The following is a 72089-nucleotide window of genomic DNA, read 5'->3' as shown; positions in this document are numbered from 1 at the left end:
TTCCCAGTGACTCAACAAGACCGGTGTTGTTATGCACATTTTTCAGAACAGGAAACTGATCCTCAGAGAGGTTAGGGAATTTGCTGAAGTCACACAACCAGTGACTGACTGAAGTGTGATGAGGACCCAGGTTTGCCTGACTGAGGTTAGTGTGCTTTTTAGTATCTTAAGCTGCCTCATAAGGGGAAGATGATTTAAATAATGAGCAGGACAGCAATGCTCCCACCAGGCGTATCTCTGGCACTGTACTGTTTAGTTCCCCCAGTCCCATCGGAAGTCTGCCATTCTTCCCACTCTGACAATAATGTCGTTTAACAAGCACTTCCTATGCACCAGGCTCTGGGAAGAGTGATTTCCATATTTTAGCCAATGTAATCCTCCTATAGGCTTTACATGGTAGCTGTGATCATCTCCATTTGGCAGCTTGAAGTTATTTCTCCAAGGTCATAAATACCTGGACCCAGAGTTCCCAGGTTCCAAAGCCGTCCTCTGAAATTCCACGCCTTGCTCTCCCAGGAAAACATGGGCAGAGCCCCAGCTCACTGTGACACACCGTCTCTATACAGGGAAACATATTTGCAAGTCTAAGATAGCATTTTTATTTCTAACAACACTCGGGTAAGACCTGGAAATTTGGGATGATTCCTTAAAATGTTTGAATTCCATCTTGGAATTTCTGAGTCTAGTTTCTTAGAAACTCATCCTAGATCTGTATCATAGTTTATTAATTAAGAATTCTATTTGGCTTTGACTATTACAGCCCAGGCTTAGCAAGCCCTTGAGTTTTAAAAGGGAAAAGTTGAGTTGGCACTGGTCTTTGTCATCTTAGATATCACCTGAAGCCACAGATGGATGAGAAACAGAAGTGCAGACTTGGTCTTTAATCAGAATACATGTCTGACTCTAGACTACAGGAAATGGCTGCCATATGCAGGCAAAGAAAAACAGGACAGGATAAGGCTCCCTGCGCTGAGCACCTCAGGCACCAGAATAGCACAGCCCTGCACAGTAAGAGGCTTACATAGATGAGCAAAGCCAACATTCCCTTGCTTGGACCAATAGAAATGGGATGTGCTCCTGGCTGCTTTTGTAATGCAGGAGAAGTAGAAGAGGCACTGATCTGGGGGATGAGGAATCACACTTTTGCAGGAAGCAGACTGTGACCGAGGTAAGTAAAGGAAAGAAACTGTAAGCATCTTTGCAGCTGCTGATGGAGTGAAATAAAGGCTAAAAGAACAGATTCTACACACATCCTCCCTGTGTCTAAGAACTTCTGCTACTCTGGACCAAGACCTCAGGATATTCCCTACCCACACCCCTATAAATGGCTTGCTTAGGAAGGAATTGACTCAGACATTTCCACAAAAAAAGAAAAAAGGTACCCAACACAGATCAACACAATGTTAGACCAAAAAAAAGGGGGAAAGTAAAATAGCCCCAGAAAGAGATTGTGATGGAACAGGCAAACACCTGGGCTGAGTATACAGTCATGGGTTTTGTTAATATAATAGAGCAGTAGCCTGTATAAACTAAGAGCTTAAAGCAGAGATCTAAGGGACAACATGGTGGGAAAAGGAGGTGAGACCTGGGCTGATTGCGCTCAGCAAATTAGAGCAAAGGCTGCTGTGAAAGTAGGACATCGGATAACAGACCCTGCCAAAAACATAAGAGGCCCAGAGGGAGAGATCAAGAAAAGATAGCAAACCTCAATGGACATGGACAGTCATAATTTCAGCAAACTTTCCAGGTGCACTGGGATGGGATACCTGAGAAAGGGAGGGCACTAGCTGGTGCGTGGTGTTAGGTGTTTGAGAAGTGCGGGAAAATGGTATTTTCTAAGGACCATGGGTTTCAACGGCTGTTGCTAGATTCCATTGATGTTCTACAAAAGGTAGCTGTAGTCCCAGCTACTCGGGGGGTTAAGGCAGGAGAATCGCTTGAAGCTGGGAGGCAGAGGCTGCAGTGAGGCAAGATCACACCTCTGCATTCCAGCCTGGGCAACAGAGCAGGACTCTGTCTCGAAAAAAAAAAAAAAAAAGGGTGTCAGAGACAACTGGGTGTGTCACTCGGTATGTGTGTCCCAGCACACCCCTGACCAGTGGATTCCAACATTTTTACGGATGTGGCAGCCTCCAGCATATTATTAAGAGTCCGCTCCCACTCTCTGCAGCTCATGTGTCTTATGGAGACTTCCAACAGGTTAGCTACTTCGTGCTCATCTGGCCTGGTTGGCAAAATATCCCCGTAATGTTCAGCAGAAGAGCTGGACCATCCAGTTCTCTTCCCCATTATTACAGAGGGCAGGAGAATTAACATAGGCCTAGGAAAAAACTGTGAATGTATATTGTCACCCCTTGCAGCTATTTCTGATTCTCCTTTATGGTTAAAAAATAAATAGCTGGGCATGGTGGCTCATGCCTATAATCCCAGCACTTTGGGAGGCCAAGGCGGGTGGATCACCTGAGGTCAGGAGTTCAAGACCAGCCTGACCAACGTGGTGAAACCCCATCTCTACTAAAAATAAAAAATTAGCAGGGCATGGTGGTGCATGCCTTAATCCCAGCTACTCGAGAGGCTGAGGTAGGAGAATCGCTTGAACCTGGGAGACAGGTTGTAGTGAGCCGAGATCACACCATTGCACTCCAGCCCAGGCAACGAGAGCAAAACTCTGTCTCATAAATAAATAAATAAATAAATAAACTTGGCCGAATCGTAATGCTGCACACAAGCTACCGGAGGCTGTGTTAATCTGCTCTGGTGGCTATGACTATGGCTTCTACTTCATAGACTTTGTGGTAGTCTACTGTTGTTCTCAGGATCTCTCTGGTGTCTTCCAAGGTCAGACTGTGAATTTAATGGAAATATGATGAGGACCGCCACCCCTGCATCCTTCAGATTGGTAGTCCACCATCTATGACCCATGGACCAAATCTGGCCCACTTCCTGTTTTTGTACCACCTTTGCTCTACGAACGGCTTTCACATTTTCACATAGTTGGTAAAAAATCAAAAGAATAATAATATTTTGTGATATGTGAAAACTGTATGAAACTCAAATGTTGGTGTCCGTAAGTAAAGTTTTATTCAATCTGAAAAATGTTCATTCATTCGCAGATTGTCTCTGGTTGCTTGAGTGCTGCTATGGCAAAGGCAAATGGTTGCAATGGAGTATGCATGACCACAAGGTCTCAAATGTTAAGCAAGTCTTGCTTTAGATCCTTAAGCATGGCACTCATCTTTGCCGTCCTTGCCAGCCCCTGGGCTGTGATATTGTCTTTGTTTGTTTGTTTGTGTTGAGATGGAGTCTCACTGTGTTGCCCAGGCTGGAGTGCAGTGGCACGATCTCAGTTCACTGCAACCTCCATCTCGCAGGTGCAAGCAATTCTCCTGCCTCAGCCTCCAGAGTAGCTGGGATTACAGGCATCCGCTACCACACCCAGCTAATTTTGTGTTTTTAGTAGAGACAGGGTTTCACCATGTTGACCAGGCTGGTCTCAAACTCCTGATCTAAGGTGATCCACCTGCCTCAGTCTCCCAAAGTGCTAGGATTACAGGCGTGAGCCACCACACCCGGCCTGTGATATTGTCTTTAATTTTCTATCTTGATTTTAGAAGAGGAAGCTTCAGCATCTCCCTTTTGGCTTTTCTCACTATGATGCCCTCACTCCACAGACCAAGGAACCGCCTTGGGGAGTGTGCCAGTTCTCAAGAATGTCAACCCCAATTGCATATTCAGAGACTGGGAAAATGGACCATGAGGTGGGTTCATGTAAACTGGACCTTGGCAAGGAATTCATTATTTTCTGCTCTCTACACCCACAGTCTAACCTCAGATCTCAAGATAACAATGTCAACACTAATTCTTCAAATGGTTGGTTATTTTCCTTTCCGTAGGATGTTTGCCCAAGTAAAGAGTCACAGGCCCATTTGGTGAATGACTGGGGAGTTGTTGTTATTATTATTGTTATTATTATTATTGAGATGGAGTCTCATTCTATCAACCAGGCTGGAGTGCAGTGGTACGATCTCGGCTCACTGCAACCTCCACCTCCTGGGTTCAAGTGATTCTCCTGCCTCAGCCTCCCAAGTAGCTGGGATTACAGGTGCCCACTACCAAACCTGGCTAATTTTTGTATTTTTAGTAGAGATGGCTTTTCACCATGTTGGCCAGGCTGGTCTCGAACACCTGACCTCAAGTAATTCACTCACAGCCTCCCAAAGTGCTGGGATTACAGACAGACATGAGCCACCGTGCCTGGCCGATGGGGAATTATTACACTGGATCCTTGCAATGGTGTTGCAGATTCCTTCTTCCTGGTGGGGAGGGTGGTCAATGGATTCTGGGACTGATCATAGCCTTAGAACTGAATACTGGGCAAAGGATCATGATTTTCTATGGGGATGACTCCCCAGCTCACAGGGGAGGGAAAGACCTGAGCTTGCTTTACATGAGCAAGTTCATTACAAAAATGCAAGCCGAAAATAGACAGCAGATGCATCCCAGCTTCACTGAGGAGTGGCCTTGAAAAATGACAGTGAGAGAAAATCCCTCCAATGGGCAGAGCATTGAGGGGTGGACCCAGCCATCCACTCCGTGTGGGAAGGAGATGTGGTTTAAGATACAAATAGACACCTATTTGTGAGTGGTATAGAAGACTTGGCTCTCTGGTTGGAGATTTGGGAAAGACTGGGTGTGGTAGCTTACATCTGTAATCCCGGCACTTTGGGAGGTCGAGGTGGGTGGATCACCTGAGGTCAGGAGTTTGAGACCAGCCTGGGCAACATGGTGAAACCCCATCTCAACTAAAAATGCAAAAATTAGCTGGGTGTGGTGGTGGGCCCCTGTAATCCCTGCTACTTTGAGGCTGAGGCGAGAGAATTGCTTAAACCCAGGAGGCGGAGGCTGCAGGTGAGCAGAGATCATGCCATTGCACTACAGAAACAAAAAAAAAAACAAAAAAAAAACAAAAACAGAGTGAGTGTGAAGCATGAAGGTCTTTGTATCTCATGACTTTGCTCCCAGGAAGCGTCCATCACAGAAGGTGCACTAACCAATCAAGCAGACAAAACAACAAAGCCAGCCCTGGTGACACCAGCCAGCCCTGTCATTCATTGGTCACCCAAGTGCTGGCATGGTGGGGCCATGAAAGACGTGGCAGGATAAGAAACAAAGAGGCTGTCCTGGAGCCCTGCAGCATGGACTCCCACTTCCCTAGGCTGATCACACCACAGCCTGCACCACGCAGAAGCTGCTGGCCCAAGCGTTGAAATAGTTGGGTAAAGGTGGCACTAAAATGTCAACTCAGAGGTGACAGTCTGTGATGGTGGTGCACCGTTCTCCAGAATGCAGTATACACTTTGAATCAAAAGCCTTTACGCTGCCAGCCCTGGTGGCTCACACCTGTAATCCCACCACTTTGGGAGGCTGAGGCGGGCAGATCACATGAGGTCAGGAGTTTGAGACCAGCCTGGCCAATGTCATGAAACCCTGTCTCCACTAAAAACACAAAAAATTAGCCAGGCATGCAGTGAGCCAAGATTGCGCCATTGTACTCTAACCTGGGTGACAGACCGAGACGCCATCTCAAAAAACAAACAAACAAACAAACAAAAAAAGCTTTATACGGTCTGACCCCCCCCAGTAGGAAGAACACATGGGTCTGGAAACCAAAGGGCATAAGTGGCCTTATCATCGCTCCCGAAGACCCAGCAGTGGACTTTGTGTTTCCTAGTCCTGCAACTCTGGGCTCTGCAGGGCTGGAGGTCCTGATCCCCAAGGAATCACACTTTTGCCAAGGGACACAAAAGTCTCAGTGGATTATGAGTTGCAGCTGCAACTTAGGCACCTCCAGCTTTTTGTATGACCCTGATCAGCAGATCAGGTGCACCTCAGCTCCTCAAGTCACTCCTTGTGCCATTTGTGATGCCAATTGGACTAGTGTATCCTTTCTGGCCTAAGAAGGACATGATGACCAGGGACACAGACCCCCAGGGATGAGGGCTGACCACCCCACCAGGTAAGCCACCAAGACCAGCAAAGATGGTGGCTGGGCCTGTGGCTCTCCGGGACACAGGGTGCAGGTGAAGATGAGCATCTGCTGTGGCTCAGGGGCAGCAGCGGCAGCAGGAGTTGTAGGTCTTCCTTTCAACCTCCCTCTCCTCACTTTCCCCAGAAGACAGGTCAGCAGCAAGCTGGAGGGCCTGTTTCTTGGTGTCCATGGAGAAGTCTATCCAAGCAGTGCTGAGATGGATGAAAGGGAACACAGAGGTGCCCAACCAGGCCCCCAACGAAGGACATAGCCAGCTGCTGGGAGCTAACAGCAGATAGACTTTAGCCAGAGTTGTATTCTGGTTGGCCTCAGCTGCAGAGAACTACCTCACCCACTTGGATACCCTTCTTCAGGGGATCCAAAATGACAGATAGTGTTGGGAGCAGACAGGGTCGGCCATGCCGGCGCACCCCAGGATGACTGACCCGCCAGGCACTCTGCAGCTCCCATGGCTGGCAAAGGTTGTGTGGCAGTTTGGCTTCTCCCACTGCCCAGTCCTGTTTCTTCCTTCCCCATCTTTTCACAGAGGTTGATCCCAATCAATATCCTGCAATCCCAAATCCATCTCCTTGTCTGCCTCCTGAGTGTCTAGACAGCACTGATGACTATGTATGCAACATGCTTCTACACACTTAGAAAACTCTCTGGACAAATGCACACCGAAAAACTGGTTCGTCTCAGGGGAGGGTAAGTGGGTAGGTAGCTTGGGACAGGGAGTAGAAGGGAATGTACTTTTTATTATTTTCCCCTTTTGGATCATATAAATTTTTGTACAATAAACATGTATTTCACTCAAAAACAAAAATTTAAAAAATCCAAAGAAAAGAAGGTCTAAATTATTAGTATAAGTTATTGTTTGATCTTGGTATAATGAGTGGGATAGAAGTTAAAAAAGAAGAAATGTTCAAAATGGAAAACAACAGGAGAGAAAGAGAAAAAGGAGAGATAAAAAGAGGAGGAAAAGTAACAGCAAAGCAGAGAAAAAACATTTTATGTGGTGGTTTGGAATGTTTGGATAGTGTGAAAAGCTTGCCTTTGGTGTCTTCCAATTTCCCCTCTCAGACCTCCTCCCTATCCTAACAAGCGCCACCTCTATCCTCCACAACCTTCCACCATGTTATCTCTTGCTGTCCCTTGGAAGCTCCAAGCACAGATCTCTTTGTTGTTGTTGTTGTTATTGTTTGAGATAGAGTCTTGCTCTGTTGCCCAGGCTGGAGTGCAATGGCACGATCTTGGCTCACTGCAAACTCCACCTCCCGGGTTCAAGTGATTCTCCTGCCTCAGCCTCCCGAGTAGCTGGAATTACAGATGCATACCACCACACCCAGCTAATATTTTGGATTTTTCGTAGAGACAGGGCTTCACTATGTTGGCCAGGCTGGTCTCGAACTCCTGACCTCAGGTGATCTGCCTGCCTCAGCCTCCCAAAGTGCTGGGATTACAGGTGTGAGCCACTGCACCCAGCCAGATTTCTTTTTTTTTCTTCTTTATTCTTCTAGTGTCCAGACTTTGATTATAATTCATCAATTAATTCATCGAGCAACTATTTATTAAATACTCAGGGTATATTTACAAGGGAAGAATTGTGGTATATATTCCAAAACACGATCATGTTGAGGTGTGCATGAATAACATGACCCTGATTAAATGTTAGCCAAGACGTTTGATTTAAACATTTAAAAAGAAAACTCCAAAGATAGAAGTGTTGGAAATACTTAGAAACTAATAGTGAGCTCACCTCTGTGCTGTCCCGGTGCACAGGTGGTGTGTCTTTACATTGCTCCTGGTGCTACAAAAACAGCTAGACGGCTATTGTCATTTTAACACCGTGTGTACAGATTCCAGCTGTCCAGGATTTCATCATCCCAGGTAGTCACATATTCACACCTGAGTGTATGCAACTCAGCTGTGTGCTGAATACTTTGTGCAAAAACATCCAAAGGGGACTGTGGGGTGGAGGGGACTGCGGGGTGGAGGAGACTGTGGGGTGGAGGGGACTGCGGGGTGGAGGGGACTGGGGGGTGAAGGGGACTGGGGGTGGAGGGGACTGTGGGGTGGAGGGGACTGTGGGGTGGAGGGGACTGTGGGGTGGAGGGGACTGCGGGGTGGAGGACTCCCAAGTGCACCAGGCAGGTGACTGGTGAATATGCTACAGCACTCGGAAATATACCAACATACCCCCCACACATATTTATTTTCAGGAAGGGCTACCCATTGCAATTTCACCCCCTTTTCTCCCAGAAGAATAGATCGTACACAGCTCAGTTGAAATGAAGTAGGTTCATCAGTTCTAACAAATGCACCACTCTGGTCAGGGTGTTGATAGTTGGGGCGCTGTGCATGTGTGAGGGCAGGAGGCACAGGGGAATTCTCTCTCCCTTCCACTCGAGTTTGCTGTGCATCTAAAACTGCTCTAAAAACAAAGTCTATTTTAAAAGAAACCTCACACTTGCAGTCCCCACAACTGCCTCCTGCTGCTGCCCCATACCCTCTGCTCCACTTTGAAGCATAGCTTCTCAGATGAGCTGTTGGTCCAGCACCTCTACAGCATCTCCACACAGGTGCTGATTGCCACAGCCAGAGCAGAGCTCTCAGCTCCTCATAATCCTAACCAGCTCCCTATCTTAGTAACTTCTCTTAGTAACTGGCAACATCTTTCACTGAGTACCCAAGCCAGAAATCTGAGTCATGTTGATTCTTCTCTTTTCCTCTCCACCAACCCTGCTGCATCCAATCAATCAAGTAAGTTCTGTGGGTTCCACTTTTAAAGTAGATTCCCTAAGTGGTCACTGCTTACCATCTCCACTGCTATGGCCTCAGACCTCACCACCGCCACTTCGGCTGACAAATGCAATGACCCCATCACTTCTCCTCTGCTCCCAACCTTCCCATAGTTTCCCATCAACTCAGAATACAATCCCAAACTCCCCACCTGGCCTACAAGTCCTTCACTGACGCAGCCCCTGCCTAGTTTTTCCACCTGCATCTCTGACCTGGGCCCCTGGCTCAAGCAGTCACGCCAGCCTGCTTGCTGTTCCTGGGACATCGAGTCATTCCTCCTCAGCGACGCTCTTCCCCCAAACAGCGACATGGTTTGTTCCATCACTGTATCCCGGCTCCATCCAATGGCTTTCCTCGACTTCGTCACCTGAATGAGCATCCTCTCCACCCCATCCCTGGCATGATTGACTTACCTGCATTGTTCTTCTTTGTGAGACTTACCATCCAGAGCATTACACCATATTTTCATCTGATTATTTGCTTCTTGTCTGTTCACCTCCTCAGAACTTGAGCAGTATTATAATAGCATGGATTTGGTCTGTCTTATTCTCACTATGATACAAGTACTTATGTACCTGGCACATAGTAGGTACTCAATAAATAGTAGTGGCAACAGAGCACGAAAAATGAGCTCGGCAGAAAATGAAGAATTCCATTATTTGTCTTAAAAAGGCAGACAAGCTGGGCACAGTTGCTCATGCCTGTAATCCCAACACTTTGGGAGGCTGAGGTGGTCCAATCCCTTGATCCCAGGAGTTTGAGAGTGGCCTGGGCAGCATGACGAAGCCCTGTCTCTACAAAAAATACAAAAATTAGCCAGGCAAGGTGGCATGAGCCTGTAATCCCAGCTACTCGGGAGGCTGACTGGGAGGATCACCTGTGCCCAGGAGTTAGAGGCTGCATTGAGATCATGCACTCCAGCCTGGGCGACACAGCAAGATACTGCTGTCTCAAAAAAAAAAAAAAAAAAAGGCAGATAAGTTACTAACATGGGAAAATATGGGTCGTAAAGGACAGAGTTGGCTTTTTCAGAAAAAGCCAGTTATTAGGTATCCAACAACAGATAAATGGATAAAGAAAATTTGGTATATATACACAACGGAATACTGTTCAGCCATAAAAAAGAATGAAACCCTGTAATTCTCAGCAATATGGATGGAACTGGAGGAATTATGAAAAATGAAATAAGCCAGGAACAGAAAGTTAAACACAGCATGTTCTCAGTCACATGTGGAAGCTAAAAAGTGTCAGTCTCACAAAAGTAGAAAGTAGACAGAGGATACTTGAGGCTGGGAAGGGAGAGGGGAAGGGAGTGATAGGGACAGATTTATTAAAGGATACAAAATTACAGCTAGACAGGAAGAATAAGTTCTAGTGTTCTGCACTACTATAGGATGACTACAGTTAACAATAATGCATTACATAGTTTCAAATAGCTAGAAGGAGGTGGGGCGGTGGCTCACACTTGTAATCCCAGCACTTTGGGAGGCCGAGGAGGGTAGATCACCTGAGGTCAGGGGTTTCAGACCAGCCTGGCCAACATGGTAAAACCCTGAGTCTACTAAAAATGCAAAAAATTAGCCGGGTGTGGTGGTGGGCACCTGTAATCCCAGCTACTTGGGAGACTGAGACAGGAGAATTGCTTAAACCCGGGAGGCAGAAGTTGCAGTGAGCTGAGACTGCACCGTTGCACTCCAGCCTGGGTGACAGAATGAGACTCCGTCTCAAAACAAAAACAAAAACAAAACCCCAAATAGCTAGAAGGAGGATACTGAATATTCCCAACACAAAGAAATGATGGATGTTTGAGATGATGGATGTGCTAATTATGCTGATCTGATCACTACACATCATATGTATCGAAACATCACTATGTACGCATGAATATGTACAGTTATTATTAGTCAGTTTTAAAGTAAAATTTTTAAAAAGAAAGAGAAAGAGAAAGAAAAAGACAAGTGAGAGAGCTAGAAATTCATCCCACACCCACCAGGGATGAAATTAGCCTAATCTCAACAGAGTTCAGTCTCTTCATCTAACAGACAAGGAACAGAATCTTTCATCGCATGTTGGGGAGGGGAAGAATGAGGTTACTCAAATAAAAAGTTTCGAACTTCTCAGAAAAATGAATTTCGTCAATTCGAGATACTGTTAATACCCCATCTGGCCATGATTGACGAAACAGACCTTTGGATTCCGTGAAACGAACCCCTTGCTAATGTCGCTTCTGGGTTCTTCAGACCTTCTTGGCAGGTGGCTGGCTTCTCTGTTCTAACTTAACTCTCCAGATGTCACATGAAAAAAGTATGCTTGTTATGAAATAATCCTCTGGCTTCATTACCCAGGAAGTCCCTGCTTTGTTTTTGGTCTTTGTTTTTATTTTCTCAAGCTCTGACAGTAGAAGTTGCTGGGGGAAACTGTGGGTCTTTATGGACGGGGATGAAGTTGTTTAGAAACTAAAATGAACAAGATACTGTATTTTCTTCCTCACACTCTCTTGCTCACGCACTCAGAAGACAAAGGTACCCCCTTCAATTCCCAGAAGCTGGTCTGCTCTTTTTTGTTTGTTTTAATTGTAGAGACACGGTCTCGCTCTGTGCCTAGGCTGGAGTGCAGTGGCACAATCGGTAGCTCACTGCAGCCTCAACCTTCCAGGCTCAAGGATCCTGCCACCTCAGCCTGCTGAGTAGCCGGGACTACTGGCACGCGCCAACACACCCAGCTAATTTTTAATTTTTTTCTAGAGAATCTGGTCTCACTATGTTGCCTAGGCTGGTCTCAAATTCCTGGTCCCAAGTGATCCTCCTGCCTCAGCTTCCCAAAGTGCTGGGATTACAGGTGTGAGCCACCACACCCAGCCCACTTCTGCTCTTAGGGAGAGGCGAGTGCATTTCAGAGAGCACTCGAAGCTCCCAAAAGAAGGAGTTGACAGACCCCACGTCCCCTCAGCCCTTCACACAGCCTCCCCTTGTCTTCCTCTCCTACTTGGCACTGTGGCTGCACTGGGACCCCTCATGAAGACCAAGATCCTCATAAAGAGGACAAGAAGTTCATCCAATACCAGTCAGGCCAATATGTCAAAATTAGCATAACTGTCAGAAATGCAGAGGCATCAACAACTCCTCTTGACAACAGGGTTGGTAGAAGAATCAAGGGCCTAATTTTGATGCCTGGCACAGGTTATGGGAGCAACAGAGTACATGCTGCCCAGCAGCTTCTGGAAGCTCCTGGTCCACCCCATCAAGAAGCCGGAGGTCCTGCTGAGGTGCAACACATCTCAGTGTGCTGAGACTCCCCTCAATGTTGCCCCCAAGAACTGCAAAGCCATCCTGGAAACAGCGGCCCAGCTGCCCATTGGAGTCACCAAGCCCAGTGCCAAGCTGTGCAGCAAAGAAAAGGATTAGACGGCTCATGTGCACGTTTTATTTGTTTTTAAATTAAAAAACAAAAAAAGAAAGAAGGAGGAAGTGGAGGAAGAGGAAGGAAGAGGGAGGAGGAGGAAGAATTTACATCAGCAGGCTGATTACATACTAGTCCTTGAATTCATGGTTGAGTGTACTGACCATTCTCCCTATGGACACTTGAAGATTTCCATCAAACCCTTCATAACATATTGCGTAATTGTGGAGTCTAGACTTGGGCCACAACTGAGTGATTTTTTTTTCTCAAACCCAATTCCACAAAGTAAAAGCCTGATGAAGTACAGTGAAGGCTGATGCCCTATTAACTGTGTTTCCAAAGTCCAGAGCTCTAAAAAGGTTCTGCATACAGTCATTCATTCAATGCTTAATGACTGAGCATTAATTCCATGCTAAGTACTGAACTGAGCACTAGGAATAAGAAGGTGACCTAGAGGCATATCCTCTCTAAAGATGCATAGAGCCTCGTTGGAATGATCAGCCATGTCTCCAGAGAGCTACAAGGCAGTTCTCAATTGGTAAATGCCCTGAGAGTGATGGGCTTGTGGCATGTGTAAGGGTTAGACAGACCTGGGACCTAGACATGACACCACTCCTAACGAATTATGTGAGTGTGGGTGTTTCACAACCACAATGAGATGCAATGCCTGCACTTGTAACATGGAAATAGTGATGGCATGCAGGCCCCGCCAGATTGCTGTGAGAAGTCAGCGGGAGAGACGTGCAACATTCTCAGCACAGTGCTTGCCATGTAGTAAGGGCCTAATCAATGCTAGTGATTCCTTTCAATATTCCTAAGATGCAGATAAGGGAACAGCCCAGAGGAGGGGGAGCACTTCCATAGGGAGGGATGCGGTGAGACTTCCTTCAGCAGGTAGCACTGGAGCTGGGTGTTAAGGAGTGAGTGAGCTTTGGGCTTCTGGACTTAACAGAGGAAACCAAGAAAAGAGGAGGCGATGTTGCGGGAATAGTGAGCAGTTGATGATTTTTGTTTTGTTCTCTGGTCTGCTTGGGGATATTTTTGTGGCAAAGACAGCATGAAGGATAGCGAAGAATTAATATTGAAGAGATAGGCCAGGGCAGGTTATGAAGGATTTTGAATATCGGGCTAAGAAATGTGGGCTTAATTTCGAAGATATTATGGACACTCCTAAAATGTTACATTTTAGATAAGGGAAAGAAAAGTATTCTTCGAGAAGATTAAATTGGGGCTGGGCACGGTGGCTCACGCCTGTAATCCCAGCACTTTGGGAGGCGAAGTGGGCAGATCACCTGAGGTCAGGAGCTTGAGATCAGCCTGGCCAACATGGTGAAGCCCCATCTCTACTGGAAAAAAAAAATTAGTCGGGCATGGTGGTGGGTGCCTGTAATCTCCGCTACTTGGGAGGCTGAAGCAGGAGAATCACATGAATCTGGGAGGCAGAGGTTGCAGTGAGCCAAGATTGCACCACTGCACTCCAGTGGGCGACAGAGCAAGACTCAGTTAAAAAAAAAAAAAAAAGATTAAACTGGAAGCAATGGGTAAGAATGGTGGAGTGGAGAGACACATTTGAGTGAGGGAAGCCAGCTGAAAAGCTGTACAGACGTCTAGACAAAATATGACACCAGCATGCCTTCACCTCCCTGCAAAGACCACAGACCACTGAGCTCCAAAGGGGGTTTGGAATCCTTGTCCTGGGCCGCCATTGGTAACTCATCAGTGCTGGCTTGAGAGATAAACTCTATTATCCATCCCCGAACTAAAATCATGACAGAAGTGGCCAGGGAGCTTTGCTGCTATCCCCCCAGCAAACACGTCCTCCACTCAAATGGAAAGAGGACCCTCTGACAACATCTGTGGGACCCAAGAGCACTGGTCACCACAAGCCACAACATGTTAACAGTCAGTTTTCAATTGTTAGGGACGGAGGATTCAGTTCATGATTCATACAAACCAACTGTTCTCTCCCAGTGTTTTCTGGGTGGCACAACCCACAAGTCAACAGTGGCTTGGGAACTAGACATTTGAGTAGAGTTGGGTTATTTGATTCATAGTGGATTTTGGTTTTCCACGGGACCCCTGTGCCCTTGTCTAGTAGAATCTGGTGGAAATTACAAACTGCAGAAACTCAACTCACTGCCGCAATAACAGGATGCACCTGTAGATTTCGTAGAATTAGTAGCAGCGTTCTCTCAATACCAGTTTGAGAGAAATAACCCTGTTTGCATAGTGCCAACTGGGGCAGAATCTGAAGTGTCTTGCCTGTCTGTCAGCCATGGGAGGCACCGATCTCAGCAACATCTATCCATCCGCCATCCACTTAACAAGCAAAGATGGAAGACCTTCGTGCTCCAGGCTATCCTGCAATGGTTCATTTGCTTTTGATGGGATTATCAATTTGACAGATGTGCTTGCAATTAACTGGGGGCTTTCTGCTTCCAATCCAAATTCCCACAGGTAGATCGCTGGCTCTTTGGGAGCAAAAACCCTCCTCTGTTTGTTTTTGCTTCTCCCAGAGCCTGGGCAGAGCTCCCTGTTCCTGGATCCTACCTTGATATGCACTGAATTGAATTATACTAAAGGGTGCACCCAAGAGTGCATGAGCTAAGTAAAATGTAATTTGTGGGACCTCATGTGGACATTTCAGGTCCATGTGTACAAGATAAAGGAGAGAAAATCCTGGGGGACACCACAGGCCTGGGAAAATGACCTCCTACTAAGCCTAACAAGAACATCCAGTACATAAACAGCAGGCTCTCTGCAACCACTTCGGTCCTTCCACTGCCACGCTCCCAGAAGGCAAAGGGTTATCTCCTGTTCAGATTTTGGCTCTGAGACCACAGCTCAGCACATCACTCCTCTAGAGAAAAGAAAGTCTAAGATGAGAGAGTGAGGCTGCTTTCATGTGGTGCCAGCGTGTAGTGCAGGGCAGGCCTGATCGCTGAACGGATCCCTGCAGATGTGAGCGGTCACTTCCCCTTTCGAGGGCCCATTTCTTTTCCTCTTTGAGGAGACTGTGAGCATCCTCAGTGCAGGGCTATGTTTTAGCTTCTTGGCTCTCCTCACAGGTTCTAGCATAATGCTTTGATTAATTGAGGTCAACGTTTGTTGATGGATTATGTGACAGAGGTGAAATTCTTTGATCTGGGTTTCACCTTTTCCTTTCCCCTACTCCCTCCTTTTTAGAGGCGAGGTCTTGCTCTGTGGCCCTGGCTGGAGTGCAGTGGTGCAATCATAGCTCATTGCAGCCTTGACCTCCTGGGCTCAAGCGAACCTCAGCGCCTTGGCCTCCTGAGTAGCTGGGACTATAAGCACACGCCACCACGCTCAGCTTCACCTTTTCCTTTCCTTGTGCTCCCCTGGCAGATATGCTGGTAAACAATGAACCAGTCAAGAGGACAGCAACAGGAGGAAAATGGGAGAAACCTCATGATTCGTGGACTAAACAGGCTTCCCGCTAGTCCTGGCTCACAGAGGAAGTCATGCTCCATGTTTTGAATGTCCTCAAAGCTCATTCAACTCCAAAACGCATGAAGACGAAATGGGAATTTTACTCAAGATTTTTGTGGGCTGTTGGGGAGAAGAGTTAACATTGCAAAGCATATTGCAAACTCTTATCTTCAAATGATTTTTAAATTTTCTTCCAAGCTCTTAATTATTTTTCCAGAGCTACTCTGCTCTTCTCACTCTGGGTCCTTTCTCTGCCACTCTCCTCAGCATGACTTCTCTGTAATCGGCCAGCATTTCTTTTATTCTATAGAGCAAGTTTTCTCGCCCTGGGCACCTCTAATTTGCATGTTATGCCACCACACCAAGTGAGCCTCGGAGCACCAGTGTTTTAATCCCGGAAAACAGTCCTTACGGGATTCAGCACAGAGGTCCTCTTGGCAGCCTGTAGTCTCCAGAGTGACATGTCCTCAACAGTCAAAGTGAGCAAGCTATGGTGCCCATCACCAAGTGGGGCTCACCATTCCCCTCTGCGTTCACTTCTCTCCTACCTTCTTCCTTATCCCATCCTTCCTCCTTCCTTTTTATTTCTGCATTCAACTATTAATGGTTATTCATTTCATAGGGGCATCTGTGCCACTTGGTTCTACAGGCATTTTTTTTTTTTGAGACAGACTTTTGCCCTTGTCCCCCAGGCTGGCGTGCAGTGGCGTGATCTTGGCTCACTGCAACCTCCGCCTCCTAGGTTCAAGCAAGTCTCCTGCCTCAGCCTCCTGAGTAGCTGGGATTACAGGCATGTGCCACCACGCCCAGCTAATTTTTGTATTTTTAGTAGAGACAGGGTTTCACCATGTTGGCCAGGCTGGTCTCGAACTCCTGACCTCAGGTGATCTGCCTGCCTCAGCCTCCCAAAGTGCTGGGATAACAGGCGTGAGCCATCGTGCTCGGCCAGTTCTATGGGCATTGTTGAAGTGACCACTAACAAGCCCCGAGGGTAAGTAAAGGAAAATGAAAGGTGATTGATTCCTCACCACCTCTCCCCTTTTTTCCTCTACCCTTTGCCCCTGCTCCCCAATCTAGACTTTAATAAACAGAAATGATTTTTGTTGCAAGCTGAAAACTCATTAGTGTGGTTGGGGCCAGGGGGTGACAAGTCAAGCTTTAGAGTTGTCTGGATAATAAATGCTGTCTTCAAGGACTGTCCAACATTGTAGGAACAAGAGAACAACCCAACCCGAGTGAACAACTAACTCCTATTCACAAATGCTGCTGCCTCTCTGCCATCCCCTAACCTCAGCCTCACACACTTGAATTTCAGCAATCCATTTGATGAGCTCAAATCAGTGAATTTTCTCCTCGTCAAAGCTCACAAATTCTGTTCCCCGCTTCTTGCCCCATATCCAGGCATTACCAACTGCATTTTCCCTTTGCCTGATATTCTGGCATCAAGCCTCCTTGCCATTCCAATTTATTTCACCTTCCTCCAGTCCTTATTATTTCCTTCCTGGAGAGTATTTCAGCATCTCTATGCCTCAATCTCCCCTGCACACCACACGAGCTCGGCCTCATTATCACATCACTTGGCTATGTCCTGCCTGGGTTAGACAGCTTCAGTGGCTGAAGTCCATAGATCTTATTCTGTTTTTCAAGGTCCACCTGACTCTGAATCCAGCTGACATTTCTGCCCTTAGCTTCTACCCCACTCTACTTCTGGTTAACTATGGACCACACTCTGCTTCCTCAGGAACCACCTACCAAGGCCGTATCCATCCTTCAAGGACAATACGTGGGCCTTTCCTGATCACATCAGCTCAACAACTTTTCCCTCCTACATTTCAATTGCTCTTCTTACCATAATCATTAGTATTCACCCCACTGTACATCTAGAAAGAAAGTGGTCTTAAACCTAAGGGAAGGCAGTCTGGGTCAGAAATTGGTTGTCCGCTGTTATGAGCTGTTTCTTCTAGGAAGTACCAAGCACTTCTGATAATAGAATTGAGCAATTTCCTGATGAAGTGAGACTCAGCTTGCACTGTTGACCGGCTGTCCCTGGATGAACTTAGTTACTTTTAACCAAATGTCCCTTTCTTGAACTTGTTCCTTTCTTGAAATATTCCTTTCTTGAACTTAATCTACCAATGTTATCTAGATACCTTTCCTCAAAAAAAAAAAAAAAAAAAAAAAAACCCTCTGCCAGGAAGGAAATATTTGAACTGGACTTATTGTAAATAACCTCCCTGCAGCAGGTTTGAAACAAAACTTTGAATTTGCCTCACAAAGAATTTGTCTGAAACTGCTTTAGTATATGCTAGTTATATTAGTAAGCACATGTGGCTTCACACATAGTGGGTGGACACCCATATGTGTTATGCACTGTGTTAGGTGACGTAAGTTCACAGATAAACTGGACATGGGGCTATCCTCTAGAGGCCCACAGTTTGACACCTTAACCTGAGATCCTTGAACCTTTGAAGTTCGGAGTGCCCACAACCGCTGGGTGTGGTGGCTCACACTTGTAATCCCAGTACTCTGAGGGGCTGAGGTGGGAGGATCGCTTGAGTCCAGGAGTCTGAGACCAGCCTGGGCAACACGGCAAAACCCCATCTCTACAAAAATTACAAAAAAAATTAGCCAGGCCTGGTGGTGCATGCCTGTGGTCCCAGTTACTTGAGAGGCTGACGTGGGAGGATCACTTGAGTCAAGGAGGTAGAGGCTGCAGTGAGTTGAGATGGCAACACTGCACTCCAGAAACCCCGTCTCAAAAGAAACAGAGCAAAACAAAACAAACTGCCCATAATGCTCCTGAAACTTCCTACGGATTTATCCAGAGTTTGTGCTGATGTGCATTTGTTCCAAGGAGGGAAACCAAAGGTTCTATCAAATTAAGAAAAGAGTTTTTACCATTGTGGAAGACAGTATGGCAATTCCTCAAGCATCTAGAATCAGAAATACCATTTGACCCAGCAATCCTATTACTGGGTGTATACCCAAAGGAATAGAAATCATTCTACTATAAAGTCACATGCACCCGTATGTTTATTGCAGCACTATTTACTACAGCAAAATGGAACAAACTGAAATGCCCATCAATGAGACTAGATAAAGAAAATGTGATACATATACACGATGGAATACTATGCAGCCATGAAAAGGAATGAGATCATGTCCTTGGCAGGGCATGGATGAAGCTGGAAGCCATTATCCGAAGCAAACTAACACAGGAACAGAAAACCAAATGCCGCATGTTCTCACTCATAAGTGGGAGTTGAACAATGACAGCACATAGACACAGGGAGGGGAACATCACACACCAGCGCCTGCTGCAGGGTGGGGGGTGGGGTGTGAGGGGAGGGAACTTAGAAGACAGGTGAGTAGGTGCAGCAGACCACCATGGCACACATATACCTATGTAACCAACCTGCACGTTCTACGCATGTATCCTGGAACTTAACTTTAAAAAAAAAAAAAAGAGTTTTTAATCCCAAGAAAGATTAACAGCAAATAGAAGAAAGAAAGAGATATAAACAGTGAATTGCAATGCAGCATGGCAGGTGTTATGATGGAGTAGAAAGGACTGGAAAAGGCCTCCTGGAGGAAGGGACACTCAAGTGTCTTTCCATTTCATCTGTAAACTCATTAAGGGCAAAAGCTTTGCTATAGCTTCAGTATGAGATCCTGGGCAATTCATGACAAAATGGGTCTGCTTTTGCACCCACCACTTCCTCTCACATCCCTGCATCGTGCCATGCAGCATGAACTGGAAACCTCAGCGTCAGCAAACGACGACAGAGCGTTCATCCGCAAGATGAACCAGAAGAGCCAGTTCAATGACTTGTTTAACCGTGGTCCATCTCAGAACCAAAAGTTGGGCCTCTTATTTACCAGAAAAATTGTGGGGGCTTTGTGATATGGCTTTTAAAAAATCTTGTAATTGCCAGGCATGGTGGCTCACACCTGTAATCTCAGCACTTTGGGAGGCCGAGGTGGGTGAATCGCCTAAGGCCAGGAGTTCGAGACCAGCCTGACCAACATGGTGAAACTCCGTCTCTACTAAAAATACAAAAACTAGCTGGATGTGGTGGCAGGTGCCTGTAATCCTAGCTACTCAGGAGGCTGAGGCAGGAGAATCACTTGAAACTGGGAGGCAGAGTTTGCAGTGAGCCGAGATTGTGCCATTGCGCTCCAAAAAAAAAAAAAAAGACATTAACATAAATTTAAATATTTTATAATGACAATCCATTAACTACTTAAAGCATAAGCTATTTTCCTGGAGAGGCAGCAAGTGCATTCTACTCCCACACCCAAGAAGAAAGGAGCGTGACTTTGGTGGGAATACTAGGAGTTTCTACTGAAGCACTTGCCCGCAGAGTGAGAAACGTTCCTAGAGAGGAAGTTATACCTGCTGTGGAATTTAAGAGAATCTTGTCATATTTTGATAAGTTTTTTGAGACGGAAGTCTCACTCTGTCACCCAGGCTGGAGTGCAGTGGCGTGATCTCAGCTCATTGCAGCCTCTACCTCCTGGGTTCCAGCTATTCTCTTGTCTCAGCCTCCTGAGTAGCTGGGATTACAGGCACCCGCCACTACGCCCGGCTAATTTTTGTATTTTTATTAGAAACGGGGTTTCGCCATGTTGGCCAGACTGGTCTCAAACTCCCGACCTCAGGTGATCTGCCTGCCTCAGCCTCCCAAAGTGCTGGAATTATAGGCGTGTGCCACTGCGCCTGGCTAATTTTTGTATTTTTTTTTTTTTTTTTTTTTTAGTAGAGTCAGTGGTTTCACCGTGTCATCCAGGCTGGTCTCGAACTCCTGACCTCAGGTGATCCACCCACCTTGGTCTCCCAAAGTGCTGGGATTACAGGCACGAGCCACCGGGCCCAGTCAACGTGATGTGTTTTGGAACCCTGAATTCCTTGGCTGGCCCGGAGGGTTTTCTTTTTGTTAATAACTTTGCTTGCTTTCTAGTATTTAAAAAATTGTGTTTTGCTCTAACTATGCAATGGCTTTAAGTCTTAGACAAATTTCCAGGGAGCAAAACACACTCAACCATTTCATAATAATCAGAAGAGAGCTCTGATCAATAAATAAGCAAGACTGAATTTTACAAAATAATCCAAAGTTTAAAACCAAAGCCCACTTTTTGCATGATCCTTTAAGAGAAAGACAAATCTGGAAGCAAAACACCTTATAAAATGACAATGCAATTTCAGGAGCCCAGGGCACCATTGTGAAATGATGATGGCTAGTACAGGTTATAAGTCTTGGGGAATTATTTATGAATTCTCAGGATCCTTCAGTTCGCCGCATCCTTCTCCATTATTTGAATATTGGAGGCTGCCTGATCAGAATCTTGGCAGGACTTTGCTCCTTCATCCCAGGTGGTCCCTGCTGACTCCTCAGGACATTACAACCCTTGGGGGAGGACTCAGCTTATGAAGTGCTGGGTGAGACCACTGCCAAGAAGTGCTTGCTCACCCTACCTTCAACGGCAGGGGAATCTCCCTCTCCTTTTATGGGCGTAGCTGAAGAAAGGATTCATAAATGAAGTTCAATCCTTCTCATCAACCCCAGCCCACACCTCCAGCAATTGAACTTGAAAAAAAAAAACCTGGTTTGAAAAATTACCGCAAACTATATTGTCATCAAAAAAAAAAAACACTTCCTATATTTGAGATGAGAGAAGAGAGTGCTAGGCAGTTTCCTGGCTGAACACGCCAGCCCAATACTTAAAGAGAGCAACTCCTGACTCCGATAGAGACTGGATGGACCCACAAGGGTGACAGTCCAGGCAGACCGATCTTCCCATCCCACATCCTCTGGCGCAATGCCAAAAAGAGGCTGACGGCAACTGGGCCTTCTGCAGAGAAAGACCTCCGCTTCACTGCCCCGGCTGGTCCCAAGGGCCAGGAAGATGGATTCATACCTGCTGATGTGGGGACTGCTCACGTTCATCATGGTGCCTGGCTGCCAGGCAGGTAAGGGCCTGTGGGTGCCCCCGGAATTCCAGGAAGGCTGATGGGCATCCCTCTTCCCAGCCACAGAACCAGAGGGAGTCCCCAGGTAGATGGTTCCAAGAAGGGAGTTGAATCTTGGGTTCCACCTCTTGCCTGTGATCCACGGGGACCCCAGTTTATGCCTCACTGTTCCTTGGTCTGTCAAGAGAGCCTGAAATAGCATTAGGTTCTCCTGTCCTTCTCAGTCCTTGACAATTAACTCTGGGAAGAATAGTGTGGCATGATATTTGGGATATTTGGATGTTAACAGGGCCCTGATGAGCAGGTTCCTCAAGAAATTATCTTTTATTCTTCAATGAATTTCCCTTTATTCTCTGCACTCCCACCCCCCATCTAAGAAGCTATCAGGAAGCTCTTTAAGTTCAGGTTAATTTGCTGGAGACATGAGTACTCATATATCAAACACTGGGATAATTTAAGATCTCAGAAAAGTTTAGCTTCAAGGATGTATACACTGCTTTTACATCTTAGGAAATAACACCTAGGAATTTCCTTACAAGTGCAACTTTACAGAAATTTTTTAAAATATGCATACTCACTTTTAGAACATTACTACTTCTCATAATCCTATGTATATACATGATATGTATATGTATATGTGTTTATATATGCAAATTTTAAATTTCATTCCTTGTTTCAAATGGATTTTCTCGAAGATTTTTTTTTTTTTTTTTGACACCGTCTCTGTCAGCCAGACTGGAGTGCAGTGGCGTGATATTGGCTTACTGCAACCTTTGCCTCCCAGGCTTAGCGATCCTCCCACCTCAGCCTCCTGAGTAGCTGGGACTACAGGCACACGCCACCACACCTGGTTAATTTATTTTTTTGTAGAGATGGGGTTTTTGCCATGTTGCCCAAGCTGGTCTTGAACTCCTGGGCTCAAGTGATCCACTAACCGTGGCCTCCCATACTGCTGGTACCACAGGCATGAACCACCGTGCCTGGCCAATATTTTTTTTAAAAGAAATAAAAAACCACCAACTTCTACCTCAAACCACTCTTCCTAATTGAGTGTGAATTTTCTAATCATGTCTTCCCTTTGCTTACTCAGGAAGACAGATAAGAAAGTTTACAGTGTCTTTTGAAAGTCTATAATGGCAACAAGTAGAATGCTAACTGGCTGCAGAAAGAATTTATTAAGAAATGAAACATAATGATGCATTTCAGGAGTCTGCTTGCTTGTTTAGGGGAAGAGGCCAGTCATGCTGGGCTGTGTACTGGCCCAGATGTAGGAGTGTCTTTAAAGAGGGCATTTTATTTACTTATTATATATTTATTTATTTATTTATTTATTGAGACGGAGTCTCACTCTGTTGCCCAGGCTGGAGTGCAGTGGCGTGATCTCAGTCCACTGCAACCTCCACCTCATGGGCTCAAGCAATTCTCCTGCCTCAGCCTCCTGAGTAGCTGGGTTTACAGGTGCGTGCACCACCACGACCAGCTAATTTTTGTATTTTTAGTAGAGATGGGGTTTCACCATATTGGTCAGGCTGGTCTCAAACTCCTGACCTTGTGGTCCACCAGCCATGGCCTCCCAAAGTGCTGGGATTACAGGTGTGAGCCATCGCGCCTGGCCTATGTTTTTTATTTTAATAGGTTTTTGGAGGACAGGTGGTGTTTGGTTACATGAATAAGTTCTTTAGTGGTGATTTGTGAGATTTGGGTGCACCCATCACCTGAGCATGTATGCTGTACCCAATGCGTAGTCTCTTATCCCTCACCCACCTCCCATCCTTTCCCCTGAGTCCTCAGAGTCCATTGTGCCATTCTTATAAAGAGGGCATACTTTTAGGAAGGTTTTCAATGTGATTTCTACCTCCACAGGGTCTTTGCTAACTCAATCCAAGCCAAGAACAGCAAAATCTTGACAATTAATCATGCTCTGCCTCTGGAAGACACATTTCAAGTAAACTCGTGTTATTTCTAGCCATTGGTGACTTATCCAAGGGTCCGAGTGGTGTTGGTGGGAGCAGGGGAAGTAGAGTCCCATAAGGACTCCTTCACACCATTCTCAACATCTGTCCATACACCATCTGCCCCTCAACACTATAGGAAATACAAAAATGAGCGAGATATAGTCCTGACGCTTAAGCAACTTATAACCTGGTGAGGAGGAGAAAAGCCTAGATATAAATATAGTAATACCAGCCAGAGTGTGGTAAGATCTACGGAGCGTGGGGCTATCAGAGAAGGCTTCATGAGGATGACATGTAAAGGGAGCCCCAAGGGACCAGTAAATTTCCATCAATGAGATTCCAGAGAGAGAGGCCCCAATGAGCCAAAACACAGGAGTGCCTTAGGGAGCAGCAGGTGGTCCACTGTGCTCCTGCCCTGGACAGGGAGGGTGGGGATATGGGGAATTCAAACTGGAAAGTTAGGATGAGGTAAAATGAATCATCTAAGGCATTAGGCATTTTTAGTCTGTATATTGCTGGGCCCTGGGATGTGGTCAGAAAGAGAATTCTCCTAGTGAAAACTTCTTAACTCCACTTAGTAGGCAATAAAGAACTACAAGAAAATTTAAAACTACCATTTACAAAGTAACTTCTATGTGCCAGATATGTGTCTTATTGTAATCTTCATAGCCACTTTGCAGTATGGATGTCATGAACCCCTAGATGAAGCAAGAACCCAAAACTCAGACTCGCACAGGCAGTGAGAGTGCCAGGGTTTGAACCTGGTCTCCCTGGATTGTTCTGTTTCTGTTCATTGCAAACAGGGTCAGAGCTTTATGGAGATGATACTGGCATAGAGTGGAGAGAGATCAGGTGCACAGAGACAGGTCATGAGGCTCTTAAAATAGTCCAATCACAAGGCAAACGAGGACCCAGTGGCCAAAGACAATGACATGGGTCAAGTTTCTGGAATCAACAGGAATTTTCAGGCATCACTCCAGGGTAAGAAACCATCTCATCACAGACTTTTTCTCCAAGAGGAACCTAGTCTTGAAACAACTCAGACTTTTTATTCCTCAGGGTAAGAGTTCTCTAATGAAATCAGACTGTCAACAGATGCAATTTCTAGCTGATTCATAAGGGCAGATTTTCATTCTGAAAATTTCCAAAGCCACCATTTAACATGGCAAGGGTTTGCGAGGACATATTAGTCAACTTGAGTGTTTTTAGTCTCTATATTACTGGGCTCTGGGATGTGGTCAGAAAGAGAATTCTCCTGGTATTACCAATATGGCACGTTATTGAAGTCACCTTTCTCAGAACTGTGGAAATTCTGAGAGCTTATATGTCCCTTGATCATCTTTCTTTCATTCTAGGAATTCTGTGATCAAATCTTTATCCTCTAGACTCAAAAATAATTCTTTAAAAAAACAGTGCGGAAACCCATTGAGATAATGTGTTTGTGTAATTATCCATTCTTGTAAAGACAACTGCCCACAATGGAATTTCCCATCTTCACCTTTGTCAGTCAAACACAAAATGTTTAACCCTTCACATTTAATCTTTCAACTTCTTGAGATCCCAAAGTATTATTGCTACTGTTACTTCATTCATCTTCAAGACATGTCTTGAGGCTGTAAGGGCTTTCCTAAACATTGGGAGCTTTTCGTAAGACAGTTGCTACTTTCCTTAAAACAGCATGCCTTAAATATGCAGTTTGATAAATCACCTGTGCATAGATCTCATTTTAGATGTGAGAATTGAAAAAGAAAAAAATTGACTTCACAATTCTGCACCAAAAGAATGAGTTTCACGAATGCGTCAGTTAGAAGTGCTAATATAGAATGGTTGGTGGGCTCTATAACTCCATTACTCCACCCCACTCCCCTGATAGAGAAGTATTCCCAGACTGGTTTTTGCCTAAAGCCTTGGGTATTCTGAATGCCTCTTTATGATTTTTTTTTCTTTTCCTTTTGAGACAGCATCTTACTCTGTTGCCCAGGCTGGAGTGCAGTGGTGAGATACTGACTCACTGCAACCTCTGCCTCCCGGGTTCAAGTGATTCTCCTGCCTCAGCCTCCCTGAGTAGCTGGGATTACAGGCATGTGCCATCACGCCTGGCTAATGTTTGTATTTTTAGTAGAGACGGGGTTTCACCAAGTTGGCCAGGCTGGTCTCGAACTCCTGACCTCAGGTGATCTGCCCGCTTCGGCCTCCCAAAGTGCTGGGATTACAGGCATGAGCCACCGCGCCCAGTCCTCTTTGTGATTTTTTTGTTGGAGTCATTCTTCTGCGAGCTATGGACACCATCAAGGCAGGCAGTCCCTCAACGTGGCGGCTGTTCCCGCCCTTCCCCACTCCTCTTCTTGCTCAAGGATGAGCAGAAACTTTACAGATAAAGAGAGAGTTCCCTCAGGAAATGAGGCATGTTGCTTGAGGTCACAGGGAATAGAATTAGCAGGAAAATAAACCTTGCAGGAAGCAGAAAGTAGTCCAAAGCACTGAGGAGAGGACACGGGGAGGACATGAGTTTTGGACAGATTTCTCTCTGCAAAATGAGGAGGTCACCCAGGGATCTTGAAACTCCCTTCCAGTTCCTTCACTCTGTGTCAAGGATTCCAGAAAGGAAATAAAATAAGCTCTGCTTAAAAGGCATTTTTCAAGCTGGGGAACTTTGGGATGAAAAAGTTTCCCAAATGAAGACATACTGGCACGGTCAGGGTTGAGCGACTTTTGTGTGTCAATGCACCCAAGCCTGATGTCTCATTGTGGGTTATTTCCAGCTCTGAAGAAGTACTGCCTGGCAGCCAGCATGACCCACTGCTTCTGTAATTGCTGCAGTTGCAGGTGTCAAGGCAAAAACTCCACTCACTCAATTCTCAAAATCTATCCAATACCTCTTATGCCCCTTTTCAATACTATAGGAAATGTAAAAATGAGAAAGACATAGTCCTGATTCTTAAGAGAGTCATAAGCTGGTGAGGAGGAGAAAGGCATAGATATAGTCATAGTAACACAAGTCTTATGTGGTAAGATCTACTGAGCATGGGGCTATCAGAGAAGGCTTCATGAGAGTGACATGGAAAGGGAGCCCTGAAGGACTGGTAAATTTCCATCAATGAGATTCCAGGGAGAGAGGCCCCAAGACACAGGGGCAGCAGGTGGTCCACTGTGCTCCTGCCCTGGACAGGGAGGGTGGGGTCCTCTGCTGTTTGTTTGCTTGTGTAGGAATTTTCCCCTCAAACAATGTCCTTGTCTCCCATGGGAGAAGTTTTACATGAGTGGGAACCCGTCTCTCTTCTCTATCCCAGGCCGTTCCCTGAGAGAAGAGAAAAGGGAACCTTCTTTTTTTCTTTTTTCTGGACAGCTTCACTGTGTCGCCCAGGCTAGAGCACAGTGGTGCAATCTCAGCTCACTGCAACCTTCAGCGCCTGGGTTCAAGCGATTCTCCTGACTCTGTCTCCTGAGTAGCTGGGATTACAGGTGTGCACCACCATGCCTGGCTCATTTTTTGTAATTTTAGTAGAGAGGGGGTTTTTGCTATGTTGCATAGGCTGGTCTTGAACTCCGAGCCTCAAACCATCCACCTGCATGGGCCTTCCAAAGTTCTGGGATTACAGGCATGAGCCACTGTGCCCAACTGAAAAGAGAATCTTAATTCAGTTGATTACTTCTAAAAGTTATAAGACCTTCTTCACTGAAAGAGTTCACATAGAAGCTGAACTTGAATCCAGCCCTCTTAAATTTCAGTTCAATATTCCCTGCACATCTGCACACTTTACATGAATTCTCAGTGATATTCCTTCATCCATCCATTCATGCATGAGGATTACAGAGATGAAGAAGGTTCTAGCTCTTATCCTCTTGTGCTCACAGTTTAACACGGAGATGAAACTGCTGCTGAATGGCTCCCATTCTGAAGTCAGCCAACAGTGTTTGCCAATAGCCCCCACTGAATCCCCCACCATATTCTCAAGTAACTCACTCATTTAGGGGAAAACAATAATATAATCGTCTCTAGAAATTTTAGGTATTCTCCACTCTAAGATTACTCAGTTTTTTGACTGATCTCAAGGCGACTCTGGGGTTTGCTTCTGTCAAAAAGAAAACACAGTTTCCACTGGGAAATGTGTGAAGAGTAATGGTTCAAAACGCCAGCTGTACATTAGTGTATATCCAGCATGCTTTAAAAAGTGATGGCCAAGACTAATAAGATGAATTAAGCGGACTCTCTGGGGAACAGAACCAAACATCACAATACCTTCTCTTCTAGTTCCTTGAATACTTCCAAATCGCACTTAGGATTGAAACTCACCAAATTAGAAGAGATGGAATAATGATTTCCGTGGTTGGTCTGATTCACTAGGAACAGGTATGCTCAAGCAGTACTTCTCAACCTTTAATGCATTTAGAAATCATCCAGGGATCTTGTCATGGAGCAAATTCCGACTTGGGAGGTCAGGGGTTAGCGCCTAAGATTCTGGTGCAAACAGATTCCACAGGAGGCCTATGTTGTGGGTGCATGAACCCCATTTTGAGTAACAAGCCTATCAAGTCAGAGAAGAAATATGCATTGCTTCTACCCACACAGAGCTTGCGACTGAAATGAGAAAATAGGCTGAGCATGATAGCTTACGCCTATAATCCCCACACTTTGGGAGGCCAAGGCAGGAGGATCACGTGAGCCCAGGAGTTCAAAACCAGCCTGGGCAACATAGTGAGACTCTGCCTCTTAAAAAAAAAAAAAAAAATTAGAAAAAGGGAAAACCAATCTGGGAAAGATCAAATATTGATCAAATATTGCAAATAATGCCATAAATGATCAGAATAGGGAGAGTAACATGCTACCTGGAGAACTAGAAAAAAAATTCTCAGAGAAGGTGGCCCTAGGACCTCCTGGCTCTGAATGGTGGTTCTGAATATCAGCAGAGGGGCTGGAGAATGGTGTTTTCTAGTGATGTTGCTGGAGTTGTATACGTGGACCGTGTTCCATGAGTAGTGAGCTGACCAATTAGAGGGATGAGGCATTTGCCAGGACAACTACATAATGAACCATATTTCAACATACATGCAGTTTTGTGTGTGTGTGCCAAGCAAATGAGTCTCAGATTCTCGGACAAAAACGAATACTTTTGCTCAGACAGACAGCACGTGAGTGCTTCTCCCCCAGCTTCAACCCTGCAGTGTCTACAGGTGTCATTGGTCCCCGGTAGATGTCCTCGGTTCAATGGGTCACTAATCACTTATCACTAGCACCACATGACCCTGGATGGCAGCCAAAGAGTTCCTGGGTCTTGTTTCCCTACCTCCACCTTTTTTTCCTGATCCAGCCCGAGCCATGTGCACACCACAAGGCTGGAGTCCCAGGGCTTTTGTCCTGACAGCCCATTCTCCCACTCCCACACCTAACCAGTTCCCCGGGGGTTTTTGACCAGCAGCTCCGCCTGCAGCCCTCGACCCAGATCCAGGCATCCTGCTTAAGGAGGGGTTCAGGTGGCAGGAAACTCCAGGGCAACAAAGTGTGGGTGGCATGGGTGGGGTTGACCGGAAGGTCACTGTGCTGGGAGGAAGAGGAACGGGCGGAGGGAAGGCAAGATACGGATCAGGAGTATTGACATCCTGTGCCAGTAGAGGGGCCTGCCCCATGGTGGAAGGTGTGGTCGGACAAGCTCGCTGGCCCATGTCCCCCCGTTTCCAAGGCTTTTTCCTCCCACGCTGTATGCAGCGCAAGAACAAGCCGGTGCAATTGGACTAGCAGCAGTTGAGTCCTTTTTCCCAAAAGACGGAGAAAGAGCAATGTTTTAAAAGAATAAAAAGGAAGCTGCAGCTGGGCGCAGTGGCTCATTCCTGTAATCCCAGCACTTTGAGGGGCCAAGAGGGGAGGATCCCTTGAGCCCAGGAGTTCGAGACCAGCCTGGGCAACATAGTGAGACCCCACCTCTATTTTTTAAAATGATAATTAATTTTAAATAAGGAAGTTGTGTGGAAGCCATTGGTTTCTTTATTCTAAAGAGCGTGGAAAATAGGACAGTCTCCAACAGACCCTGAGTTCCTTTGGTAAGAAAGTGAGCAAAGCTATAGACCAGGAAACAGATGACTGGTTAAGGCCGGCCCATGCACCAACTCCTATACTGATAGCTATGTTTCCTTTCGTTCTTATTTGCTTCAAGCTTTGTTCCAGAAAACATTTGAACACTAGCTAGAACCACCACAGTGAATATCCACTGCCTAAATGCTATCTTTCAGGTATTATGTTCAGACTTAGTATTACTTTGGTTAATTCTCAAAATAAAGTAGGTCATTTGATTATCCCCGTTTTATGCCTGGTGAACTGTGGTTAAATGGGCTTACAGAGATTAGATGGGTTGCCTGATGTAGCCCAATGAGGAAGGGGCTAGGATAGGAAGCAGGCGCTCTCATTCCAGAACCTACCTTTTTTCCTCCTGTCTAAACTGCTGCTAAAGGTCAAAGACAAAGGTGCCATGTGAGCAGCGAAGTTATTTTTGTTTTTTACAAAGGTGAAGTAATAGGCTGTGAGTAATGCCCACTGCTCCTTCAGCCCCAGGTACATGCAGTGAGGCAGCACCCACAGAGCCGCGTGGCACTCCTCAACCTGCTGGAGCAGTCGGCCTCCTGCAGGATGGCTTAAAGACCATCTGGTCCTTGGGGTCTGGGTTCTCCGGGTCCTGCTGTTCCCTGCAGCCCTCCTTCTACCCCCTGAGCAGCTTGGGGCATCTTTAGAGAAAGCGGCAGTGTCACACCTGCCCCAGCAGCCACAAAACAGAGGAAATTCTGAGCACCTCCGGGCGTGAGTCACCACACCACATTCAGGAATTGCCACCTCTGCCCACAGAATCACCCACTCTTTTCTGTTTGGGACCAAAATAGATACCTCCTTCAGAAGCCGCTGCTTTCTGTACTCTCAGCAATAAAAAAACAAAGGCAAGGATAGGTGTGTGCCTCTGAGGCGTGAGGGGGGCGCGTTTTCTCCCCTGGGAAGGTTTTCAGAGAGAATTTGTTGCTACAGCAGTACGGGCAGCCGATGGTTTGACGGTACAGGAGGAAGAAGGAAAGTCAGGGAGATTGGAGACAACCTCTTGTGTGGTAGGACTTCCGGCTATTGGTTTGTTCATTTCTTTGTTCATTCATTCATTCAGCAAATGTTCATTGAGGAACTGCTATGTGTCAGGCACAGGGTTTGAGACACAGAGATGAATAAGAGCCCGTCCTTGACCTCTGCACAGACAATTATGACACAGGCTAAGTGCTGAGATACAAGTTTAAAGAAGGAGTTGATGGAACACGCAGATCGATGTTCATTACCCCTGCAAAACACAGCACAGCTCACATCAGGGACTGCCTCATTCTCATCATGTTAGATGTGACAGAGAGGACAGCAGAGAGCATTGTTTTGTCATCAACTACTAAAATTATTAAAACCAAACACCACTAATTTTGAACTTCAGGTAGACAGAGGATGTAGAGTTTTCCTTTGCTCAAGAAATTCCTTTACAGAGAAAATGGGAACATTTCAAGTGGGATTATTTCAATTCCTTTAATAACCTGTTTGCTAGCTCCCACATTCCCCAAGTATTCTAGAAGCACCTTTCATAATAGACAGCTCTGACCAACTGCCCCACACACATGCATGTGAACCATTCTCCAATCCTAAAAGTCTGTGACCTCTCCAAGGAAGGGAGGAAGGAATCCTATTAGTCCAGTTTACATTATTATACACTTTGTAGCAAAGCAGCAATGTTTCTTTAAAAATATATATAGCCGGGCATGATGGCTCACGTCTGTAATCCCAGCACTTTGGGAGGCTGAGGCGGGCAGATCACCTGAGGTCAGGAGTTCGAGACCAGCTGGCCAACATGGTGAAACCCTGTCTCTACTAAAAATACAAAAGTTAGCCAGGTGTGGTGGCACATGCCTGTAATCCCAGCTACTCAGGGAGGCTGAGGCAGGAGAATCCCTTGAACCTGGAGGCAGAGGTTGCAGTGAGCCGAGATCGAGCCACTGCACTCCAGCCTGGGTGACAGAGGGAAACTCCATCTCAAAAAAAAAAAGAAAATAAATAAATAAATATATATATATATTTGTGTGTATTTTCTCCTTATGAAATGAGCCCCTTGAAGCAAATTGGCCCATCTTTTCAGAGAAAGATCAGTTTATTATGTTACCAAGTAAAGGGCAAAAGAATCATTTCTAAAAGTTTCATTTGAAGTCCCCAGAGTTAAAGTTGACGTCAGCCTCTTCCTGCCCCGGTGCCCCGAGAGTTTCCCGGGAGTTTTGGGGATGACACCCGGCTGCATGCGTGACATCTCGCTGGCTGGGGGCAGGCCTGGTGGCTTCCCCGACAATGAAACCAGGCAGAGCCTGCAACCCAGCTGAGCACCAGTGTGGTCTCTGCTTCCGGTCCTTGTGGTAGCACCTCTGTTTACAGCCTGATTTAGAACAAAAAGAACTTTTGTAAAGGAGAAAACTCCTTATTTTAAATGGAAAGCAAAACAAACAATTACCAAAAAAAAAAAAAAAGTTGGCGGGGGGTGGTTTCAGAATTAAGGGCCGTTTCTCCAGACATCTTGTTGACGCCTAGGTGGTGCTGAGATGGCAGGGTGAGCCTTTTGGCTGGAGATGTTGATCCCTGGTTTACTGCACTTCGGGCTTTCACTACCTTTCACCCACTGGACCATCAGTTTCACTTTCCCTCTCCCAGTGTCTCTCAAGCTCTGCTTCTCTGGCCCCGTTTTCAGTCTAGTGCAAGAGGACCTGTAGCCAGGGCACCTGTCCTCCTCCTCCTCTTCCTGCACTGGGATCCCAGCTCTGAGCACTCCCAGGCCAGACAGGCCTTGCTGCGTGCTCTGCTTCTGTGATTCACAGATTCCTCACGACCACCGTAGGAGATGGGGACTGTTAGCACCATTCCCCCACCCCAACCCCCCTTTTTTTGAGACAGAGTCTCACTCTGTTGCCCCGGCTGGAGTGCAGTGGTGCGATCTTGGCTCACTGCAACCTCTGCCTCCTGGTTTCAAGAGATTCTCATGCCTCAGCCTCCCAAGTAGCTGGGATTACAGGCACCCACCGCCATGCCTGACTAATTTTTGTATTTTTAGTAGAGACAGGGTTTCACCATGTTGGCCAGGCTGGTCTCAAACTCCTGACCTCAATTGATCCACCAGTCTCAGCCTCCCAAAGTGCTGGGATTACAGGCTTGAGCCACCGCGCCCTGCCACCATTCCCATTTTACAGATGGGGAAACTGAGACCATGAGGCAGTAATTCACTCTCCCAAGAAAGCAAGGAGCCAGTAGATCTGAGCAGAACCCATGCGTTCAGGCCGACATAGGAAGCAAGCTGTCAACAGGCACCGTTCATCTCCTGGGCTTCCTAGGCAGGCCCTGACACTGGTTTTCAGTCACCCTGTTATTCATCCCCAAGTTAATCGCCCCTGAAAGCACCTGTCATGATGCCCTCTCCGCTGCAAGAGCTCCAGTCATTTCCATTGCCTCAGGGGCACTTTGCCACCTCCTCTGCCTCACACACAACATGCTCCCTAGCCAAGACTGTTCCCTCAGCACATAGCATGTCTTGGCCAGCAGGTCTCCTCCTGTCCTTCAAAGGGAAACTCCTCATTTGTGATTTCAAAGCTGGACTCCCGGGAACACCCTCCTCCCTTACTGGAATAATCCTCCCCATCTTGTCTGCCTACCGGAATTTTTCCCAAACAGAAAAGCGTCTTGAGAGAATGGAAAAGTCTTATGAATTTGGAAAGTTGACAGCTTGAATTCAAATCCTAGCTTGAACTTGTGAATTTCTACTTTCCTTTATGAAAACCTTTGCATGCCATTCTGTGCAGGCACTAGCAAGGTGGTGGGAGTGAGATGGATACAGTAGGGTGAGTGCCTCGTAAAGAGAATGGAGCAAAGTCTGGGACTGCAGAGAAATGCCACAAAGCACAGACAGGAGAAGACTCCTGGAGGCTTCCTACAGAAAGATGACAGCCAATGGGAGACCTTCAGGGAAAGCAGGAGTTAAGAAGGTAGAAATGCATTAGGAAGTGTGGCATGAGCATGATGGTTAATTTTAATGTGTCAACTTGCCTGGGCTAAGGGATGCCCAGATAGCTGGCTAAACATTCTCTCTGGGGGTGTCGTGAGGGTATTTCCAGGAGACACTAGCATTTGAATTGAATAGACTGGGTAAATTTCTTGTTGGTAGACTGAGTAAAGAAAATCACCCTCACCAGTGTGGTGGGGATCATCCAACCATAGAGGACCAGAATAGGACAAGAAGGCAGAGGAAGGTTGCACTCTCTCTGTTCAAGCTGGGACATCCGTCTTCTGCTCTTGGACATTTGCACTCCTGGTTCTCCAGCTTTTGGACTCTGGGACTTACAGCAGGGCCCCTCTGCTCCTCAGGCCTTCAGTCTTAGACTGAGCCACACCACCAGCTTTCCTAGTTATCCAGCTCCAGCTGGCATATTGTGGGACTTCTCAGCCTCCATAACTGAGTGAGCCAATTCCCATTATAAATATTCTGTTATTTATCTACATACATCCTATTGGTTCTGTTTCTCTGGAGAAATTCTGTTTCTCTGAATAATACAATGACCAAGGCCCAAGACAAAACACATGGTGAGCTCCAAGAGCCACGCAGAGTCCCGCAAGGCAGGAGAGCTCAGGCACATAGTGGAAGCAGAGATTTTGAAGCTGGGCATGAGCTGTGTCTTGGAGCCTCCCCATGTCACTGGGCTTAAACTGTGTCCTGGAAGGAACAGAACGTCCCAGAGGGGTCTCAGTCAGGGCATGGCTTGTACTTTGGAGAGACAGCACTGAGTTTATGTGAAGAATGAAGGAAGAAGAGAAAGCACTGGGTTTATGTGAAGAATGAAGGGAAGCAGAAAGGCAAACCCGTATAGCATCGAGTAACCTCCATGGAAGTCCATGAGGGCAGGTTTTTAACCTCGGTGGGCCTCAGCTTCTGTTCGTATAAAATGGGAATAACACAGACCCTGCTGGGTGCTGTAAGGCTACATAAGCTAGCCTGCCTAGAGTGACCAGAGCACACAGTAGGTGCTCACTAAATGTGACTTGCTGGACATCTGGTCTGCATGGCCAAAGGCCCTTCCCTTGGACCTTTCCATGTGCATGCCTCACAGGCTGCTCAGTCTACACATCCAGAACTGTCCTCCCTCCCTGGAACCTACTCTTTCTCCTCTCTTTGGTACTTCAATGAATGGCACCCCAACCTCCCCATCGCCCAGGAAATCTGGGCAAAATCCTCATTTCTTCCTTTCTGTCCTCCATGCACCTAATAATCCAGCCTCAATTTTTGGCAATTCCAACTTCTAAAATCTCTTAACGCCAGCAACCCCTCTTCTTGCTTACTCATCACCACCCACCCCAGGACTCCCATGACAGCCTTCCTGTGATGCATGACAGGCACGTGACAAGGGCAGTTGAGGGTCAGGGGCCACAGGAGCAGGATGCAGCCAGCACATGAGGGAGGTTAGGCAGGAGGACAGGCAGACACTCGTGCATAAGAGCACGCACTTGTCAGGCTGCCTGGGTCCAAGTCCTAGCTCCACCACTGAGGGGCTATGTGTCTCTGGGCAAGTCACTGGGCCTCTCTGTGCCTTAGTTCCTGCCTCTTTAGAATGGAGATGAGAAGAACACATCATCTCATAATTAATTATTGCATAAGTATTAATTTTAATTATATTGACTATTATATTGACTATTATACTCTATTAGTGTATGATGTCTTTTATTATATATATTTATCATATAATATACTAATTATATTAATGAGTATACTATAGTATTTTACATAACATATCTTAATTGCTTATTATATATCTTTATAATTATTTTATTATCATATAAGATAATTTCATAAGATAAGATGGTATTTTGTATATTTCATTTATGGTATATTTATATGCTTTATTGCATTTGAATTGTGATGTCTAATAAAATAATAGATATGTTAATTATCCTTCATATTCATAATAAGCTCCTTCATTGGTGTCTGGGAAGCCGAGAACGTTTGTGCGTGTGAGCTCTCCTGTGCGTTCGGCATGCAATGTGTCGCGTCTCAGCTGATGTGATTGCTGTTCTTGGTGGCACAGAGGCACAGGGTGCAGGACGCAGGGTGCATGCTACAGGCATCAAGAGCTTTGGAGCGGGCTGACTCCTGAGCTCTCCTCTGGTGCCATGGCTTTTGAGGCCCCCAGGTGACAACCAGCCTTTGCCATCCTAGTGTTTCCTTTGTGTTCATCCTGCGTTCTGAGTGTGGCACAGGCCACACTCCTGACCCCACCAGCATCAGGTGCTGTGCACATGGTATGAGGTCGGGATGGAATGCTGTTGGCATGGGGGTTGTTCCTTGGGCTAGCTGTGTCCACATGGTCTGATTAACCCCTTCTGCACATCAGCAAGGGTTCAGCACCTCCTCAGGGTTAGGGCATGCGCAGGGCATGCAGGGATTTGAGGGTCCTTGGACAATGCATACATGTTCTCCATGCAAGCATGCAGAGACATGGAGAGGGTCTTTGTCCCTTTCAGTCCTAACATTCTGTGGCTTAGTAACTACTTGTCCTACACCCGAGTAAAAAGCAGGATCTTCTCAGCACTGTGCTGAGGAAGTCTTTAAACCTTCCAATAGGACATGGGATCCCCGCCTGCATCTTAAGCTCCCACGTCCTTAGGAAACGTGGTCACCTTGGAATTCAGCTCTCCAAGAAGCCCAGGGTGAATGCCCATTGCAGGAGCATCTGAGCTCACCCCCACTAACCCTGAGGTATCTGTTGAAAAGAATAGAACCCACCTACTGAAACTATCAGAGATCAAATGTTGTGTGTTGACTAAGAATTTGCGTTAAGGCAGGGATAGTTGAGCACCAATACCTTAAAGGAACTCTGGAGAAATGCAAGCCTGTGCTTCCTCTCAGCATGGCTGCAGAAGAGGGCCGGGTCAGCAGACAGGCATTTTGACCCACTCACTGCTGAATACAAAGACTAAACTCAGCAAAAGCCTTGAGGTTGCATTTATGTGTCTGAGACCAGTCCCTGGAGCACAGGCATGGGCTTTTGGTACCACGTAACCTACAACCGTAACCTCTCTGCTCTATGCTGTCCACTCCACCAATCCCACAGTGCCTGAAATGTCATTGTCTTACCTGATGTCTGGGGTGGCATCTGTGAACACATGGATTTGACACTTTTATGATGCTGTTTGTCTCTACTGAACCCTTCTTCAGCAAAATCCCAGTAGACTAGCAGATCACGGTAGTATCTGAAAGCCCCAGGACCCCAGAACCTCAATCAGTGCTCCCCACTTCCCGTGGTTTTCTCCCTGTGTTTCCACATTTGCATTGTCATTGTCTGTGAAAAGGCATGATCCCTGTCAACAACACACAGTGTATGCAATGTGTGTCTTGTGTAAAACGGAGTGTGAATTCTTGAGAGCAGGAAGGAAAAGGGGTACAAGAGGCCCCCCTGGGAGATGGGTGAGGAGCAGGGCAGAGTGAGCCTGGCTGCTGGGAACCCCTGAGGAGAGCTCTGGAGAGGGTTCTGGACATGTGGGCTTGGCCTGCCTGACAATTAGGATTTGTGTCAACAGGACCGGCCCTCACCTTACACCAACTGGGCTGCGGTTCCCAGGAGAAACACTTAGCATCATGACTTCAGAGGTTGCCATCATTTTTGATGACTTTTTCTTTGTCCTTCTTTTCTGTTTCCCTCTTGTCTTAAGTTTCTACCTGTAAGTAAGTTATACTTACTTATTCTGTGTTTCTTTACAGTCTCAGGGGAAATTCCGTTGAGTTGAAAATTTCCTCAGCTCCTTGCTCCAGTTTCTCAGAAGAGTCTCTCTCCTTGCAGAAAAGACTGTGGGTGGGAGTCACCAATTTAGCATATTTCTACTAAAAATATGACTCCATCCCAAGAAATTGGTTTTAAAGATTTAAGGAAAAACTGCTTTTAGATTTCAGAGAAAGAAAAAGAGTGTGTTTCTACTTCCCCCTTTTAAATCTGATAACTTTTATTTTAATCAGGTTGACATTCTGTGGTAAGCTTGTGGTTAACTCTTTCATGCCCGGAAGCCTGTTGTCGACTGAGAAGACTCCCAGGATTAGAACACAACCAGCACCCAACATTTCATTTGCAGAAGCATTTGAGGTCCCAAAATGTGATGGTTTAGCGGCAGCTGCTTGTAGGGGTATTTTTGGTTCCCTGCTTCTTTTTTCCCTTCTAAGTAAAGAGAAAATATCTAGATCCCTCCACCCCACCACCCTATCATTTTGTTGTTGTTTAACTAGTGTTGAGTAAGGCACAGTTGTTCTCCAAAAGGGTCTTACCCTGTGAGTTACTCATTTTAGGGTTGCGGAAACTCTGACTATTTGATCCAGCCAACCAGGCCACAGTGCCAACCAGGCCTCAGAAACTGTGGGTCAGATAACAAATAACTCATGGTGCTTCTGTGCTGATTACTACAGAGATGTGCCCAAGTGCTCGGAGATCTCCTCCTTGAAGCAAAGGTCTCCTCCTTGAAACACACCGCCTTCTTCTCCTTTCCCGAGGGAATCAGGCAACTTTTCTTTGATGACAGCAACTTCCTTAAATCCCCCAAACCCTGAGACAGGCACTTTACTTCTCCCACATTTCCTTCAACATTTGTGCTTGCTGAATGAAACAAGGAAGGTGAATGTTTGTTTGAATGAACCAATCAATGGGTAACAGCACCAACGCTAATGCTAATACACTCAAGTACTCATTCAGAACCTACCATGGCCCAAGGCTTGTGCTCTGCTCTTGGGTGCTGATCCAGCAAAGAGTGGGTGGAGGGGGGAGTGGGAGGTGAAGTCCCTATACCACCACTTATATTTTGTACTGTCTTATTTTTTCCTCTGGTCATACACAAATTTTATCTCTCTGTAATTATGCCATTTAAAAATCCTGCTACTGAGGTAGAAGGTGGGACTCAACTCCCGAGGCAGGGCTCAGACACCGGACAAAACTGAGGACTAGCAAAAACAGGATTGGGGCAGAAGCAGCTTTCCATAAGACATGCTCATGAGTGTGCCGTGTCAGTTTACCATTGCCATGGCAACACCCAGGCGCTCCTGCTCCTTTCTATAGCAGTGACCGGATGACCCAAAAGTTACTACCCCTTCCCTAGAAATTTCTGCAAACTGCCCCTTAAACTGCATGTAATTAAAAGCAGATATAAATATGAATGCAAAACTGCCCTGACCTACTACTCTCTGCCTATGTGGTCACCCTGCTCTACAGAAGCAATCATGGAGCTGTAGCACAGCCGGAACTATAACACTGCCACTTCAATAAAGCTGTTTCCTTTTATTCCACCACTGGCTTGCCTCTGAATTCCTTCCTGGGCAAAGCCAAGAACCCTTGCTGGCTAAGCCCCACCTTGGGGCTCGCTTGTCCTGCATCACTACCACCTTCTCTAGGAAGATGCTCTAGGCTTAATCATTGTGTTGAATTCAGCTGCTGAAGACTGAGAGGTGATTTGGATGATTGAGGTAATAAATTAAATTGGGAGTTAGACTTTCCCGCTGTGGACTTGCCACTGAGTTGGGGGAGAGGGGGGTTTCTTTCTCTGATAAAGTTCCACATCCACAGACAGAAGGAAAAGGCCCTGAACTAATTACTTCCTTGGGAAGAAACTTTGGTAAAGAATCAACATTTGGGAGGTTGGCAAGAAAAACCTATTGGTTCTATCAATATTTAAAAATTATTAAAATTTCAAATAATACAGAAAAACATGAAGATTAATATAACCATCATGTGCCCACCATCAGGATTCAGTAAATGTTTACAGTTTACCTTGGTTGTTTCATGTCCTTTTTGTTTATTTTAAATACATGCTCTTGTCGTGCGTGATGGCTGATGCCTGTAATCCCAGCACTTTGGGAGGCTGAGGCAGGTAGATCACCTGAGGTCAGGAGTTCAAGACCAGCCTGGCCAACATGGTGAAACCCCATTTCCACTAAAAATACAAAAATGAGCCTGACGTGATGCAGGCGCCTGTGACCTAGCTTCTTGGGGGGCTGAGGCAGGAGAATCACTTAAACCTTGGAGGCAGAGGTTGCAGTGAGCCCAGATCTCGCCGTTGCACTGCAGCCTGGGTGACAGAGCAAGATTCCAGCTCAAAAAACAAAACAAACACAAACAAAAACAAATAAATACATACTGTAGATATAGTGGAGCTCCCTCTCTGTCCAACCCAATCTCATTCTTCCCCCCCAGTAATTGCTCTCTTGAATCTGGGCTGTATCTCATGATGCAATATACACTACTGGTTTGTTTTTTATTTTATACATAAATGCATAATATACTGTTTCTTTTTGCAACTTTGTTTTTTTCACTCAGCAGTGTTTCTGAGATTCATTTTTGATGTTTATTCTTTTTAACAACTGTACATTATTACACTGTATAATAATATAGAGTTATTGATAATGCCAAGTTTATTAATCTAACCTTCTTTTGATGGACAATTAGATTGTATCTGATTTTTCCCTATTACAAGCAATGCTCTGATAAACAGCCTTGAATGTGTGCACATATGCAAGAATTTCTCTAGGAATATACCTAGAAGTGAGATCACTGATCCTAGAACATGGACAGCTTCAATTTTACTGCTATATTTAAAATGTTCTCTTTGAAATCACTATGCTAATTTATAATCCTCATAGCAATTTATGAAATTTCCTGAATTCCTCACATATTCCTCATCATCACTTACCACTGGGAAATTTTAACATTTTTTGCCAATCTGATAATATAAAATAAAATCTCATTACTATCTTAAGTTTCATTGATACCTGATGATATTGAGCATGCTTTCACATGTTTTTTTTTTGGTCATCTCTATGGCCTCCTTGTTCATATCCTTTGTCCTTATTTTTATTGGGTTGTTGGCCTTTAACTTATTGATTTGTAAGTCTTCCTTATGTATTATGGATACTGAGTCTTTGGATAATCATAGATTCTTGGATTTTCTAAGTAGACGCTATTGCTTATAAATGACAATTTTATTTTTTCTAATCCACTTCTTATTCCTCTGATTTCTTTTGCTTGTTCCATTGCATTAGCTGGGGTGTTCAATACCATATAGAATAAAAGCAGGAATTGTATATGTTTCCACCATTAAATAGAAGGCTTTTAAGGTATCACGTACATGTTATTTTCTGTAAGATTTCAGTGTCTACTGTCTATTGGTTAAATAAGTTTCCTTTTATTTCTACTATCTTAAAAGTTTTTTTTCTTTTAATCAATAATGGATATTCTTTTCATCATCATTAGATGCTCTTCTTCATCTATTAAAATGATCATATAGGTTTTCTTCCTTTATACCATAAAAGTATTTAAGTACATTGAGAGATTTTCTAATGTTAAACCATTCACTATTGCTGGGATAAATTCTGACTGATCAGAATTTTTTTTTTTTTTTTTTTTTTTTGCTTAATACATTGCTAGAATCAAGTGTGAATGTGTTAACATTCTCCAGTTTGACTGTAGAATTAATTTCTTTTTGTAATTCTTCACCTTATCAACCATATGTATCGTTGAGTGTATACATGTTCAAGATTATCATAACTTCCAGAATAATTTTTATTTGTGAAAATGCTTTTTTGATCTAGTTTCTGTTATGTTATTGTAGCTACGGAGCTTTCTTATATCTGCTTACCTTATCAACAATATGTATTGTTGAGTGTTTACAGGGTCAAGATTATTATAACTTCCACGATGATATTTATCTGTGAAAATACTTTTTTGGTCTAGTTTCTCCTGTTATTAAAGCTATCGAGCTTTCTTTTGATTGCTAAATATCTGCATATAATGTGCTTTCCAGCCCTTTAGTTCAACCTTCACATGTCAGTGTATTTTAAAGATGTCTCTTGAAATAACAAAAATAGACCTTATGCAGGACTTTGGGGGAAATTTTTTCCCCTCAATCAGAATATCTCTGTCTTTTACAAGCAAGCTTAATCCATTTATATTTCTTGTACTACATTTGGACTTATTTATGCTATTTTACTTTGAACTTTTATTAACCATAGTTTTTCTTTTACTGTTGTATTTATCCTTTCTTGTCTTCTGTTAAATTGATTGAGTTTCCTTCATTTTCTCTTTTCCTTCTACTGGTTTGCGTATTATATGTTTTAATCCTACTTTTAGAATTAACTCACCCTTGTCCGGGTGCAGTGGCTTACCCCTGTAATCCCAGCACTTTGGGAGGCCAAGGCGGGTGGATCACAAGGTCAGGAGATTGAGACCATCCTGGCTAACACAGTGAAACCCTGTCTCTACCAAAACTACAAAAAAATTAGCTGGGCATGGTGGTGGGCACCTGCAGTCCCAGCTGCTCGGGAGGCTGAGGCAGGAGAATGGCGTGAACCTGGGAGGCGGAGCTTGCAGTGAGCCGAGATTGCGCCACTGCACTCCAGCCTGGGCGACAAAGCGAGACTCCGTCTCAAAAAAAAAAAAAAAAGAATTAACTCACCCTTTAAGTTCTCAAAGTATTCTTGATGTTAAAAGTCCACAGTTAATTAACATCTCTCCCAGTTCCCGGATCTTCTGTTCAGAACTTAGCACATTTCTGGCAACTAAGGATTGACAACTGTTAAAAAATATCATTTCCCATTATATTTTTGGATTGGTTATTGCTGATATATAAAAAATGTTGAATTTTATAAATGAATTTTCTATCTGGCCACCTTATCAAACTCTTAATAGTTCTAATACTTTTAACTGTCTTGGGTTTTCTAAGTACTTAATTAAATTCCTCACATAGAATGATTATTTTTGTCTTCTCTTTTTCCAACAATTGTATGCCTTATCTATGTTACCAGCTTTATCAGATCACTAATAATGAGAGTTCTTTTAAAGTCAATTGGAGTGAGAAAAACCCAAAGACACCATTAAGTCTTTGAGTGTCTTTGGGGAACAAAAGGTAGGTTTAGGAAAAGAGAGACAAAAGGCAAAGTGAACAACTAAGACAATACCACGTATCACAAATTTAGGTGTGATTTAATGATGGCTAAGAAAAAATTTTAAATTATATATAAAAGTGTATTCGTACATAAGGTAGTTTAAATAAATAATAGGTAATGTGGGCAGCCAACAACAACCAAAAATGGCTGGAAATATTCAAATTCAACCATGGTGATTTGGTTGACAGCAATCGGAGAATTGAACATGCTTCAGTAGATTGAAATCCGTTATAATCTATTAATGTGAATACAGGTGACAGGAAACAACCGAATACAGCATTCTCATAAATAGTTCTTAGAATATGAATTCAAAAGAAACTCTATTTCCTCGTTCTGACACAATCAACCTTTAAGCAATGAACGCTTTAAATATTGTTTTTCAGCTTAGAAAGTAACTATATATTTTATCATTTGGTTCTAAAAACAACACCGCTCAAGAGGTCATCGTAGCAACAATCAAAATTTGTGGAGCATTTTACAGATTTCAATTTCACTTATGTTATTTCAACTGATCCTCACATTTCCATCCTTCATACCCTCACGATTCATGCTTCAGCAAAACATTCTACCTGTAGTCTCTTGTATCTTCCATGATGATGCTATTTTACACTTTTACACATTCTCTGCCAGAATGGCCTGACGTGCCTAACCTGCCAGCTGAACTCCCACCCACCTTTCAGGCACCTTATAGTTAAGAGCAGCCTTCATTCTGTTGCCTTGCTCATGGGCAGAGGCAGGATTCCCAGCAAGGGGTACTATGTCAAGAGGCCTAAAAGGACATATCAGCATGGTAAAAGGAAATGGCTTGGGGTGTATAAGAAGCTCCTATGGTTACATGATTGGGAGGAATTCTTTTCATTTCGTGTTACAGACGGAGCATCTGAAATGAGAAAGGACCACAGTGAGCCAGTGAGTGAAAGAGGAGGAAGATTCTGACACCCAGAGCTTTACCTTCAACATTTCCTTCTGTTTATTCCTTATCTAGACTTCCATTTTCCTACCCCATAGATACCAACTCTTATGCCCCTAACTTGCCTTCAACTTCTCTACTGCCTTGTAAATGTCCCACGTGTGCTTGAAAAAAGAGTGGGCTCTGCTATTGTTGGAATCAAATTTGTTAATTGTAGCTATCATGTTTGATTGTTCTTACTGATTTTCTGTCTGTTTGACCTATCCATCATAAAGGAAGACACTGTTAAAATTTCTCATTATGATAGTAGATTTCTAAATTTATCCTTGTTTTGTCAATATTTGCTTTGTGTATTTTGAAGTTATGTTATTGGGTGCATAGAAGTATGTAAGTGTTATGTTTTCCTGGTTCTTGTTTTGTATATTTTGAAGTAATGTTTTTGAGTGCATACACATGTAGCATTTTTATGTTTTCCTGGTGAATTGAACCTTTAGCAATACGTACTGACTTCCGTATTTCTATTAATGCTTCTGCCTTGAAGTCTGATGTTAATATAACTCCTTAGATTTAATTGTCCATTCTTTTAGTTTCAAACTTTTGGAGGCTTTATGCTTTAAGCATGTCTCTTATAAACATCACATAACTGCATACTTTTAAAAATATATGCAGTCCAACATTCTGTAACTGCAGGGTTAGTCTATTCACATTGATAATTATTACTGATATAGTTTGATGAATTTCCACTGTCTTATTTTGTTCTTTATTTTTTACCTTCTCTTTCTATGCATTTCCCCCTTCTTTTGATTTAAGTAAGTTTTTATCCTATTTTATTTTGTTCCAATAGCTTGTAAGTTATTCACTTTACTCTGTCATTTTATATGTAATTTTTAACATTTTAACATGAATCCAGACTTTACAAAGCCCAGATTTAACCAATATCATAGCCTTCCTCTCAGATAATAAATAACCTTAGAACAAATTGCCTCCACAAACCTTTTCTACACAGTTCTGTCCTCTTCCTCCTTGCTTCTTTGTGCGCATTTATGTTTGCTATTTGAAAGAATTTCCTGAAAGTAAAAGTGAGATTTTTTAGAAGGCTGACATGAGGGCAGCAATAGTAGACTCGCACGTGACTCCTGTCCCACCACCTTGAGCTGTGTGGTTTAGGCAACTTACTTAATCTCTCTGAACCTCAATCTCTTGCTTTGTAAAGTGGGGATGACAGTATCTACCTTCCAGAGCCATACTGAGCATTGAAGGCAATATATGCAAAGAAGCAGCACATAGGCAGGGCTCAGACATCATGGTTATTATTATATAGATAACCCCAAATGGAGGGCCTGGGCCCTCTGACTTCTTCAAAGATAATAATCTGAACTAAACCACAACATCACACAAACACCTCCCAGCACCCAGATAGTTTAGACATAGCTCCACCTCTTTGTAAGAGATAACCTTCAACAGATAGGTGAAAAGCATGCTCCTTCCTGAAGATTATGATTCTGGGTGTTGGAAAAGCACTGAACTAGGAGTCAGGGAACCTGGTGATCTGTTGTAATCCAAGGCTTGCCACAAACTTGTGGAATGACCACAGGCCCAGTGTTCTTATCTATAAAATGTAGAGGTTGGCCTAAATGATCTTTGAGGTCTCTTCTAGTTCTCATATTCTATGATACCATTAAAAGTGATGTTCTACATCCCTTTTGCACCCAAACCACTTACTTTCTATAAGGCCTAAACTTCTGGTTTGGGTTTCCCAAGGAAGCTAGAGACAACCTTCGATATTAGGCATACCTTTGGAGTTCTTATTAAACAGTAAACCTCACCTCACTATCAAACATAGCCTCTGGCTCCAACATCCTCTTTCCATTCTCCCATAGGGATTTCCTCTGGGAGTCAACGAGCTTAAGGTGAAATTTGGCTAGGGGTCTGGGAGGAATTCTTTTCATTTCATATTACAGACAGAGCATTTGAAATGAGAAGGGACCACAGGGAGCCAGTGAGCGGAACAAGAGGAAGATTCGGGTCTCTGACACCCAGAATCTATCTGATTCTGACACAGAAGATGAACCACATTAGAGCAAGAAACAGATCCCTCTTTCCCCAGTGGCCCAAGCTCTTGATGCATAGCTGTGTCCCTTGTAAATCTCAGTGAATCACCGTCTAGACATTTCCTGTGCTCCATGCGTTATTCTAATCTTCACTGGGTACAAGTAGAGCTTAAAGTTCTGATATACGGATAGGAAAGAGAAGAGGGATGAAGCCTTTATCCAGGGCTGGCTTGGCTAAGAGTAAAACAACTTCACCTTGATTCACCCAAGGGGCAAAGAATCTTATCTCAGACTCCGTCCACATCCTTTATCAGCTCCCTTTTCCCTTTATCTTTCATGTTGCTCACATGGGCTCCAGGGGCCAGATGAGTTTTCTCTCACTTTGAACATCAGAGAAAAAAAATAACGACAAAAAGTTACTCAACCCACAAACGTTTCTCATCCACCCACCTTTCCTCCAGTCAATGATGTTTTCACTGCACCCTGTTAGACGCTGAGTGAGGAAGCGTCTGGACACAAACCGCTGTGGATGCAGATTGAGCAGCGCTCACTGTGCACTGGAGGCATGGGGGTCCTGTCATCACCAAGGGGGCAGATGGAGAGGGGGCAGAGCAAGCAGCCGGGGCTTCACTCACTGGAAACTCTTATACTCCAAGTGCGGCCTGGGGATCTGCAGCCCCAGCATCATGTAGGAGCTTGTTAGAAATAGCCTCAATGTCCACACCTGCCCTGACAAATCCCAATCTGCAAGATCCCGGGGGCTCTGCACACACGCTGCTGTGAACAACCTCGGCATCCGTCCTGCCGGCTCTAGAGCAGCCAACCGGGATATCCTTCTTCTTCAGCAGTGGTGTCCGCTCTCTAAAATGACTGTCCCCCACATCTCTTTCCAGGGTTGGTGTTTCTGGTTAACTCAAGGGACACAAAAATAGCTCAGGGAAAAAATAATTTTAGTTCTACTCCAATTCTAATAATGAAGTGGTAAAAATTAAAGGGACAGCTTTCAGATTATGGGAGTGGAGTTGCGGGTATGTGGCAAAATCGAAGAAAGAGGGCTCATGATTCCACATCAGGGAAGAGCCGCTGGCCTGCCCAGGCTGCTGTTTATCTTTACTGTGAACGGGGCCTCTTTTTTGTTTGTTTGTTTTGTTTTGTTTTCACTTAACCTCAGTGGCAAGAAAAATGGGGCCTCTTGCCAGGAGGAGCATAGAGTGACGCAGAAGGCAAAGACCACATCATTTCACCAAGTTCCTCGTCTTTTATTTGAAATCCAAGACATAGAAGCTGCACATTTGTCCTTCTGGGAAGAGTGACGAGTGACTGAGAGTGGAGTCAAACACTCGAAAGGAGAGAGCAGGTGGCTGGGAGTCAGAAAAGCTGGCTTGAATTCCTAAATCTGTCGTCGTTTGTCCTGGGTGAGGTCGTTCTGGTCATCTATGGCAGGAGGACTACAAATGCCTGGCTTCTCCCTTTCTAGCGGGCACACGAGGAGACAGAGAAGTTGAATCTTTAGCAATCCATTGAAGGGGAAACCCCACAGTGCAAAGAGAAGCATTGTCGAGGGCCCTTCATCTGCACCCTCCGTTCTCCCAGACCTGTTTCATGATGCATTCCAGAGGAGGTGGCTCTCCGTCACTGTCACTTGCGATTGCCAAGGCATCAGCCAGACAAGGCAGAAGCTCCCAAGGGGTGTTACCCTTCAGCTGCATACAGAACTCCTAGAGGCAACAAATCTACAAGGAAAGATACACCCATGATCGTGTATTTCAGCCACAATGATGGAGGTGATATGGAAAAGGATGAGGAACAAGTGGGATTCTGCCCGTGTCTGTCTAATGAGCATCCACAGCAAAATCCAACGTAAGATGTGAAACACGCTCAACACTAGAAGAGCCCGGTTTGACTCTGTCTTGGTGTGGGTCCCAGGCCAAAGCCCTCGGCATTTTCAGGATTAATGATAACTGCTGGCTGTCTCTTTTTCCCTCTGCTCACATAAAAGGCACAAAAACTAAAGAGGAAGGCCACATCACCGCAGAGCCCGTGGTTCAGTACTGTCCTCTTGGGAGACCCAATTTCTTTTCTTTTCTCACCTTAACAGTGTCCAGAGTACTTTTATTGCCAGAATAGAGATACAGCCTGCTCAGAGCCTCACGTGGGGCCCACCACTCAGGAACAAAGGGAGAGACAGATACTAAGCATGTGTGCAACAGAGAAAATCCAGCCCACAGAAACTGTGTGCAAGAGCAGCTCCATCCAGCCTGAATGTGGCTTTGGGAAGCCCACCTAGAACTTGGCCTGCTGCCAGTCGCCCACTCAGAGCCTACTGCCATGAAGGCAGGCCCTGACTCTCCATCCCTGCCCATACAGGGAGACCCAGGGCAAACAGAAAGTCCCTAGTGGGGGCCCAAGGGACCCCTGGCTCTCTCAGGGTCCCATTCAAGTTTCTGGGCTAGTCCTGCAGACTAAATACCACTCAGTTGCCTGGTAGGAGTAGGTGATGGACAGGGGGGACAGGAGCCCCACTGCTTCTCAGCCCTGTGCCAACTCCTTTGGGTGAGACCCTAGTGCAGGGTGGGGAGCCCCAGTTTCTAAGCCTTGAGTGTTTACCGCCCTACACCCCCACCTCCAACTCCCAAATTGATCATCTCAAATTTTCCCACAGTCCGTAGGCACCAGACACTTCAAATACTCTCAGAAAAGAAGGGGATGTCTACATCCAGAATCGTGCCAATACTTTAAAATTACAGGGAGAAAAATATTCCCCTTCCCCTCTTCTAAGGAAAATTCTGTCTGCCTCCCAAGTTCCCAGGTCCCTTGTGGTGTGAGCTGGGGGAGTGCGTAGAGCTGGGAATTGGAAAATATTCTGGGAGAGAATGATTTATGTTGAGAAGACCCATTGGGAGAAGCAGGAAGTGGGTCTGGAAAGACAGGAGGAAGTGTAAAGGCAGAGAAAAGCCCTTGTTAGCTGAATTTTGAGAAGTAATTTTTAGTATTGTTAGTGAGTAAAACTAGAGAATGAGGACAGTTGTATGCTGTCTTAAAAAATAAAAGAATGATAATATAGGGAAAGATGATTTCAACATTTTAGAGTCATATAAATGGAATCCTCCTTGTTATTACTGTGCAAGACTTTTAGACAAATTATTTTTTATTCTTTTTTTGGATGTTGTTCTGTTGCTGCTTTTATAACACTACACTGCGAAGGGCTAAAAAAAAATCCCAAATTTATTGCTATTAGATTGAAAAAGAGCAACCCTCCAGCGTACCTTTCCACACACTGTTCTACCTCCTGCTGCCTTCAGGTGATGTGTGGCACTTCCTGGCAAGGCCTTTCAGGGAAAAGGATTATAGCCAAGCTCTTTAGTGGTTACTGAGCTACAGACCTGGAGGTGTCATGTTCCTAAATTCCAGGAAAGATTATTTATGAAGGGAAAGTCTGTGAGAATAAGAAGTTCTGGAACTTCCCCTTGTCCCCGCATGACCTCTTCAGATACTCGGGCTAATTTATGATGACTCTGAAAATGCCCATGACATCATCTAGAAAAACGCACTCTCATGGCATTCAAGAGTTTCTAAGGGCACAAAATAGCTTCCAAGACAATTTGTTTCCTTCTTTTCAAATTGATGTGTTTAGAAATGTTCTTGGCTTGTGATTGACATCTCAGATTCCAAAAACATCTGAGGTCAATCCTGGTTATTTGTGCTAATGAATAATTACAAAAGAGTTGCTAAGTATGCTTCTCGTTGATTTTGTTGAGCTAAAATTACTTATAAAGAAATGCACAGATCTGAGGCATACAATAGATGAGTTTTGACAAATGCGTACAGCTGCAAAAACGTTTTCATCACTTCTGCCTTCTGGTCAATACCCACCTACCACAAGAAAGCACTGTCTGCTTTCTGTCTCTGGATATAACTTTTGTCTTTTTTTGAACTTCATCTAAATGAAAGCAAAGTGTATGCACTATTTCATGTTTAGCTTATTTTGTTCAACATAACATTTTTGAGATTGATCAATATTGCCTGTATCAATAGTTTATTATTTTTTATTTTTTAGTGGTTTCTATAGTATGACTATATCATAAGCTACTTGTCTGTTCTCCCAATGACGGATATTTGAATTATTGAGTTGGTTATTATTAATAAAGCTACTATGTCCTAGAATGGAAGGGGCTTAATAAAAGAAAGAAGTTACTATAAATATTTTATAAAAGTCTTTCTGTAGACACATCCCTTCATTCCTCTTAGATAAGTAACTAGAAGTAGAATTGCTGAATTGTAGGGTAGATATATATTTAACTTCAATAAAAATACTTTCTTTTTTTGTTTTGTTTGTTTGTTTGTTTGTTTCTTTGTTTGTTTTTGAGACAGAGTCTCACTCTGTTGCCCAGGCTGGAGGGCAGTGGTGTGATCTCAGCTCACTGCAACCTCTGTCTCCTTAGTAGAGAAAGGGTTTCACCATGTTGACCAGGCTGGTCTCGAACTCCTGACTTAAAATGATCCAACTGCCTCAGCCTCCTAAAGTGCTGAGATTACAGGCGTAAGCCACCATGCCCAGCCAAAATACTTTCAAATAGTGTTCCAAAGTAATTGCATTACTTACACTGCCACCAGTAATATAAGAGAGTTCCGGTAGTTCTACTTCCTCTCCAGTATTTGATGTATCAGTCTTTTATCCATTTCCTCCATTTTCCCAGTGGGCTATCTCATCATGGTTTTCGACTTGCATTTTATTGATATCTGATGTTAAACACACTTTCAAGTGTTTATTGATAGTAATGTATCTTTTTTGGCGAAGTGACTGTTCAAGTCTTTGCCCATTTATTGGGCTGTTTGCCTTTTACTATTGCTTTGTTTTTCTTTATATATTCTGGACACAAGTATTTGTGACAAATATATATATTGCAAACATTTTCTCTCAGTCTATCATTTACTTTTTCTTTTTTTTTTTTTTTTGAGATGACGTCTCACTCTGTCTCCCAGGCTGGAGTGCAGTGACACAATCTGGGCTCACTGCAAGCTCCACCTCCCAAGTTCATGCCATTCTCCTGCCTCAGCCTCCCTAGCAGCTGGGATTACAGGCGCACGCCGCCACACCTGGCTAATTTTTTTGTATTTTTAGTAGAGACAGGGTTTCACCGTGTTAGCCAGGATGGTCTCGATCTCCTGACCTTGTGATCTGCCTGCCTTTGCCTCCCAAAGTGCTGGGATTACAGGCATGAGCCACCACACCCGGCCTACTTTTTCATTTTCTTAATGTCTCTGGATGAGTAGACATTCTCAATTTTTTTCTTTTATAGTTAGTGCTTTTGCATCCTCTATAAGCAATCTTTGCCTATCTCCAACTTGCAAAGTCATTTGCCTTAATTTTCTTCTGAAATCTTTGTAGTTTTGCCTTTTATGGTTACATCTATAAGGTATAGACCTAGTATATAGATCTTTATCTTTATATATATAATAAAATTGATTCTTGCATAAGATGTGAGTTTTTTCTCATATATTTATCCATTTGCCCCAGAAGCATTTGTTGAAAAGATTTTTCCTTTCTCATTGAATTTCCTTGGCACATTTATTTGTTTAAAAAAAAATCAGTTGAACAAACATGAGTTGAGTCCATTTCAGGACTTTCTGCTCTGTTTCATTACTGTTTGTCCTTAGGCTAATACTATGCTGCCTTGATTTCCATAGTTTTATAGAAAGCCTGAATATCAGATGTCATGAATCCTCCAAATGTATACATCTTTACGATTGTCTTAGATATTCTAGGTCTTTTGTGTTTCTAAGGAGCTTTTAGAAATAACTTCCGAATTTCTACTAAAAATTGTGTTGGATTTTTAAACTGTAGTTGCCTTGAATTAATTGATCAATTTAAGGTGAATAGATTTTTTAAATGAATGTTCCAATCTATAAAGATAGTATATTTTTCCATTTGCTTAATTCTTTTGAAATACGTCTCAGCAGTATTTCAGAGTTTTCAGTTTAGTGGTATTACAAGTTTTTGGTAGACTTATTTACAAACATTTTATGTTTTTTGATGTAATTGTAAATACAATTGTTTTTAAATTTTTAATTTTCTAATTGGTTGTGTCAGTATATAGAACTAACTACAAGTGATATATATATACATGTATATATACTGAAATTGCTAACTTGCTAAATTCTAGTAGTCATTTTGCAGATACTTCAGTAATTTTAAGTAAACAATCATGTTATCTGAGAATAATGTTCCTTATCTTGAAATCTACTTCCTAATATTAATATAATCATACCAGCTTCCTTATGCTTATCTTTGTAGATTATATCTTTTTCTATCCTTTTTTCTCAACCCATCATTTTTATTGTATTTAAAGTGTGTTCTCTTGAAGACAGCATATAGTTGGGCCCTGCTGTTTAATCCAGTCTGAAAGTTTCTATCTTTTAAGGTATGGATTTTTGTCCATTTATATTTAATGTAATTACTGATAGGGTTGGCTTCAAGTCTACCTTCTTGCTATCTGTTTCTTAGTTGCTCCTTTTCTATTTTTATTACTCTATTCTTCCTTTTCTCTCTTCAGTTTGGCTAACCAAACAAATTTAATATTCTTTTTAGCTACACTGTCTGTGGTATTATTTGGTGGTTTCTCTAGGCTATTCAGTATGCATCCTTAACTTATCACAATCTACTTACTTAATATTGTACCATTTTCTATATGATATAAAAACCTAAAACAGTACAATTCCATTCTCCCTAACTTTTATACTAGAACTGCTCTATATTTTACATTTACATGTTCAACAGAACCCACCATACCATATTATTATTTTTGTTTGAAACAGGTGTCTTTCAAAGATGGTAAAAACAAAAAGTGGTCTTTTCACTTATCTAAATATTTACCAGTGTTCTTTATTACTTCATGTCGATTTATGTTTCTAGCTAGTGTGATTTCTCTGTTGCTTGAAAATCTTTCTTTAATGTAATGCAGATGTGCAATAATAAATTTTCTAAGCTTTCTTTTATTTGAAAATATACTAAATTCACCCTCATTTTTGGAGGATATTGTCTCTAGGTAGATTTCAAGGCTGATGGGTTTTTTTCTTTTAAAACTTTGTATATGTTGTGCCATTATTTTCTGCTTCCATTGTTTCTGTTGAGAAGTCAGTTGTTATTCGTCATTGTTCCCCTGTAGGTACGTGTCCTTTTCCTCTGGCTGCTTTTAAGATTTTCTCATTATCTTTGGTTTTCAGCAGTTTAGCTATGATGTATCTAGATGTGCTTTTCTTTATACGTTTCTTGCTTGGTGCAGTGAACATCTGGATCTGTAAATCAGTATCTGTCATCAAATTTCAAAAATCTTTGGCCATTATTTCTTCATATATTTTTTCTGCTCCATTCTTTCTCTCCTCTACCCTTGGGAATTCAATTAAATGTAGGTTAGGCTATTTAATATTGTCTTACAGCATGCCAAAGGTCCATTCTTTTTCAAATTTCTTGTGTTCATCAGTTTGGATAATTTCTATTGATTTGCCTTCAAGCCCCGGCTAGGCTCATTCCAGATATTGTAACTTTTAGTTTTAATTTTTTATTTTTAAAAATATTGGCTGGGCATGGTGGCTCACACCTGTAATCCCAGCACTTTGGGAGGCCAAGGCAGGTGGATCACCTGAGGTCAGGAATTGGAGACCAGCCTGGCCAACATGATGAAACCCCATCTCTACTAAAAATACAAAAATTAGCCATGTATGATGGCATGTGCCTGTAATCCAAGCTACCTGGGAAGCTGAGGCAGGAGAATCACTTGAATCTGGGAGGCAGAGGTTTCACTGAGCCAAGATTGCACCATGGCACTCCAGCCTGGGCAAGAGAGCAAGACTCCATCTGAAAAAAAAATTACTAGTTTTCATTTATCTACTGAGATATCCTATTGTTTCACTCATTATAACCATCTTTTCTTTAAATTGGCCGTTGGCAATTTTTTTCTGAAAGGGCCAGAGAGTAAATATTTTAGGCTACCTGGCGATGTTACTCCATTGCAACTACTCAACTCTGCCATTATAGCAGAAAAGCAGCCATAGACAAAATGTGAATAAATGGGTGTGTCTTTCTTCCAATAAAACTTTATTTATAAAAATAAACCACTGAACACAGTGGCTCACTCCTGTAATCCTAGCCCTTTGGGAGGCCAAGGCAGGTGGATCAGCTGAGGTCAGGAGTTCGAGACCAGCCTGGCCAACCTCATCTCTACTAAAAACACAAAAATTAGCTGGACGTGTTGGCGCACGCCTGGAATCCCAGCTACTTGGGAGGCTGAGGCAGGAGAATCACTTGAACCCCGGGGGCAGAGGTTGCAGTGAGCCAAGATCACACCATTGCACTCCAGCCTGGGCAACAAGAGCAAAACTCTGTCTCAAAAATAAATAAATAAATAAATAAATAAATGGCAGCAAATCTGCAGGTCGTAGTTTACTGACCTCTGCTTTAAGTCATTGAGCATAATTACAAGTGTTTTAAACTCCTTTTGTGCTAATTCCAAAATCTGGGTCATTTTAGGGGTCTGTTTTTTTTTTTTTTTTGAGACAGACTCTCACTCACTCTGTAACCCAGGCTGGGGTGCTCAGCTCACTGCAACCTCCACCTCCCAGGCTCAAGCAATTCTCCTGCCTCAGCCTCCCAAGTACCTGGGACTACAGACATGCACTGCCACACTCGGCTGATTTTTTGTATTTTTAGTATAGATGGGGTGTCACCATGTTGGCCAGGCTGGTCTCGAACTCCTGACATCAGGTGATCCACCTGCCTTGTCCCCCCCAAAGTGCTGGGATTACAGGCATGAGCCACCGCACCCAATTTTACGGGTCTGTTTCTATTGAGCACTTTTTTGAGTAGGTCAAGTAGGTCCCATTTTCCTGTTTCTTCACATGTCTAGATTTTCTTTTAACTTGCTGGATATTATGAACTATTCATTATAAAGGGTCTGGATTATCTTATGGTCCTTTAAAAGGTAATGCGTTTTGCTCTGATAGGCAGTTAAATGACTAGCGCATCCTGTTGTCTGTTAGGCTTGGTTTTAATCTTTGTAAGGGCAGGTCTATTTTGGTTTTGAAATTCATCCTAGGGATGTCTCTTTCTCTAGAGCAGGACTGGAAAACTACAACCCACAGCTCAGACACCTGTTTTTATAAATAAAACTTAGTATAACTATTCTTCTCTCAGCCCTCACAATGGACAATCAGGGCTAAATCTCACTGAGTTCTGCCCTGTTCAGGTTCAGACCAGCTCTTGGCTAAGAAACTGAGGTGGACCCCTAAACATATTTTTGGGGTGCCCTTCATGCAGTGCCCTCTCCAGAGCCCCACCCCACAAATCCCAGTCATGTCATATCAATGAAACCACTCTGCTTGGGGTCCACCTGGGTGCTGCCGGGAAGGAAAGCACCCCAGAAAGGCAGCCAGGGCAACTGTGGGCACCTCTCATGTGTTTCCCTCCTCCCAAATCATGTAGCCCTGAGCTGCCTGTTGTTCAGCACCTGAAAGCACTTGCTGCATACATTTGGGCTGGTTTTACAGCTGTTTCAGCAGAAACGTAAGTTTTGGTCCCAGTTACTCTGTGATGGCTGGAAGCAGAAGTCTTCACTGGTTTTTCTGATTATTATCCATGTCTTGCTTTAGCAACAGATTTATCTTCTGATACTTAAAATATTGGTTGGTGGTGATCTATAATAAGTGCCAACAAATGGTACCAGTGATACGAGAAGTACAGAGAGACAAACTTTTGCAGGAGTTAAAGGTTAAGGTAAACTTCAGTCCAGTCTCTATCTGAATTACCATTCTCTTCTTCTGGACAGTGAGAAAAAGGAAAGGAACTAGAACTACCATCTATTCCATACCTGTTATTTTCCGGGCTTTCTTCAAGTTACCTTAGTATATTATTTGCTATAATCATTAAATCAATAAAATAATAATTATTACACCACGAAGCTGAGCCTTAGAGAAGTAAAATAATAAAACTATGTAGCTTGTAAGCTGCTGGAGCTAGAAGTTAGAAACCCATCTTTCTCCCTTTCACCACGCTGCTGCTCTTGCCTTATCATGAGATTACCAGCACTTATTGAGCGCTTATGTTGCCTGTTCCACTGTAATTTCTGGCCCATGGAGCTCATTTAAATTGCTTTTGCTTAGTCCCTTGTTGGTTAGAGATGGGTCAAGCTGTCTGATTTCTCCCTACCTTCTTTTTTTTTTTTTTTGGAGACAGAGTCTCGCTGTGTCTCCCAGGCTGGAGTGCAGTGGCGTGATCTCGGCTCACTGCAACCTCTGCCTCCTGGGTCCAAGCGATTCTCCTGCCTCAGCCTCCCGAGTAACTGGGACAACAGGCACATGCCACCACATTCGGCTAATTTTTTTTGTATTTTTAGTAGAGACTGTGGTTTTCACCATGCTGGCCAGGCTGGCTTTGAACTGCTGACCTCATGTGATCTAGCCGCCTTGGCCTCCCAAAGTTCTGGAATTACAGGCATCAGCCATTGCACCCAGCCTCCCTACCTTCAGTTCTTAGGGGAGACAGGAGAGTCCTGAGGCATTGGATGGGGATGGTCTTCCGGAGGACAAGATGCTGGGCAGAGTCTAAGGGCACAGAGAATCTTCACTCAACCTGAATGACCAATACACAACCAGCCATCCCACAGCCATGAGTACAGCCAGCAGCCCTGATCAGCCTCCGTGTGGGCTTCCATCGATGGAGAGGCCACAGACTCCAGCTTTCCTGCCTCTTCCTGTCCCTGTCATCTCCCCGTCCACTTCCTTTATCCAGCATGTGATATTTCCCCCCAGAATCTAATCTCTTAAAGCAGAGAACTTGTTGCAAAGTAGGCAATGGAATTATTATTCTGATTAGACCTGTGCCACTTTTCCTTTTAATAGTTTGATGTTTGACCACTGTTTCTGGTTCCTTTAGTGAGATACCAGAGTCCATTTTTCAGGCTGAGGGAGGGTAAGGTCTTCATAACATAAGAAGGTATTTGGTGAACTCAGAGGTGGGCAGGTGGGTGAGAAATACACATTTCCTATTTGCCAGACATTGAGTGAAGCACTTTCTATATATTTCTCAAAAAATGGCGCAGTCATTAATTATAGAAAGTCTAACAATTCGTATATCCTAAAAAGTATTTTGCACAGACACATTTTGCCCCTCAATTAAATGTACGTAACTTTGCTGCTTCCTTTCTTCACATTCCTTGACTGTCCTCTCTCCGTACTTGCTTGACATGAGGCATATTCAGAATAAAACCTCATTAATTTCTACTCATCTAGCTTGAAATACATTGTGCTTTGGAGAGGAGCTTGGTTGTAGCTAACTTTTGAGCCAGCTCTGATACAAAGTTTTCTAAAGAACAATGGTAGCAGCCTTAGTTGCTTTCTCACAAAAAGTAGGGCATAACATCTTTTAAATAAAGTGAAGAAATATGTGATTAAGTCATTATAGGATTAAATATGTGAGTACTTGCCCGGGGCCTCTTGAGTTCCTAATAGGCTTCTTTTGCTTTGCAGAGCTCTGTGACGATGACCCACCAGAGGTCGCACATGCCACATTCAAAGCTGTGGTCTACAAGGAAGGAACCATGTTGAACTGTGAGTGCAAGAGAGGTTTCCGCAGAATAAAAAGCGGGTCACTCTATATGCTCTGTACAGGAAACTCTAGCCACTCATCCTGGGACAACCAATGTCAATGCACAAGCTCTGGTAAGTGTCCCTTCTGTGACTACCAAGAACAAGAGAACTGCAGCAAAGAGTGAGACAGAGCCCAGCTTTTGTTCACTCAGCCCTATAGACACAAATGGGCCAGTCCAGTCTACAGCATAACTAATTTTAGTGGTTCCTGAAAAGTCATTCACTAAACACAATTTTTTTTTTTTCTGGAGACAGATTCTCACTCTGTTGCCTAGGCTGGAGTGCAATGGCACACGATCTTGGCTCACTGCAACTTCCGCCTCCTGGCTTCAAGTGATTCTCCGGCCTCAGCCTCCTGAGTAGCTGGGATTACAGGCACCCTCCACCATGCCTGGCTAATTTTTGCATTTTTAGTAGAGATGGGGTTTCACCATGTTGGCCAGGCTGGTCCCGAACTCCTGACCTTGAGTAATCTGCCCGTCTCAGCCACCCAAAGTGCTGGGATTATAGGCATCAGTCACAGTGCCCGGCCACACAATTTTATTTTTATTTTTGAGACAGTCTCGCTCTGTTGCCCAGGCTGGGGTGCAGTGGTGCAATCTCAGATCACTGCAACCTCCACCTCCTGGGTTCAAGTGATTCTCGTGCCTCAGCTGCCCAAGTAGCTGGGACTACAGGTGTGCACCACCATGCCTGGCTAATTTTTTTATTTTTAGCAAAGATGGGGTTTCACCATGTTGGTCAGGCTGGTCTCGAACTCCTGGCCTCAAGTGATTCTCCTGCCTGCACCTTACAGGCGCACGCCACCATGCCTGGCTAATATTTTGTATTTTTTGTTAGTGATGGGGTTTCCCCATGTTGTCCAGGCTGGTCTTAAACTCCTGGGCTCAAGCAATCCTCCTGCCTCAGCCTCCCAAAGTGCTGGAATTATAGGTGTGAGCCACCACACCTGACCTAGACACCCTCTTTTATCCTGAGCTGGAATACTGATCACCCCCCTCACTGGGGCACTCAGACTCAACTCCTTTGCCAAACTCTTCACAATAGAGAGGGCTGTTCTAGAAGTTTCCTTGTCATTGTGTTAAGTTTCCTTGTCATCTCTAACTTTAAGCATTCTGAACAGCCTTAGGGAGCAAAGGATCAGTGCGTTGTGGAGTGAGACCACTCCTGCTGCTGTCAAACAACACAGAGACAATTGACAGCAAGCAAGGAGTCCCTTTTGGTGAGATACACACACATACACACATAACATACACGACATACACAGACACGCATACACACGCTCAAAAACATGTCGTGGGCATTGTCATATACACTTGAATGCCCAGAGGCCGGTGCTGGGAGGGCATGCTCTGGTTTCGTATTTGTAGGCTCAGCAGACAGACACCACCAGACACATCGTGGGCACTGGACAGGTGTGCTTCTCAAGTGAATGAATACATGAACAGTGTTTTCTATGAAGCATTTGTGAAATTATCTGCATCATTCTATCTATATTTTCTAGCCGCTCGGAACACAACAAAACAAGTGACACCTCAACCTGAAGAACAGAAAGAAAGAAAAACCACAGAAATGCAAAGTCCAATGCAGCCGGTGGACCAAGCGAGCCTTCCAGGTGAGAGATGAATCTGTCCTCCAGCTAACTCCTGCGAGCGCACCCTTCTCTTGCAGGCAGATGACATGTACCCAGAGGAAGAAAGTCTGCCCTGCCTTCTATAAACACATGCGTGTGGCTCCCTCCTCCCAAGACATCATTGCAGACAAGAACTAGTGCAGCGTTGCTCAAAGGCTGTTTGCTCAGCAACTGAAGCCAACCTGACGGCAGCCAATCCAGGTCTGGGCTTCCTCCCTGGTTTGGTAACTGGCCAAATAGAATTCAACCCAAATTCAACTCAACTTAAAAGCGTCTGTTGGGTCTGTGTGCCAGGCCCTGCTGATAGAAGACACAAACAAGAGTGTGACAATGATCCCTGCCCTCAAGGAAACGCTCTGTGTCTTCCCCTTAAGCACAAGAAAACGCACCGCAAAAAAATTATTTGCTTCTCGGTATTTCTTCCAGGGCAAGGTTGTAAAATATGCATGCCACACTTGTGAGTCTCAAAAGCTCCAGATGCATGTGTCCTGGCCAGCGGTCTGTGCATGAGTGGGCACTGTGGCTGTCCCTTGTCTGCCCTCTGCTTTCCCATGACTGAATCGGGATTCTGTCACGGTGTGAAGAAAATGGGCTGGGCACGGTGGCTCACGCCTGTAATCCCAGCACTGTAGAAGTCTGAGGTGGGCAGATCACTTGAGGTCAGGAGTTCGAGACCAGCCTGGCCAACATGGTGAAACCTTGTCCCTACAATCATATAAAAATTTAGCCGGGCATGGTGGTGGGCGCCTGTAGTCCCAGCTACTCAGGAGGCCAAGGCATGAGAATTGCTTGAAATCAGGAGGTGGAGGTTGCAGTGAGCAGAGATTGCATCACTGCACTCCAGCCTGAGTGACAGAGGAAGACTCTGTCCCCCCTCAAAAAAACAAAACAAAAAAAGAAAAAAAAAAAACACAGAACCTGCTAGGAAGAATTGAGCTTTCTAAGGTCAGGCTAACCTTAGAAGACTTCAGAGCCCTTTGCTGATTTTACAACCTTACAAAGAACTGTATGAGATACCATCCCATCTGAGCCTGGCAATGCAATGAGTCAGGACCAGGAAGGGTTACTTCAATTTACTGAAGAAACTGAGATACAGAAAAGATAAAAAGATTTGGCTAAGCTCACATAGTAGGGCTGGAATCAGACCTCAGGTCTCCCAGATTAGATGAGGAAACTTTCTGCTGATCACTTACTTTAAAAGAGTTTGAATTTACTTACAGCTTCCATTATTTTATTTTTTAAAACAGACTAATCTAGGGGCACAGTTGCAACATGATGCTCTTACTCCTTCCCCCTCCGACTTTGTCCTGGAATGGTGTTTCCAAGCACATTTGTTTGTTTTGTTCTACTTCCCCCATATCACCCTGCATAGTTATTGGAAGGCTTCAAAGAGGCCAGTGCTTGTTGTCCTTTCTCGAAGGCTGGCTCTGCCTGAGGGATGTTTCAAAGATTGTCTCAGTTTGGGTGTTTTCGTTGGAAAGAAGCAAACCCAATTCAAACATGTTCAGACAGTTATGAATTGTACTGGCTGTCAAACAACCTTTTATCCTGAGACCAAAACACAAGTTCAGTCATAATGTTCAAGGTGCCACACGGCAGGAGCCAGCCTGGGACAGGGCCACCCAGCTTCCTGCTGGAGCAGAGGCTCTGTAGGACATTTACAGAGTCTCTGTTGGGTATGCAGGGTTGGGGAGAGTCTGGAAGTTCAGAGCACGTGTGCAGTTTCACAGGCTGGGGTTAGAGGGCACATACAATTCCATATGTCCAGGTTGGGGGCTGTGGGTGGGGAATTCGGAGATTTAATCAGAACAAGACATGGTCTCAGGCCACAGGTCAGTCAGGCCTGGGATGTAGTTGGGTGAGTGGAAAGTTCTGGAGATGGGAAATTTTGAAACATCTTGAAAGGGCGCATGTGTGTCAAGCTTCAGGTGTGGCTTGATCAGAGATGGTGCTCCATTTCTCCGAGGTTCCCTCAGCCCGTCCCTCCTCCTGGCTTTGGTGTTGGCCCCAGTCCTTCCACCATCATCCCAAGATGCCCACCCGCTGCCCCCAAGAATGCGCTTCCTCACTTGTCCAGCAGAAATCCAAGGTGGTCTTCATGCTCCATTGGCCCAAATAGGCTTGAGCCTGCCCTTGTGTCTCAGCTGAGACTGCCCCGCCCACTCCTGTCCACTGTCAACGCCTGCCCTGTCTTCCAAGAGGCAGCTGTGGCGTTCCTCTCTCGGGGCAGCACGAACCAGAATGAATCGCTCATTCCTCTGTGTTCCCATTGCCAATGTCTGCTATCCTTCACATGCCTTTCTTACGCAATCCACTGTCCGCCCCTTGCAGGAGTGACAGGGTCTTCATGCCTTCCTACAGGGCCTAGCAAACTTCCCCACACTCAGACGTTCTCAACATATATTGGTTGAATGAAAGGATGAGCAAGCAGTCAAAAGAGTAAGAACCAAGGTCCAGTCCCTAGCAAGAGGCAACTTGGACTCGCTCGCGGTGCTGTCCCCAACTTGCCTTCAGAGTGTTCCTTCCATCTTCCAGGTCACTGCAGGGAACCTCCACCGTGGGAAAATGAAGCCACAGAGAGAATTTATCATTTCGTGGTGGGGCAGATGGTTTACTACCAGTGCGTCCAGGGATACAGGGCTCTACACAGAGGTCCTGCTGAGAGCGTCTGCAAAATGACCCATGGGAAGACAAGGTGGACCCAGCCCCAGCTCATATGCACAAGTGAAACGGAGACCAGTCAGTTTCCAGGTAGGGTGGCTCCCTTCTGGGGTCCACAATGTTGCTTTTCTCCATCAGGCTGACCAGGGTGGAATCCCTGACCGCTCCTGCTGTGTATCCTTGGACAAGCCCCTTGATCTCCCTGGGCTTCCGTTTTTTTCTCATTCTGAAAAAAAAAAAAAAAAAAAAATTTAAATAGACCAGACGGACTCTAAGCGCTCCTTCAGTGAAGGTCCCCCTGTGCCCTGAGTGGGGAGAAAGGTTGGAGACAGAAGAGAAGGAAAGCTCTCTCCTAAGCACCCTAGTTGGTCCTGAGTCCACTACTTCTCTAAGCCACCAAGGCCTTCTCTGGCTCCAAGGGCAAGTCCAGTTTCCCACTCACACATTTTTCCTCTTACTGGTGATCGTGTAAATGCATGATCTGAACAGCACTCTGCGATCAGCATGCTCCTTCCCCTTGTGCCATTCCCCAGCTGAGCTTGTAAAAATAAACATAAAATGTGCAGAGTCGGGACTTACTCGGTGCACACGCACGCACACACACACACACATGCATGCAAACACTCAGCCCACCAATGTTGAGGTCTCCTGCTGTCTTCCTTCTGAAATCTTATTAGTATCACGACAATCAAAAGTGACTTACATGCAGGCTGGGCATGATGGCTCATGCTTGTAATCCCAGCACTCTGGGAAGCCAAGGTGGGCAGATCACTTTAGGTCAGGAGTTTGAGACCAGCCTGGCCAACATGGTGAAACCCCGTCTCTACTAAAAATATAAAAATTATCTGGGCGTGGTGGTGGGTGCCTGTACTCCCAGCTACTTGGGAGGCTGAGGCAGGAGAATCACTTGAACCCAGGAGGTGGAGTTGCAGTGAGCTGAGATCACACCACTGCACTCCAGCCTGGGCAATAGCAAGACTCGGTCTCAAAAAAAAAAAGGTGACTTACATTCAACCACAAGTATTCCTGGTTTTCTTGCTCACTGCACTTCTTATACTCCATGTCCTTCTCTTGGGTTCCCTAGGGAGGCTGTTTTGTTCCCTTAGCTGCCTCCCTGGGCCACCCTGACAGCCAGGGAATGCCTGCTGCTTCCTTGGAAGAGGGTGAGAGGCAGGGCACAGCCAGGGTTACTGACCCCTCAGGAGGAGTGGAGAGCCTGGCACAGAAGCAGCTGTCCCTTAGTGCATCTCTGCTCCATCCAATGGTTCAATGGCATTCGTATTATTATGACCTGTTTCCAAGTCACAGATGGAAACCAGGACTGAGGAGGGAGGCTGGGGAGAAAGCATTGCTCAGAGTTTTGGGGACAGCCAGGGTCAGAGTTAGAATTCAGCCTCGTCTGCTCTGCTGAGACCACTTCACCGCTTCCCAGTGCCGCTGGTGTGGAACCATGTGGGGTGGCATCCCCGGTGAAGTGCCCACACCAGGATTCCTGCCTCCTTGGGTGTATCTGGGGCCAGCTGCCTGGGGCAGGCGGGGTGGGAGTGAGGCCCTGACTCCTGTCTTTAGCTCCACCAGCATCACTCACTCTCTCCCCCAGGTGAAGAGAAGCCTCAGGCAAGCCCCGAAGGCCATCCTGAGAGTGAGACTTCCTGCCTCGTCACAACAGCAGGTGCGGGAGAAGACAAACGCTGGATCACAGAGGCCTAGTACAAAAGGGCAGGGGTGGCCAGCAGCCAGGCTCAGGGAGATAGGTGGAGGTGACCTGTAGGGGAGAAGCCCACAGCAGCCTCCTCTCCCTCTGAGCAGGGACAGGGCCTCAGCGACCTGCAGGCCCCAAAGCAAATGTCAGAAAGAGGCAACCCAGGACCGGGACCAAGCACGGTCCCCAGGCAGAGATGGAACACCTGCCCTCACCACCACCACGTGTCTCCCACCAGCCTCTGAGCTTCTCATTCACAGAGATGCCCTGACTTCCTTTAGCCTCGTGCTGTCCTAAAGTCACAGTAGCAGGAGTGTCTCTCTTTATCTCTTTTTCACAGATTTTCAAATACAGACAGAAATGGCTTCAACCATGGAGACGTTCATATTTACAACAGAGTACCAGGTAGCAGGTGAGTGGGGCACTGGCTTTGTGGACAAAATGTACACTAGGCCGAGATATGGACAGGTTGACTGGTTAGTAGGTTTGTTAGTTGGTTGGCTGGTAGGTTGGTTAGTTGGTTGGTTGGTAGGTTGATAGGTAGGTTGGTTAGTTGATTGGCAAGTTGGTTTGTAGGTTGGGAGGTTAGCTGGTTGGTTGGTTGCTTGGTTGGCAGGTTGGTTTGTGTGTTGGTAGGTTAGTTGATTGGTTGGTAGGTTGGTAGATTGGCAGGTTGGTTGGTTAGTTGGTTGGTAGTTTGGTGGGTTAGTTGGTTAGTTGGTTGGTAGGTTGGTTGGCAAGTTGATAGGTTGGTTGGTGGGTTGGTTGATAAGTTGATAGGTTGGTTGGTTGGTAGGTTGGTTGTTAGGGTGGTAGATTGGTAGGTTGGTTGGTAGTTTGGTTGGTTAGCTGGTTGGTTGATTGGTTAGTGAGTTGGTTGGTAGATAGATTGGTAGATTGGTTGGTTGGTTAGTTTGTTGGTAGGTTAGTAGGTTGGTTGGTTGGTTAGTTGGTTAGTTGATTGGTAGGTTGGTTGGTTGACTGAAAGGACCCCTTCCTTACACTGCAAAATGTGTGAGTGAAAGACTAATCCAGATACTGACATAACTCGGAATCCCATGAACCAGTTACAGGATGCTGTGAGCGAAGTCTCAAGTCAGCCCTATCAGCTCCTCTCAAGCTGATCTGGAAAGGCTGTACCCTGGGCCTCTGCCAGGGGTCAAGAGTGGGAGGAAGGAGCCATGTAGCCAGGCAGAGAGGACAGGCTTCCAGAAACACTGCCGTTGTTTCCTGGTAGGAGGGAAAAACAGACTCTGAGTCTGCATCTGCCTGGAAAGTAAATAAACGTCAGCCTCCAGAACCTCAGCAGAGCAGTGTCTGGAAAACCCGAACCCTTTCAGGAGACATTAATGTGCTTCTCATCATCTTCATATTTCAACATTTCTTTTACCAGGCGCTCTCGGTGTCCTTAAACGAGGCCTGGCCTCTGAGCCTTTCTGAGGGGCTTGTGTGAGAGAAGGGTGCCTCCTGAGGGGAAGCTCCCTCCACCCTCACCCTGTCCTCCCTTCCCTGTTCCTCAAGACTCCTAGGAAATCCCATGGGGAGGGACCTACCTCCTGAGACAGGGAAGAGAGGCTGCAGCCTCCGCCTTGCTCTTTGGGGTGTCCTCAGCCTGCCCTGTGGTCCTGGCTCCTGCTGCCTCCGTGCCAAGCCCAGGGCCCTTTGCTGAACTCCCTCTCTCTATTGACAGTGGCCGGCTGTGTTTTCCTGCTGATCAGCGTCCTCCTCCTGAGTGGGCTTACCTGGCAGCGGAGACGGTAAGTGTGGCATCACCAAGGCAGCACATGGTCAGATCAAAGTCCTGCACCCAGCCCCACCCTGCCTCCCCCCTCCCCCCTCCATGCTCTCTCTAATCAGCTGCAGTTCAGGGAGTGGCAAAGGGAGAGGCCGATCCATGCCTCGGAGTCAGTCAAAAAGAATTAAAGCACCGCCGGGTGCGGTGGCTCACGCTGGTAATCACAACAGTTTGGGAGGCCAAGGCTGAGTGGATCACGTGAGGTCAGGAGTTTGCGACAAGCCGGCCAACATGGCAAAACCCTATCTCTACAGGCAGGTGCCTGTAATCGCAGCTACTCGGGAGGCTGAGGCAGGAAGATTGCTTGAATCTTGGAGGTGGAGTTTGCAGTGAACAGAAATCTCACCACTGCACTCCAGCCTGGGCAACAGAGCAAGACTCTATCTCAAAAAAAAAAAAAAAAAAATTAAAACACCGGGGAAACAGGAAGGCAAAGGAACCTCACATTCGTTAGGCACCCACTATACACCAGGCTTGATGCTTGTTTTATAAACATTATTGAAATCTACCTTCTCAGAAACATTTGGAATAGCTGTGGCCTAGGGAGATGCAACAGCTTGAAGAAGATGGCACAGCAGAGGCCAGCACTGCAACTTGAATCTAGAGCCCATGATTTTCCCACCCAGCCCCTACCTATAGAGGACCCAGGGCAGCATCTATGCTGAGCTTTGCCTATCCTGTGCTCCCCACCCTCCCATCCACAGAAGCTCACACCGGCATCCCCTTGACCAGGAATGTAAACCATGTGTGGTCTTTTTGCATTAACTCAGATTTTCAACCCTGGATGCATCTTAGAACATCCAGGAGAGAGTCATCTAAAATACCAGTGAGTGGCAAGATACCAGTAAATGCCACAGGAAAAGGAAGGCAGTCCAAAGGACTGTGCTTCTCCCGTGGCTGTGACATCTTGTAAGAGAGGTTTACGAGGGAAATCCTGTCACCAAAACCATTGTGACCCACTTTGAATTTGGGGAGAATCTTCATTTGCAACAATAGAAGAACAAATTTGTTGCAATAAGAAATATTTTTGTAGCTTATGTAGATTGTTCAGCCAAAACAGCATAATAACTTAAAAAGTTAAAAGATAGGCCAGGTGTGGTGGCTCACGCCTGTAATCCCAGCAGTTTGGGAAGCCGAGGCAGGTGGTTACCCGAGATCAGAAGTTCAGGACCAGCCTGGACAACATGGTGAAACCCTGTCTCTACTAAAAAATACAAAAACAAGCCGGGCGTGGTGGTGGGCGCCTGTAATCCCAGCTACTTGTGAGGCTGAGACAGGAGAATCACTTGAACCCAGGAGGCGGAGGTTGCGGTGAGCCAAGATCGTGCCACTACACTCCAGCCTGGGCAACAAGAGTGAAACTCTGTCTCAAAAAAAAAAAAGGTAAAAGATATCAATGCTTGGGCTCCAATCAGAATCTCTGGGGGGTGAGCCCAAGACATCAGTACCTATTTTTAATTGAGATAAAATTCATCATGTAACTGTCATAAAGTGTACAGTTCAGTGGTATCTTAACCCATTTTGTGCTACTGTAACAGAATGCCTGAGACTGGGTAACTTATAAAGAACAGAGATTTATTTCTTACCCTCCTGGAGGCTGGGAAGTCTGAGGTCGAGGGGCCCCCATGTGTCAAGGGCCTTTGTGCTACGTCATCCCGTGGCAGAAGGTGGAAGGACAAGAGAGCGAGAGAGAGAGCAGGAGGGGCTGAACTCAGCTTTTATCACAAACCCACTCCTGCAATAACAACATTAATCCATTCACGAGGCAGAGCCCTGACGACCTGATCACCTCTTCAAGATCTCACCTGTCAGCATTGCTGGATTAGGGATTAAGTTTCCAACACCTGAGCTCTGGGGAGGTATTCAAACCACAGTAAGTGGTATTTAGTATGTTTGCAATGTTGTACAGCCATCCCCACTGATTCCAGAATACTTCCATCATTCCCAAGAGAAGCTCCACACTGCCAAGTTCCCCATTCTCCCCAGCCCCGGGAAACCACCACTGTATGTTCCGTCTCTATGGATTTGCCTATTCTGGACATTTCGTGTAAATGGAATCACGTGGCCTTTTATGTCTGGGATAGTCGTATGTTTTAAAGCCCCTCAGATGTATCTAATACGTATGCATCCAGGTTTGACAACCCTACACCAGGCCATTGGTTTTCAAACTTGAACTAGCACCAGAATCATCTGTAGGAACATAAAGAAATGATAAATGTTTGAGATGATGGATATGCTAAATACCACGATCTGATCACTGTACATTGTAGGTATCAAAGCATCCCTACATACCTCATAAATATGTATAACTATTATGTGTCAACTTAAAAACGTTTGTTGAAAGAATCATCTGGAGGGCTTGTTAAAGCACAGATTGCTGGGTCCCACCTGTGGAGTCTCTGATGCAGTCGTCTTGCTTAGGTCTGGGAATCTGCATTTCTATCAGGTTCACAGGTGATACTGACGCTGCAGTTCCAGGGAGCAGACTCTGAGGATCACCGCACTAGGCTGACAGCATTAAGAATCAGGGAAGCTAGCCAGACTCACGCTTGTAATCCCAGCACTTTGGGAGGCCGAGGCGGGCGGATTACTTGAGGTCAGGAGTTCGAGGCCAGCCTGGCCAACATGGAGAAACCCTATCTCTACTAAAAATACAAAAATTAGCTGGGTGTCATGGTGCGCACCTATAATCCCAGCTACTCGGAAGGCTGATGCAGGAGAATCGCTTGAACCCAGGAGGCGGAGGCTGCAGTAAGCCAAGATCATACCACTGCACTCCACCCTGGGTGACACAGCAAGACTCTGTTTAAAAAAAGAAAGAAAAAAGAAAAGAAAGAAAAAGTAAACTCTAGAAACTCACTGTGTCTCTCTCTTGATTATCCAAGGCCTCCCTGACCCCTGCCAGCATACACTCTGGCCAACCCTCATACAAACTCCACAGTGAGACCCTGAGAAAATACAGATCCACTCCCCCAAAACCGAAGCCCTTAGCCCAGCCAGAGAGAAAAACAAAATATCTCTTCCCTTCTTATATGGGTCATCAGGTCCATAACATACTCCTAATTTTCCTCATGGGAATTAAAAAGTATAAATTACTGCAGTGCAAATGATAAGCTCCCCAGGGTTATTGTAGCAGGAATGATTCATATACCCGACAGTCTACCAGTTTCTCTAAGGGGTTAGCTGACTCCTAAGGTGTCATTTTAGGCTTCCAGGAGGGGAAGGATGTGACATGGCTGACATGTTGTACATGTACTCAGTACTTGCATCCTCTCCTTCCTCAGGCTGAACACTTGACAAGCCTTAACACCGCGCAAGGATTTTTTTCATTTGTTAGTTTGAAGATCAAAAGCCTTTGGGCCCAGAGGACAAAGCTATTTGGAAGTAGGAATGGTTCAGTGTTTATGTTGTGAAACAAATAACTGTGTGAACCTATGTGAGTTCCCACAAGGTCTCCCAGAACTACAATCTTTGGGGAGACTCAAACATACATCTAGAAATGACCCCTCTAGTCAGTTTGTCCAAAAGCCTTCCTAGAATCTGATATCAACTCATGGTGCCCTCTTGTGGCAACAGAAATGCTGCATTTGAATTACCGAGAGATCACTGTAGCCCAGTCAAAGAGAGTTTTGTTTGGGGAAATATTTTTTCTTTGTTTTGGGCAGTGACCAGGAGCCTGTGATGTGCTACAGAAGGCTCACAGTGGCTTGTGAGAGCCAGCGGTTAAATTTTCAGGACTTCTGCAAACTGGTTTTTAAGCATAACCATTATGGAAAATTAAAGTATTTAGGCTGGGAGCAGTAGCTCCTGCCTGTAATTCCTGCACTTTGGGAGACTAAGGTGAGAGGCTTGCTTGAGACCAGCCTGGGCAACAAAGCGAGACCTTGTCTCTATGAAAACATTTTAAAATTAGCTAGGCGTGATGGCACATACCTGTAGTCCCAGCTACTGGTAAGGGCGAGGTGGGAGAATCCCTTGAGTCCAGGAGTTCAAGGTTGCAGTGAGCTGTGATCACACCACTGCACTTCAGCCTGGGTGACAGATTGAGATGCTGTCTCAAAAAAAAAAAAAATTAAAGTATCTAAATTTACAATTCAATAAATTATATTAAAAACAAAGGCAAGAATTACTTACAACTGATCACTTCCTAATTATTTGCTACATTTTACTGTTATCTTTGTTTCCTGGGTGGTTTACATCTATTGTGTCCGCAAGGTGGAAATACCATTTGACAGTGGCTACTGCGCATCTCTTCCCAACAGCGTGATCAGTGATGTCACATTGCCAGCTGGAAGCTGTGTGTGGAAGGAGGATTTACACCAGGGAAGATAGGCAACTGTCATCAGAGAGCTGCTTGTTAAACATCACCAGCACACCTCTGCTTGGAGTCTTGTGCTATGGGAACTCTGTGCAAAGTAGGGAGTAATTAGGAATTCCCATGAGCCAAATAAGGACTGGGAGAAGGCTAAGACCGTATTGTCCAATACAGTAGCCACTAGCCACCTGTGGATACTTAAGTGTATTTAAACTCAAATAAATTAAATACAACTAAAAATTCAGTTCCTCGGTTGCACTAGCCACATTTCAAGTGTTCCCTAGCCACACGTGTCTGTGTTATTGGACAGCACAACTACAGAAGATTTCCATCATCTCAGAAAGTTCTATAGCACAGTGCTGGCTAGAAACTAAGTGCTTTACTGCATGCAAATCATTTAGCACAGTTAGTTGCTGTTTATTATTCCTGTTCCACAGCTATTGTCTGCTATATAAAAACTTAGGCCAGGCACAATGGCTCACACCTATAATCCCAGCACTTTGGAAGGCCGAGGCGGGCAGATCACAAGGTCAGGAGTTCGAGACCAGCCTGGCCAACATAGCAAAACTCCATCTCTAGTAAAAATACAAAAATTAGCCAGGCATGGTGGCGCACACACTGGTTTAGAGTGGGGACCACATTTTTTTGGTGCCATGTTACACATATGACCGTGACTTTGTTACACCACTACAGGAGGAAGAGTAGAAGAACTATCTAGAAAACCAAAAGAAGAACTTCTTGGTAAGAAGCCGAGAACAGACAACAGAAGTCATGAAGCCCAAGTGAAATCAAAGGTGCTAAATGCTCGCCCAGGAGACATCCCTTGTGCTTGCCTGGGTTTTGGAAGCTCTGAAGTCACATCACAGGACACTGGGCAGTGGCAACCTTGTCTCTCTACGCCAGCTCAGTCCCATCAGACAGCGAGCGCTACCCACTTCTAAATAGCAACTTCGTCATTGAAGAGGAAGGGCAAAACCACTAGAACTCTCCATCTTATTTTCGTGTATTTGTGTTCATTAAAGCATGAATGCTATGGAACTCTCTCCACCCTATATATAGTATAAAGAAAAGTAGGTTTACATTCATCTCATCCCAGCTTCCCAGTTCGGGAATCCCAAGGAAAGCCCTAGCACTAATGTAAATACACAACACACACACTCTACCCTGTACGACTGGACATTGTCCGTGTGGTTCCTTTCTCAGCCGCTTCTGACTGCTGATTCTGCCGTTCACGTTGCCTAATGAACATCCTTCAAGAACTCTGGGCTTCTGCCCAGAAATCATTTTACCTTTGGCTCAATCCTCTAAGCTAACCCCCTTCTACTGAGCCTTCAGTCTTGAATTTCTAAAAAACAGAGTCCATGGCAGAATAATCTTTGGGTAACTTCAAAACGGGGCAGCCAAACCCATGAGGCAATGTCAAGAAGAGAAGGATGAATGAGGTCCCAGGCAGAGAATCATACTTATCAAGGTTTTACCTGTGCGTTACTAATTGGCCTCTTTAAGAGTTAGTTTCTTTGAATTTGGCCTGCACTAATTTGATGTTTACAGGTGGACACACATGTGCAAATCAATGTGTACTTTTCCTAAGAAGTGTCTAAAAACACCAAAAAGGGATCCATACATTCAATGTTTATGGAAGGAAGGAAAGAAAGAAGGAAGTGAAGAGGGAGAAGGGATGGAGGTCACACTGTTAGAACGTAACCGCGGAAAAGACCACATGAGGCCTGGCACGGTGGCTTAGGCCTGTAACCCCAGCTCCCTAGGAGACCAAGGCAGGAGCATCTCTTGAGGCCAGGAGTTTGAGACCAGCCTGGGCAGCATAGCGAGACCCATCCCTACAAAAAAATTAAAAATTGGCTGGATGTAGTGGCATACTTCTGTAGTTCTAGCCACTCAGGAGGCTGAGGCAGGAGTATTGCCTGAACCCAGGAGTTCAAGGCTGCAGTCAGTCATGATGGCACCACTGCACTCCAGCCTGGGCAACAGAGCAAGACCCTATCTTTAAGGAAAAAAAAGAAAAGAAGAGCATACCAGCAGTCCTTGAACATTACCAAAAAGTTAAGCATATTAGAATCAGCTGGAGGCCTTGTTAAAACAGTTCGCTGGGCCCATCTCCAGAATCTCTGAGTTGTTGGTCTGGAATAGAGCCAAACGTTTTGTGTGTCTAAATTCCCAAGTGCTGTTGCTGCTGCTACTATTCCAAGGAACACACTTTGAGAACCATTGTGTAATCGCTCTGCATGCCCACCCACTCTCAACTCCCACGAAAAAGATCAACTTCCAGAGCTAAGATTTCGGTGGAAGTCCTGATTCCATATCTGATGCAAGATGTCCCCTCACCAATCAGTTGAGTCAACATTCTAGCTCAACAACATCACATGATTAAGATTAACGAAAATTATTCATTCAGGAAACTATCAGCCAGTTTTCATTTCTCAAGGGGCAGGAGAGTGTTATGAAAAATAACGGCAGTTTTCAGCAGGGTACAGATTCAGATTAAGTAACTATTTTCTGTCATTTCTGTGACCAACCACATACAGACTCATCTGTGCACCCTCCCCCTCCCCCTTCAGGTATACGTTTTCTGAGTAAAGTTGAAAAGAATCTTAGACCAGAAAATATATATATATATTTAAATCTTACTTGAGTAGAACTGATTACACCTTTTGGGTGTTGAGGGGTCTATAAGATCAAAACTTTTCCATGATAATACTAAGATGTTATTGACCATTTCTCTCTCCTTCTCTCAAAAGTGTATGGTGGAATTTTCCAGAAG

At 44.9% G+C, this 72089-nt stretch overlaps 1 protein-coding gene across 1 annotated transcript; it reads left to right on the top strand.

Annotated features, from left to right (window-relative positions):
- Positions 1-21242: 21242 nt before the first annotated feature.
- IL2RA (interleukin 2 receptor subunit alpha) lies at positions 21243-71336 on the top strand. Its single transcript, XM_002820497.6, has 8 exons — positions 21243-21650; positions 57085-57276; positions 58709-58819; positions 61373-61588; positions 63099-63170; positions 63541-63612; positions 64891-64957; positions 70004-71336. Exons 1-8 carry the CDS (start codon positions 21587-21589, stop codon positions 70026-70028), a joined length of 819 nt encoding a protein of 272 aa, XP_002820543.1. The 5' UTR covers positions 21243-21586; the 3' UTR covers positions 70029-71336.
- Positions 71337-72089: the final 753 nt, after the last annotated feature.

The sequence above is a fragment of the Pongo abelii genome, chromosome 8 (assembly GCF_028885655.2).
Source record: "Pongo abelii isolate AG06213 chromosome 8, NHGRI_mPonAbe1-v2.0_pri, whole genome shotgun sequence".
NCBI classification, from domain to species: Eukaryota; Metazoa; Chordata; class Mammalia; order Primates; family Hominidae; genus Pongo; species Pongo abelii.
Note: the sequence above shows the minus strand (reverse complement) of the source record. Positions and strands in the feature narration are given on the sequence as shown.

Bases quoted from the DNA above. Each gene is read 5' to 3' on its own strand.
- IL2RA (XM_002820497.6), top strand. From the start codon at position 21,587: ATGGATTCATACCTGCTGATGTGGGGACTGCTCACGTTCATCATGGTG. The intron at 21,651-57,084 runs GTAAGGGCCTGT...TTTGCTTTGCAG, and splicing joins GGTGCCTGGCTGCCAGGCAG to AGCTCTGTGACGATGACCCA. The intron at 64,958-70,003 runs GTAAGTGTGGCA...ACACCACTACAG, and splicing joins CTTACCTGGCAGCGGAGACG to GAGGAAGAGTAGAAGAACTA.